The sequence below is a fragment of the Hemitrygon akajei genome, unplaced genomic scaffold (assembly GCF_048418815.1).
Source record: "Hemitrygon akajei unplaced genomic scaffold, sHemAka1.3 Scf000060, whole genome shotgun sequence".
Taxonomy (NCBI): domain Eukaryota; kingdom Metazoa; phylum Chordata; class Chondrichthyes; order Myliobatiformes; family Dasyatidae; genus Hemitrygon; species Hemitrygon akajei.
The window spans coordinates 3,477,142-3,549,230 of record NW_027331946.1 but is presented as its reverse complement, the minus strand read 5'-3'; the positions used below and the strand labels follow the sequence as shown (position 1 = coordinate 3,549,230).

At 46.5% G+C, this 72,089-nt stretch overlaps 1 protein-coding gene across 1 annotated transcript; it reads left to right on the top strand.

Moving 5' to 3' along the window:
• Positions 1-39,853: 39,853 nt before the first annotated feature.
• Positions 39,854-66,456, top strand: LOC140721712 (NACHT, LRR and PYD domains-containing protein 3-like). The gene is made up of 10 exons (XM_073036497.1): positions 39,854-39,929; positions 42,999-43,093; positions 44,763-44,929; positions 45,863-46,034; positions 46,133-46,183; positions 62,280-62,745; positions 62,857-64,005; positions 65,111-65,197; positions 65,353-65,520; positions 65,685-66,456. Exons 2-10 carry the CDS (start codon positions 43,033-43,035, stop codon positions 65,770-65,772), a joined length of 2,409 nt encoding a protein of 802 aa, XP_072892598.1. The 5' UTR covers positions 39,854-39,929; positions 42,999-43,032; the 3' UTR covers positions 65,773-66,456.
• Positions 66,457-72,089: the final 5,633 nt, after the last annotated feature.

Below are 72,089 nucleotides of genomic sequence, written 5' to 3'. Positions count from 1 at the left end.
TATACTGAACCCCGTGTAACTACTCCCTAAACAATCCCCACATATCTGTTGCGCAATACGCCGAGTGCATCATTTCCCAATGTACCTTCCTAAAATCCTGCCAGCCAGCACCATAATTCGCAGACCCCCAATTAAACACACTCCTTACTTTCTGGTCCTATCCCTGGGCAAGGTAAATGGAGAGGAGTTCTGTCCTATTGTTCTGAAATGCTGACCCGCGGAGAGATCTGTCACCTGACACGTTTCCTTTTCTAATATTAGATTCGGTACGGAGTGTTCGCTAGTGCGCCTGTCTTCTTATAGTGACGTGAATCCTTCCTGGACACTATCAAGAAATTATGCCATAATTAAAACTTTTACCCTGGGGAGATGCCAAAGAACATTATGGATGTTTCAGCTACCCATGTAAATAACCTGGAAAATGTTCAAGTCCCGCTTCCCGATCGGTTCCTCACTGTTCCAGTTGCAGTTACTTTGTTAGAGGGCGGCTGTACAGAATACTCCAAATGTTACTGTGTTCGTCTCACATTTTATTAACAAACGAACGCTCCACGTTGTCCTCCCTTTCTGCAGTTGCGATACTATGCCTGGTTAGCCATCACACTCCCTTTACATTATGTTACCCGACCCTGTCCATTTTGAAACATCTAAAACTCGGAAAGCCCTGAAGCCATCCCTGCCCTTGTGACAGTCGAGTGTCTGTGATAGTTTGGAACATACTTCAACAAGTGAAATATTCACGCCAGCAGCAATGAGCGCTTGTATTGCCACCAACCTGAACTTATGATGTGGGCGATCTTCCACCAATTCTGCAATCTCCGGGCGATCAGGCACATGATTGTTTGAGTTTATGACAAAGTTGCCAAACCTGTTCATTGCAAAACGGCTTTATTTGAAAACTCCGCTGAATTGCCATAAGACACGGGCATTATCTACACAGATGGCCATTTAATGTAAACACATACTTCATTCCATTCCTCAGCTCTTCTCTGAATTTCCTCTGTGTCAGTGTATAGATACAAGTATTGGTGCACATGCTGAGTGTTTGCAACATGAACCTAAATTGTTGTAGGATGTATACCGGGGAATTCAAATATCTGTCCTCGTAAAAGTAGTTTTGCGCTTGCCATTTCAGGGTATGGGCTACAGAGGGCGTCCACAATAATATGAAATTAGCTGAAATAGAAAACAGCAGAATCATCGATTTTCTGCGATTTTCCATCTCGGCATCTTTCTGATTATCGCTGCTGTGCCGAAGCTTTCTGCGGACTCTATTTGCCTCAACGATATGCCTTACGGTTAACCCGTTAAACACCAGGATTAATCCGATTGGTAGCAATGGTGTTAAAATACTGATCAGCAATTGATATCCTCTCCACACGGGTGAAGTAGCGTATTCATATGTGCCGGTGCACCGCCACGGCATGTTGTCAATGATGACGTAAGGTTCAACGGCAAAGTAAAAGGGGGCACATTTCCCGCAGCTCACTATAACCACCGTCACCATAAGCACCGTTGCTGTTCTCTCGGTGCAGTATCGCTCCCGCAGCTTTCGGCAACATATTGCGATGAAGCGATCGAAGGTAAAACTGACCGTGAACCAAACGGAACAGTCCGTCGTTACAACCCGAAATACAATTGTCAGAGCGCACACAGGAGTGATGAGCAGGGTTCTGGAATAAATGTAGATATTGTTGGTCTGATCCAATAAAGCAATAACGATAACCACCATCAGATCCGCTGTTGCCATTCCAACCAGGTAACGGGTGATGCATTTGGAGAGTCCGCATTTTCCCCGAGATAGGATCACAATCGCCGTTAAATTAACTGCAAGAAATTTGGAAAGAAAATAGAAATATGGTCAGCTCCCTGAATGCCCCCATTTTACGATGCTATGCAGGGTATGGTCTGTTTGAAAGTGGAAAGTGGAAATCCAGTGTGTGCGGTCTCCGACGCTACACTCCGACTGGAGGACAATGACGGATGTGAGTGTCAGTGGATTGGCGACCTTCCCACAGTTTAGAGCGAGGCATCCAAGTTCTACGTCTCACGTACCGGTGAGCAGTCGATCGCTCCTGTAAACAACACCATTTCCATTATTAGAGGTGAAAGAACAGACGGGATTATTTGTAGCGGTGTCAAAGTGGCATCGTGGAGATATAAAACACGAGTTCTTATTTACTGACTTACAAAAGAACAGACCTACGTGTCGTAAATAGACTGGACCGTCATTTAAATAAGCTGCCACGTTGTTATAATGTCGAAGTGTTTGCACTGATAGAGACTCGGACCAAGAAAAGCAGAGACCAGCATCACTTCAGAAAGCCTAGCGAGGTGAAATTATGAAACAATGTCAATATCAGCACGAACATAATTGATAAAAGAAAAATCACTTCGATCAAATTATGGAACAACGACAATATCGACACCAGCTTAATTGAGAAAAGAAGAAAAGACTGCGATCGAAATATGAAAAATGAAAATAAAACGATTAGATGCCTGAATCCTCCATGCTGAAAACACGTTTCAGCCGACGGTAGCATCTGTGCTCAGTAACAGTGCGGATACCGCAGCAGAGTAAAGACGGCACCATACATAAAGTGACCAGCTCCGGCATCTTACCGGGGGCACCAACCGCTACAAGTGTGGGATAGAAAATGGCCGCGATGTAGTAAATCGCCGCATATCCCATATTCCGTCAGATGCAGCGTTCAGTTGTACGGAGCGTTTCAGCTGCTCAGATGGACTGGTGATCGGTTTAGCAGACTTTTATTGAGGAGAGAGCAATTCCACTGAGGCAATTAGCGTGGCGATCACGTCAGGGACATTAGTGACAACCAACTGCACAAAAACTTACGTTAAGCTATTTGTACTCACTCAATCCCCGTGTCATGAATTTGACTACTCCAGGGATTTTGCAATGTAAATCCTTTAAAACAAAATATGATGTGCTTTTTTCCATGTTATTTTCCATGATACCTGGCTTCAGCTATTTAAATGAAGATATATTTGTTATTGTTGCTTTTAAATCAGACATTCAGATTGAAGTCGATTTATTTGGAATATTTGACGGAGCACAGTCACTTCTGAAATTAAGGGAAGGAGTTTGTTCTGGCGGGTGAAATGGAGAACACCTCTTTATTAAAGGGGAACATTCGTTCATTCTTTTCTTTAGTTCGTTCCAATCGTTCCGGGCGGTTTGAGTGATGGAAATCACAGTGACAGCTGACATGTGTTACAATAAAATACACTGCACATTTTCCTCCAAAGACTGTAAAAGATCCACAGCGATATTCCAGAGACCTGTGATCAAAAAGGGAACGTGTCCTCGGGAAATTAGCGAGGGCTGTGGACAGTTTGAAGAACAATGTTTTCCAGAGCACACATGGGCCGTTTGGCAGGAACTTGACCTCTGCCAGTGAAGGACTTGACCGCCCCATACCCGTGACCTGCGATGCAGTCTGTTTAACTTTAAAGATATTCTCAGACCTGCTACAATTCTACCACTATTTCATCCATCCATTCTCTGTTTGAACAAATATATTAAGCAGAATCTATGATCAATCAGCAGGTTCTCAGCCTGTTCTATTATTTGCCACGAAGTTGTATTTTTTTCCTCCTGATTTACTGTCAGGTATATTGCCTATCGAGCGTCTCTATGAGTATGTGCAGAACAGCTGAAGTGTTCAAGCTCACCTGTCAAACACACTTCCTTCTGCTCCTGCAGCGCACCGCTCCGTGCCGATTGTGGTTCTCGTACCGGTAAGCGGCCCTTGGCTTATTGGAGAGAGTCTCATCACTCTGTTTCCATTGTGGAACTCGTACTAATGTGCGGCCCTCGGTTGACTCGAGAAAGTATCACCTCAGCCTTCAAATTCATCCTTCCAAAGTGAATCACTCCGTACCTTTCCGGGTTGAACTCCATCTGTAACTTCTCAGCGCAGCTCTGCGTCCTGTCACTGTCCTGTTGTAAACTCTGACTGCCTTCTATACTATCCATAATCCCACCAACTTCCACATCATTGGAGATACAATAACTCACTGCTCCACTTCCTTTTTCACATCATTTTTAAAGCACAGATATCTGGGGGTCTCAGAACATATCTCTGCAGGAGAACACTGGAGCCAACATCCAAGTGGAAAACGCTCCATCCACAACTACCCTCTGCCTTCTTGGGCGTCAGTCCTGAAGCCACAAGCCAACTTTTCCAGGATACCAAGTTTTCTAAAGTTCTGAAAGGTGATACCATGTTTAACAGAAGGATGACCGTCACTTTCTCACAGAATTGAGCCAGGCTCGTGAGAGATGATCTGCCCCTCACAAAGCCACACTGATTCTTCCAAATCAGTTACTGCTTCTGGAAATTCTCGTAAATCCTGTATCTACGAATGTTCTCCAATAATTTGCCCGTCACTGAAGTACGACTCACCGCTTCCCGCAGTCACCCAGGGGTTACCCCGACCACATAAGAAGGCGTATTTAACCTACAGTATTTCTTTTCAAAAGTTCCAGTACTGCCTCTCTCTTAACTCCGATATGTTGTCGCACGTCGGCCCGTGTAACGCTCTCCTCGCAAGTATCCCCTCTCATTGGTGAATAATGAAGTAAAGTCTTCATTCATTCACCTGTCCTTCTTCCCCCGACCTCAGGGGCTTGTTTCATTTTCTATCCCCGACAGGTCCTATACTCATTCCAGTCATCATTTTCTTCACATACAAATAATTAAAATAGTCTACTCGTTTATTTATTCTACCAAAGTGCATTCCTATGCACCACCGGCATTGTATTCCATCTGACATTTTTTTGCCATTCCCTAATTCGTGAGCCCTTCATTAGCCTGCCTATGACCTCAATGGGATATGACCCTCATCTGTTTTTGTCCCACCCCTAAATCTGCCATAAAACCATCAACAACTTCATCGAAGTCATTGACATAGAATGCAAAAAAAAAGTGGCCCCAACCCCCGAGGTTACTGGAAACGAAACATGGGTTAGGACCATTTTATCATGTTCTTATAAGTACCTCGAATCTTCATCCTCAATAATTGTCTATAACGTTGTCCCAAACACTGGTCACCTTCACTCACATTGCCCCTAAGTAGAACATATTCTGCTTAAAAGAAAGAGATAAAATATATTGCAAAACAGTCGCCCTCTCGGCCCGGTTTCTGGAACAAGGCACAGCAGTAAACATTTGTTGTGGTGTGTTGGACAGGCCAGGATATTCAACACTATTTTTACACGATTTTTAATCTACTGAATATGCATGTATTTATTTGTATATGTATTTCCGTAATTATGTATTTATGCATATCAATATTTATGTATGTGTGTACTTATTTGATCCTTGTTTGTTTGCTTATTTATCTATTTTTCTTCTATATTATGTATTGTATTGAACAACTGCTGCTCAGGTAACAAATTTCACCACACATGCCTGCGATAACAAACCTGATTCTGATTCCGTAGTGACGAACTATGTGACGTATATAAAGCAAGGACATGATACACCTTGGCCATTGCCGTGTCCGTCGGTCACCACTGGGTGGCTCTCCCCTCTTCAGAATAATTCGCCGGTGTATTAGAGAATTCTCGCTCTAGGTCAGCTCGTCGCCAGTCTCCGTCAGTCTCTTCCGTTCTCCTCAGCTCAGGTAAGATGCTTATTGAAGGAAGGGACTGAACCACAGGGCAGTTACATTTATAGTGAAGAGGAACAGTGAAAGCAAGAGTGACGCGTGAGATCACGGCAGCTGTGTGTTGTAACCACTGCCATTCATCCCATCGAGGTGCACTGGCACCAAATACACCATCACACTCATGTTCCATTAATTCCATTTTAATCACCATATTCTAATCTGCTCCGTTGGTTAAACCAGAGCAAGATTTCAGCGGCCTACTAAACGACCTATCGTGAAAGGATATTACTCACAACACGCATAAGGAAGGGAGAAGCATATGACAGGAGAGCAGAAATAATTGCATTTTTCAGCAGCACTGAGTCGGTCTGATCAGGGGTCATATTGGAATAATCGCTTTCCAGAGAGAAGGGACATACAATCCCAAACGGATGCTCAGCATCTCCGTAGTAGTCGTGAAGAGCTCTCCACTCCAACAGAGGCTCAGTGAAGTGTCAGAATCTGATCACATGCGACGCGTGGGAACTGATTCATAGTTCTGTCCAGAAGTGGAATTGTGTGCGAGCAGGTTCAATGTGAAAAACAACAAAGGAATTGCCCGGCTCTGGACAATCTGGATTACATTCCGTGTGAAAAACAACAAAGGAATTGCCCGGCTCTGGACAATCTGGATTACATTCCGTGTGAAAAACAACAAAGGAATTGCTCGGCTCTGGACAATCTGGATTACATTCCGTGTGAAAAACAACAAAGGAATTGCCCGGCTCTGGACAATCTGGATTACATTCCATCTGAAAAACAACAAAGGAATTGCACAGCTGTGGACAATCTGGATTACATTCCGTGTGAAAAACAACAAAGGAATTGCCCAGCTGTGGACAATCTGGATTACATTCCGTGTGAAAAACAACAAAGGAATTGCCCGGCTCTGGACAATCTGGATTACATTCAGCGTGAAAAACAACAAAGGAATTGCCCGGATCTGGACAATCTGGATTACATTCAGCGTGAAAAACAACAAAGGAATTGCCCGGCTCTGGACAATCTGGATTACATTCTGTGTGAAAAAGAACAAAGGAATTGCCCGGCTCTCGACAATCTGGATTACATTCCGTGTGAAAAACAACAAAGGAATTGCCCGGCTCTGGACAATCTGGATTACATTCCGTGTGAAAAACAACAAAGGAATTGCCCGGCTCTGGACAATCTGGATTACATTCTGTGTGAAAAAGAACAAAGGAATTGCCCGGCTCTCGACAATCTGGATTACATTCCGTGTGAAAAACAACAAAGGAATTGCCCGGCTCTGGACAATCTGGATTACATTCAGCGTGAAAAACAACAAAGGAATTGCCCGGCTCTGGACAATCTGGATTACATTCTGTGTGAAAAACAACAAAGGAATTGCCCGGCTCTGGACAATCTGGATTGCATTCCGTTGACACTGGGTGGCTACGACAGCTGCACCCAGGTGGCGAAGTCGACAAGTTGAACCCCATGTCAGCGTCCTGGAAGATGGAAACACTGCACTCTCGTCCTTGGCTGGTCCGTACCGTGTCACACGGTGTCACTGGACAACTGGGCCGGTCTATATTTTAGTTCCTGTTATCAAGTATCAGAAGTCTTCAAGCAACATGCTATTGAAGTTATAAAGTTTATCTTTAATTTACGTGGTCTAATCAAAACAAGTATTTATTGCGTGAATGAAGCGTGGAAGTGATTCCGGTCAAAACAGAGCTAAATGCAGCACAGTGGGGAAATGTTAATGCTCTTTGTATCCCACGGGTTATTGAGGGACAGATCCCTATTAAAAACGGTCTCCATCATCGAGTTTACAACCGTTATGAACAAGGAAGCGAGCGCCGATCAGTCTGGTCGGAGTGTGGATGAAGTAAAGGCGTTTTATCCTGTTTAGAATCCTCAAGTGCGGCATTTAGTCAAAAGCCTTCTGAAAATCTAAGTAAACAACATCCACTGGGTATCTTTTATGGAATCTGCCTTTTGATTTCCTCAAAGAATACCAACAGATTTACCTAGCTGCATTTCTCCTTTCGAAACCATGGTAAAATCTGGCCCATTTTATCCTGAGTCTCCATGTAGCAGGAATCTCATCATTAACAATGGAGCCCTACATCTTTCCAACCACTAAGGCCAGGCTATCCAGCCTATTATTTCCTGTCGTTTGCCCACCTCTCTCCTCAGAGTGGAGTGGATTGACATTGACTACTTTCTACTTCTGCGGACTATTCCAAAATCCAATGATTTTTCAAACTTCACCACTAATGCGGTTCTCAGCCAGGTGTTTCAGAAAACGCAGGCCGTTGTCAGAACCACAGCCAACCCCGGCCCCCCGGTGCAATACTTTGCATCTGGCAGCAGATGGCGACAAAGGGATCAAACGTGAATGTGATAGTCAGAACATCCTGCTCTCCTCCATCTGGTCCAGCTGATGTAGTGATTCTAAATTCATATATTTCAGCCTCTCAGCACCTTCTCCTTCGTAATAGCAACTACACTCTCTTCTCTCAATGACATCCGCAAACTGCTGTTGTCTTTCACCGTGCAGAATGATGGAAAATATTGAGTTCGTCGTTATTTCAAAGGGAAAGAGAGATGATATTAATCATTCTATTAATGACCGTGTGGATGAAGTCCAGACATTAAATAGACAGTGCTTTATTAGTGTGTGGGTTGAGGGAGGACCGAAAACCATGATACTGGGTACAGTGTTAAGTGGTGTGTGGAAGTACATTCGGGAATTATATTAGGTGAGAGATACAAGAGAAAATGGATAAAGGGAAGTTTGGATTCTGTCGGTTCGGGTATCAATTCCTGTCTGCTGTGAGGAAGTGACATGATGCAGGAAGAGATATTAATGTGTGTACGGGAGCGAAGGGAGAGTGCGAATCGACGGCGAAATTAATCATTTTTTTTCGAATGGAGGGCTGGGTGTGACAATACTCATTGACAGTTAATGGGTGCACGGAGGGAGAGGATGTTTTGTGACGGGAGATATTAATCAGAGTGTTGGGGATATGTAGACTGGGTTTGTAACACTAGTGTAGCAATTATTGTGTAGAGCAAGAGGATGTTAGGGGACGGGAGATATTAACCGGAGTGTGGAGGAAGGTGAGAATAGGTTTGTAATAACAATGTAGTAATCATTGTGCAAAGGGAGGAGTGGTTGGTATTTGAGTAGGGATGTTAACGATTGAATGGATGATTACATGACGCGGAATGAACTGGTGTGTGATGAGAGGGGAGACTCACTGCTGATCATCAGTAGGTCAGGCAACATCTATGGCAATGAATAAACCGTCTACGTGTGGTATCATAGCCCTTCGGCAGGGCTGGAAAAGAAAGTAGAAGTTGCCAGGATATTAAGATTTGCAGAACAGGAGAAGAGGTGAGAGGCCAGAGTGGAGATATGAGGAAGAGGGAAGGAATTCGTATAAAATATCGGAAGTTAGAGGAGTCGGTGTTGATGCTATTAGATTAGATGTTACTTACACTGATTATGAGGTGTAACTTATCCAAACTAAAAGTGGTCTCATTATGGCACAAGATAAGGCCATGGACAAACACGTCGCAAACGGAGTCGGCAGATGGACTGAAATATTTGTCCTCTAAGAATTTTCGCTTTTTTCTGCATAGAGCTGAGGCGCCCGATCGATTGTTAACAATTATTAATTGTTAATGATTAACAGTTTGCTTGCGGTCAGTATCTTCGTAAGCCTGGAAGTTCTTTTATTTTAACTCTCTTCACTGCATGCCATTTCTTTGCTTTGATATTTTGTGATTTCGCATCAATCCTCATCCCAATTGGGATTTTACATCAATGACATCGAGTTTATTTCCACTCCAGCTGTTGGAAAACACGTCAGCCTTCTGTAGTATCGAATATTCAGTGTGCTGGAGCGAGTATAAATGAATGACCGTGGAGATTCATCAGCTCAGCTTTTTCAGCGAGATCGCGGACTGGTGGAAGACAGGTTGAATCTCACTCAGCATTTTTGAAACACTTAACGGTTTTACAAAGATACTTTACATGATTATTTCCGTTATTTGTGTTCCTGGTAAGAGTAAAGGCGAACGAACAGTTCTGAGTGTGCGGTCTGTGGGCTCGTTTAGTTTAGTTGTTGACAGCGTTGTAAAACGGGTGTCTCAGTGAGTGCAGAGCAGACATTGTGACAAAACCTGGTGTTGGTTCAGAAGTTCACTTTCATTTTAATCCGTGGCCCCGGCTAAAAATAAACCGGCAGTTGAAACAGACGTAGATTTGAAAATGGGAGGCATGGATACATTTTGTGGATTCATGGCAAGCATTTTTGCTTTATCAATGCATCTCGCTTCTCGAATTAAACTCCAGGAATGCAGCCTGTTCCGCATCCTTACGGGCTTCTTGGTGTTATTCCGTATTCAAATACAAGGTTATTCTGCTGTCTTTGTGAAAAATTAATGCAAGTTTGAAGGGAATGCGGGAAGCAATCGCCGGCGAGGTTCTGGGGAGGAATGGTAGACATCACTTGTGTATTAGAATCCGAACCACTGGGAATTTCGAAATTCAGATAAGGGTCGTTGTGCGTTTTAGTGTTTGCCTCCACGCCCTATTTTGTGAAGTGAAGAGGGAGTTCAGAGCCAACCCAGCCGTGCCCGCTGGAGGTCAGACCTTCACGCAACACTCTGGAACAATAAACATCGAAGCATTTAGAATAATGCCGCAGTTCCTTGCAGCAAACCCGAGGGAGGGGAGGCAGATATTTGGAAGCAATTACATTATACTTTCTTAAGAAATTGGATGGTTTATGCATTCTCTGCTAAGCGTCAGTTAGGCGCTTCAGATCCCTCCAGACTAAGACTAATAGGCACTGGAGAAGTTTTATCCCTACTGCGGTCACTTTGCTGAACAGTTAACTGCCGGTTAACTGTCGGCTAACTATTACTTGGATTGCACTACCTGTATGTATAATCTATATTTTAATTTATATTTATCATTATTATTGTTATGAGCAGAGAGACAACATCTGCCGGAAGTAAATTCCTTGTATGTGCATAGGTACTTGGCGATTAAATCTGATTCTGATTCTGGTTCTCGTGTGAAATACTTGAAACTTCGGTGGGTCAGTCCGTATATTTAAAAACGAAAATGAGAATTTTCTCATCGGATTCCTTGATGTAGTCTGCTGGATAGGCGCACAAGAATAGCAGCAGAGTTTTAAAGAAGCGCGCCAAGCGGGACTTCTGGTGGCCTTTGAGAAACGGGGGAGTCGCAGAAGAGACTAAGGCATGAAATTGGGGGAAATAAATTTGATTCGAACTCTAAACGTTATAAATTGACGAAGCAGAGAGAGTGTTGCTCCATGAACACCTGTCCAGCTGAACACATCAGAAGCTTTCTCAGATATGTTACCTACAAAAATGGACAACTGCTTCTGTCATTTTCCGCTGAGCAACATGGTGCTTCCTTGGTCTAATATACTTTCTAAACCGGGTCCCAGACAGCACATGTTTTGTAGTAGAGGCCAAACATTTTAATTCCGATTGCTTTTCCCGTTCCGACATGTCGGTCGGTGCCCTTTTCCTGTACCAAGATGAGGAGCCAGAACTTATATACAGTCTGTGTAGCATCCAAACTAATAACGTTAATATAGATTTCGACTTTCGTTTAAGAAAAAAATAAGAAACCTGCTTCTCCCCTCTTCTTCTATTCCCCACACTTTACCGCTTCTCACCTACTTATCATTTCCCCCGGGACACCTCCCTCCGATATCTATCCTATGGCCGTTATTCCTGTCCTATCAGAATTCTTCATCACCAGACCGTTATCTTTCCGACTAACCTGGCTTCATCTGTCGCCTTCTAGTTATTTTACCCTCCATTCACCTTTCATAACCCCAGCGTCTTTCCCCTTCCCTTCCAGTCCATAACTTCGATCTTTTATTCATATGTATAAATAGGTGTTGTAGACGAGCTAGCTGCCTGCAATATTTTGTGTGTGTTCTTTTACTGACAGCTGATTAGTTCATCAAAACCAGTCTCCTGCCTACTCACAGTAGCAGCTAGCTCCATTATCCATCTCTATCTTCAATGAACAAAATGAGTTGGCTTCCAAAGTCCTCTTTGAAAACACATTCCACAGGTCCAACACTTCATTTCTCAAGAATCTTCATCCTATCTGAGATCTAAAAGACGAGGTTTCAGTCCGAGGCTGTTCTGGCAAATCGGTCGTTCTCCTTTCAGTATCCGGCGGGTTTCAATAAAATCCGTCTTCATTATTCTTGCAGTCCAATCCCGGCCTGATTTTCCAATCTTCCCGCAGATCCAAGTCCCCATTATCACTGTAACATTTAATGAGTATTACAATTAGGTTTATCATTGCTGACATATGTACGTCGTCAAAATTGTTTCTTTGCGGCAATAGTGCAGTGTAAGGTTACCCAAGTTCCCAAAAACAAATAAATAGTTGAAAAAATAAACACGTAAGTGTTGCGCATGAGTCCATTGTCCATTCAGAAGTCTGAGTGAAACGGTTCTTGGAACGCCGATTGTCGATCTCTACCTCCCATCCGATGGCGGTAACGAGACGAGAGCATGTCCTGCATGGTGAGAATACTTATTGATGGATGCTGCCTACATCAGACGGTCTCTTGAAGATAACTTTGATGGCGGAGAATATTGTGCGAATGATGAAACATTGTAAACACTCTATAAGTACGTGCGATCCTGTCATTTACAGAATATCAGGATGTGCCCGTGATGAACCCGGCTCAACAGGCTCGGAGCAGTCTCGATGGGCCGATTGGCCTACTTCTGCTCCTATATCTTATGGTCTAACATTCTCTAAATACACGTGATCCTCTCATTCACAGACATCATGCCAGGTTGTAGCCGTGCTGAAACAGGGTAAACTCTCTGTAAATAATTGCGATGCTGTCATTTAAACATGTCATATCAGTTTGATCCGTGCTGAAACAGGTGAAACAGTCTATAAATACTTGCGATCCTATCATTTACAGAATATCAGTGTGTGACGAGATCCGTGAGAACACACTCCGCCATACATCTGTGAATATTTGCAAGAACCTTTAGTGACGGAACAAATCTGCTTCGGCTGCTAATGAAGTAGGGACGTGGAGTTGCTGGCGTACCTTCCTCGAGAGCGCATCATCATTTTGCTGGGCCCAGAAAAATCATTTGAGATGCTCACGCCCAGCAACTTAAAGTTGCTCACTCTTTCCACAACAGACGATTCTACGAGAAATGGTGTATTCCCTCCCGTTTCCCGAATCCAGAATGAATTCCTTCATCCTGCTGACCTTGTTAGCGAAGCTACCGGTGTGACAGCATTCGCCCTGCAGACCGTGATTCGGCTGGGGAACAATAAGTGGGATTCCGGGGGGTGGGGTGACGGATCGTTCAGCTCTAAGGGCCTGTTCTTCGCCACATCTCTAACTAATTGAAAGTAAAATCTCCTGCCTTCTTCCAGTAACTATTGACACCCTTACAAGTCAAGATTTTTAAGCAAAATCCGCTTTAACTAAACTCAATGATTTGGCATCAACATTTCATGTGGCAATGGATGCCACATATTCTGCACTGCTCTACTGAAGAACTGTAATGGTATTCCGAGGCTGGAGAAGAGGGGATCTGATAGGATAGAATACAAGACGGTGACATACGGGAAGGGGGAGGAGTAACATAGGGAGTTGATGGACAGGTAAGGGGATGAGGTAAGAGAGGGAAACCGGAATGGGGGTGGCATGGTGGGCGGGTAAAATAATGGAAGTTTGATAAATCGATGATCTTGCCATCCTTTTGGAGTCTATCCAGACGGAATATATCATTACTCCTCCAAACTGTGTGGCCTCACCACAGCAGCAGAAGTGGCAACGGACTAACAAATTCTTCTTTATATATTCTGTTTGCAAGATCTATAACCGGGGCAATTTCCAGAGTGAAACAGAGCAGCACAATGACAGGACAGCTTTGGTCCATCTTGATAAACCCATGGGTTTTAGGAATGCACAGGCTCAACAATAACAAACATGAAAGCGAGAGATCCGCCTTAGAGTGTTTCAAAACAGCATTCACAGACTTCTCGAATCGTCATTCCTTCGTCTTTGAGATTTCGCAATTTCGTGCCAAGCTATCCATACATCATCACAATTGGGATTTTACTCGAATTACGTCATGTTTATTTTTACCCCCAGCTGTTGTAAGACACGTCAGCCTTGTGCAGTATTGAATATTCCACGTGCTGGAGTGAGTATAAGTGAATGACCGTGGAGATTCATCAGCTCAGAGTTTCCTCAGCGAGATCTCGGGCAGCCAGAAGACAGGCTGAATCTCTCACAGCATGCTTCAAACATTGTACAGTGTGAGAAAGATATATTACATGATCATTGCCGTTATTGGCGTTCCAGGTAAGAACAGCGGCGATCTTAGGTTTGTATGTCTGTGCGTTCAGTTGCTGAAATGCCGGTGTATCAGTGAATGCGGTGCAGACGTTGTGACAAAACTCTGCGTTTGTTCAGTAGTTCCCTTTCGGTTTAATCCATCGCCTCGCCTGAAAATAAATCGGCGGCTGAAACAGAAGTACGGAGGAAGATCGATGAGATAGACTGATTTTGTGGATTCATTGTGTTCGGTCGGAAGTTCTCTTGCAGTTTACAGAGTCAACCGGCAGTTGAAAGAAATGAACAATCGAGAATCGGAAAGATGGGTTCATGTTGTGGATTCATGACAGACAGGTTTAATATCATTGCAAAGCCGCTGTCACAGTGAACTCCGATAATCAAGCGCTCGTCAACTTTTCCCTGCTGCTTTCTTATATTACGTATCAATAGCGAAACATGTTTTCATGGTATTCTGCTGTATTCCAAGAAACTACTGCAAATTGAAAGGGGACACGGTAAACGAATCGCCTTTGAGATTCAGCGGAGCGTGGTAGACATCACTTGTAACGTGTACTCCGAACGATTATAAAGTCAAACCGGACTCTGTGTGCGTTTTATAGTAGCAGGTCTTGTGTCCAGGGCCTACTATCCCTGGTGAAACGGGAGTTAAGAGCCAATCCAGCGGTGTCAGTTGGGGGTCAGATGGGGTAAGGTTCCTTCGATACACCGGTTTGAAACAATAAGCTGCTGTAATTTGGAGCAACCCCGAAAGAGGCAGATGTTTTGAAGTAGTGACTTTGATGTATTAAGCACTCTCGTGCAAAATACTTAAAAGAAAGTTCGGCAAGTCATTCAGAATCCTTAAGAAGTAAATTTTGAATATTCTGATCGGATTCGTTGACAAAACCCGGCCAAAGGTAGTTACTGAATTTAAAAGACGTGACCCAAGCGTGGACCTGTTGGCGGGTGACAAATCAGGAGTCTAGGAGGACGCAGTGAAAATCATTTCCCTTTGAACTTTGTAAATGGACAACTTCGCTGTAGCGTGAAATTTGCCAGAACATCGGTGGCAGGAACGCGGTAATCACCACAGCTAAGGAATTTGCCGAGGTCCAAACCCTGACGGAGGAAACTTACATTGCTTTCTCTAAAGCAAGGAGGCATGGGATCCAAGGGGACATTGCTTTGTGGATCCAGAACTGCCTTGACCACAGAAGACAAAGAGTGGTTGTAGACGGGTCGTATTTTGCGTTAAGGTTGGTGACTAGTGGTGTGCCTCGGGAATCGGTTCCAGGACCTCTACTCTTTGTGATTTTTATAAATGACCTGGATGAGGATGTCGAGGGAAGAGTTTGAAAATTTGCTAATGACACAATGGTTGGGGGCGTTGTGGATAGTGTGGAGGGCTGTCAGGGGTTACAGCAGGACATTAATAGGATGAAAAACTGGGCTGAAAAGTGGTAGATGGAGTTCAACCTAGATACGTGTTATGTGGTTTTTATTGGTAGATCAAATATGAAGGCAAAATATAGCATTAACGGCAAGACTCGGTAGTGTGGAGGATAAGGGAGATCTTGGGGTCCAAGTCCATTGGACACTCAAAGTTGCTGCGCAGGTTGACACTGCTGTTAAGAAGGCGTACGGTGTATTGGCCTTCATCAATCGTGGAATTGTGTTTAAGAGCCAAGAGGTAATGTTGCAGCTATATGGGAACCTGGTCAGGTCCCACTTGGAGTACTGTGCTCAATTCTAGTCGCCTCACTACAGGAAGAACGTGGAACCACAGGAATGGTATAGAGGAGATTTAAAAAGATGTTGCCTGGATTGGGGAGAATGCCTTATGAGAATAGGTTGAGTAACTCGGCCTTTTCACCTTGTAGCGATGGAGGATGAGGGATGACCTGATAGAGGTGTATAAGATGATGAGAAGCATTGATCTGTGGATAGTCAGAAGTTTATCTTCAAATGCTAAAATGGCTAGCACGGAAGGGCACAGTTTTAAGGTGCTTAGAAGCAGGTACAGAGGAGATGTCAGGGGTAAGTCTTTTATGCAGAGAGTATTGAGTGCGTGGAACAGGCCGCAGGCAGCGGTGGTGGAAGCGGAAATGATAGGGTCTTTTAAGAGACTCTTGGATGGGTACATGCAGCTCAGAAAAATAGCTATGGGTAAGTCCAGGTTTTTCTAAGGTAAGGACGTGTTCGGCACAACTTTGTGGGCCGAAGGGGCTGTATTGTGCTGTAGATTTCCTATGTTTCTATGTTTCCAAAGCGCCTTGGCGATCATTTCACAATGCCTCCTTTCCAAACTCTGTTCTTCACCCAGTACAGAATACCGCACTGTTTCACCCTGCATGCATTCGTGTGAAGTATTTGTGAATTCGCCTTTTCACCTTTTAAACCTCCCGAAATGAGTTGCCTGAAAAGTTTGATTGTTCTCATTTTCTAAATTACCTATACTCAGGGAGCGGCGAGACAGTAATTCACTTATTCTTTTTTCTGTTCCCGCAGTGAATTTAGTGGCGATTGTGATCCTCTCCCGGGGCAAGTGCGGCCTCTCCACCTGCACCACGCGCTATCTGGTAGCCATGGCAACGGCGGATCTACTGACCATTATCTTTCGTGTGATATTGTGGCGGATCAGTTATTATTACTTCCCCGGTACATTCCTGGACATTACCCCCGTGTGCAGTGTGATCTCTGCCCTGGGACCGGCAGCCACTGACTGTTCTGTCTGGTTCACCGTCAGCTTTACGTTTGACCGGTTTGTCGCCATCTGTTGTCAGAAATGGAGAGCAAAGTATTGCACCGGGAAAACTGCGGCTGTGGTTTTGTCAACAGCCGGATTTCTGTTCTGTTTACATAATGTGCCCCACTTGTTTATCTATCATCCTGCGAAACTGATTGACAACATTCCTTGGGACTGTATTCCAAAGCCAGACGCCTATACAGATCTAGGGTGGGTGGGATATAGATGGTTATCTACCGTTCTAACGCCCTTACTCCCGTTCGTGTTGATACTACTGCTCAACGCTCTGACAGTCAGACACATTTTAGTGACTAGTCGTGTCCGTAAGAGGCTGAGGGGACAGAACAAGGCGGAGAACCGCAGTGACCCGGAGGATGTCTGTGATCTTACTTCTCACCATCTCCGGAAGCTTCATCATCCTGTGGTCGGTGAATGTTGCCGAATTCCTTTATTATATCATCGCCGGATTGGATCAAAATGACTACATCGTTTCGGAATACATACTTCTACACTCCGGGGAGATGCTGATGATATTAAGTTGCTGCACAAACACGTTTATTTACGGGGTAACCCAGTCCAAGTTCAGAGAGCAGTTCGTCAACGCAGCGAAATATCCGCTCCTGTCAATTAATCACCTAATTAATAAATGAACAATCTATCTAAGTTTTTCTCATAGGCGGACGCAGGGTTTTACATTTTAAGATTACAGACTGCCGGTCATCGGAAAACCTGGCAGTAGCGAGAACACAACTAGTTCGGAGACACAATGCCGGAACTGAGACTTCGGCAACAGCAGCCGCGACATGCACCTCCAAACAATTGTTAAACTCATCCGGCCTTTTAGTTATTTTCATAATGTCCCGGCTCTCGTCACAGCTGTGCCACTTTCGATAGTAAATCCCGCACTCCAGCGTAAGTGTTCATCGGCTCAGAGCCGTTGCTTCTCGGTGAGTGAGAGTGAACAGAACATCTGTCGGAAACTCCGCCGTCACGATGAGATCGGGCTGAATACGTATTGAGCGTCCCGGAGTTCAGGTCGGGTCTGGTCGATGGTCGCAGTGACATACAGCGCCGCAAAGAGATTTAGCGGATTACATCCAGTATTGTCACGTCGGTCACAACGCTATGAGCAGACAACGAGCACCTGTATGTGGATCCAATCTTCAACTGTCAAGTTTACTTGTGTCCAGTGAGTTGGTATCAATGTTGTGATTTGTTCAACTGCACAGGGAATTGGTTGACAAAGTCTAATTATTATCTGCAGAACGTCTGTTTCTAAAACTGTCTTGCTTGACATTGTGAGGAACGCGTCTATCTTCCTCATCTTCCTAGGTGTTAATCAGGACATAACGAAGAATTTATTGAACGCAACACGATGGAAGCTGTCGATGTGCACTTTAGTGCAGTTTTGGGCGAAGGCTCAATTGTTAATTTATACTGTGAAATCGCATGGGTTAGCACCACTAAACAACAGGGTATCGGAACAGAACTGGTCCTTTCGTTCAATCGTGTTCTCCCTGCTCTGTCCCTCAACCCCAATCTCCTTCCATCTCCCAGAATCGTTTAACCTTTTCCTTCTCTACACCCAATGACTTCGTATCACCATCTCCCATGGCATCAAATGCAAATGCTCCTGAAATTAATGCACACATTGCATTTGCCTACGTCACTACCGAGCTGACCTCCAGCCTAGCCCTCAGGGAATCCAGAACAGGACTCACATGCCCATTAACGTCTCTTATTTCCGAATTTTCTCCCCATTCAGACACCTTTGAACACATTAATCGTTTGTTCCAAAGTTCACACACCACACCTCCATACGTTGTATTCCACCGCCACTTGGCCACGTTGTCGAACGGACCCATTCCCGGCGACATTACTTATCTCTGTAGGCATAGCCTGTCTATCTGAATCCCATCCATAAACTGACTCTTCAGTGTTGTAAAACGCATCTCCCAGTAGTCCCCTGGCTTGTCTCTGATTTCCTTGTATAAAGACAGAAATTTAGCTTTTTCTGGCATTTCGATACAGTACATTTTGATAAGAAGGGTACAAAGATCTCTGTCAAGTTTACAACAAATCCTGCTCCTGTTTCCCATAATATCCTGGGATGAAGATGGCCGGGATCAGAGAACTCCAACGCTTCATCCATTCCACTGTTGATGTGCTTCAGATAGTCCTCTCCAGTGAACTCACAAACTATGTCTGTCTCACTAGTAGAAATAGATGAAATGTATTCATTTAATACTTCAATCATTTCCTGTAATTATACACATAGATCACCGTTAAGGCTAAAGATGTCTATTCCACATCCATGCTCCACACCAAGGCTCGAAATTACTATTTACCCAAATAAACAATGTACGCATATAAAGTTGTGTGCAAAAGTCATCGGCATATGCATGTGGCTAGGGTGCCTGAGACCTTGCATAGTCCTGTATTTGTTAACGTGGAGAAGAGAGCGAGATTATAAATTTTCCTTTCTCGTCATTCCCTCTGCCTTTCCGGTCCTGTTGAAGGATCTCGGCCCGAAACGTCGACTGCGTATTTCTATCCACAGATGATATCTGACCTGCTGAGCTCCCCCTGCACATTGGCGTGTATCTCTAGAATTCTAGCGTCTGAAGTATCTCTTGCGTCTTTGTAAATCTGTCTGTATCAAAGCACGTTGGGAACGGGCAAGGTGGGGTGCCCCGGGAGGGAGGGGTATAGGACAGGTGGCAGGATATTAATGTCAGGAGGAGGAGGGAGTGGCTACGCGGTGCTGACATACCTAGCACTGATACACTAGGCAAGGACATTTGATTACAAACAATTTGCTTATTGATCAATGCAAAATGTCTGCCCGGTTTTTGCTGCTCCATCCCCTCTGCTTTCCCTCCAAAAGCCAGGTCCAATAAGATTGCACAATTCCCAGCGGATTAAGGAATTGAGCAGAAAGTAAGATATAGTAATTGTGAGACAATAATTATGTGACTTCCTGCATCAAAATACTTTGTACATATATAATATTATTTCCGTGTTTCTAAATTCCAACCACGTTGTAGCAACAACCGAGTAGTTACTTGGAAGAAGTGAGAGAGGTGACACATTTAATTACCGATATTATGGATTAGTGCAGGGGTGTCAAACTTATTTTAGGTCACGGGCCGGATTGAGTAAAATGCAGCTTCATGCGGGCCGGATCAGTCGGACGCGTGCGAACGCAGCTTTCGTTGCCTCCGTGTTTTCAACCTGCTCTCATGTGTCTCAGTCTCTGCTATAACTACAAAGTGTTTCACTTTACAAATTCCGAAACACTAAAAACCCTGAAAACCTGGTACCTGAATAAACTCAGCATTAGGCATATCATACGCCATAGGCGCTTCGATTACTGGGGCCAGCTTTAATAGTAATTAGATATTATCTCGCGGGCCAAAGATAATTCCACCGCGGGCCGGATTTGGCCTTGAGTCTGACATACATGGATTAGTGGGAGGCAGAACATGGCCTGGATATTACCTCAGACATATCAGACAATTAGCAACATTACTTTGGTCGTTTCCTACGAGTTCTATCCCACTCTTGTGGATCGAGTACAACTGGTACGTGTCGCAGACCAAGCAGGCAGAAACACAGCGTGTTAGTTGCTTCAGTCCTAAGCATTAGAGTGAAACACAAAAGAAAGTTATCTGTCATCACGTCTTACATTTAACACTGTACCTGTCCTTCGCTTTAGTTAAACCTCTTTTAATGACATGCTTAACAGAACAGAACTCGTACAATCATTTCATAATTGTGCACACTTTTGTGGAAAACTCCAGTGACAACACTGCTTCAAGGAAACAATGTCATTCACTTACTGGTTTCTAAAAAAATGTACACGCAGGCAAGCAGCAAGGGGAACATCCTTTGCATTCTCTACAGTACTATCGAATTATTATTATTATTATTATTATTATTATTATTATTAGTAGTAGTAGTAGTAGTAGTAGTAGTAGTAATAGTAGTAGTAGTAGTAGTAGTAGTAGTAGTAGTAGTAGTAGTAGTAGTAGTAGTAGTAGTAATAGTAGTAGTAGTAGCAGTGGTGGTAGTACTGAGTATATCTTTACTTTTTCTCAGCTCAAGCTGATAAAAGCTGAGTACGGGCATGGCCAAGGTCACTCACTTCTGAAATGCTATGAACTTTCGGACTGTTCCAGCGGTGTTCATTATTGTGGCTTTTAGGAGATTGACAGAAATATGGTAGTGTCGGCCGAACTGTTTAATGTGACAGTGTTGTGATATTGCGATGAAACTAGATTTAGACATTAATACTGGGGCAATGTGTTCCCTGTTCATGTAGCATAATTTTCTCGTTTATCAGCATATCTATAGTGTTTTTCACTTATTGATTTATGGATGTCGTGTAGGTTTGCAATGACTATAAGCTGTTACTTCTTTATGTTCGAATACTACATCCGGATGGACATCGCGTATTGGTCTTTCTGTAATAATGGACTGACCGTAATGTAATTGTAGGACTCCGATTTTAAAACTGGATCAGGATTCCATTGATAGCAACGTACGCTTCCTTTTATGAGTCTGCATTTTAAAACAAGAATAAGGTGAATGATGCTTGCCGCGTGATCCTGCTCGTGTAAGTAGTCAGATTAAGTTAATTTGCTGCAAGATCCTGTAATGTGCTCGATTGTCTCTGGTGTCGCTTGTCAGTTTCTCTATTTGTTATCTTGAATTTGTTGATTTTTTTCTGCATTTTATGTTGGCTTTGTGTTAACCACATTGCACTGTATTGCCACAAGAGGTCTCCAACTCTGAACCACGCTTCCGACATTTCCTTGGCGACATCGACTCTGCACAGATGGTGGGCGTTGTCTTCCCTGGAGGGTCCTGCTCTTCTGTTGGTTAACTCTTCCTTCTGCAGTGAAGATTTTATCATTTCTGTTAGCTGCGCTTTCATTTAACTTTAGCCGTGTGGTCTATATATCACAATTCTATAAGCTCGGGTCGATTGTTAAATCCTCTTCTTGTTGATGCAAATGGATCATTCGATGTTTTGGCGTCATTTGCGTCATGGCGATATTTGCGGACTGAACATAGCACATCTTCGGATTGTGCCAAACGTTCATGCCAACGACATATATCACCATATGATGTGTGTGTGTTTTTGTTTTTGGTGACACTTGAAGCTAATCTGTAAACTGGAATGAGTGCAGAAGAGATTTAAAAAGACGGTGCCGTTGCTCGGGCGACAGAGATACAGATAGAGTTTGAGCAAGTTTGAGAGTCTATTTCTGTTTTGCATTCCAGATTTGAGTTGCACCACCAACTAGATAATATATTGAAATCGGAAATAGAAAGGACGAAAAGAACCGGAGGTGTGGGGTCGGATTATTGGAGAGAGTACTTTCTTAGTTATACATTAAGAAAGTGGCCCGACTATGAGGAACGGATCTGAACGCTTCAGGATTGTGGGTGCAGGATCCAGGAGGATGTGTTGTGCAGTTAATAAAATGATATCAACGCAGTTATAATGGATAAAATATATGATAAAACGATGCATGCCAGATGCTCTGCAATCTCTTCCCTCACTTCCCTGAGTAGCCTGGGGTACGTCTCGTCTGGTCCCTGTGACTTATCCAACTTGATACTTTTCAAAAGCTCCATGACATCCTGTTTCTTAATATCTATAGGTTCAAGCCTTTCAGTCCGCTGTAAGTCATCCCTACAATCGAAAAGATCCTTTCCCGTAGTGAATGCTGAATCAAGGTATTCATTAAATACCTCTGCTATCTCCTCCGGTTCTATTCACACTTCTGCAGTGTCACACTTAATTGGTCATATTCTCTGACATCTTATCCTCTTTCCCTTCACATTGTTATAGAATGCCTTGGAAATCTCCTTAAACCTGTCTGCCAAGGCCTTCTCATGTCCCCTTCTGACTCTCCTAATTTCCTTTTTAACCTTCTTCCTGCTAGTTCTTCGAGATATTTTCCCAACATTTCTTATGTTGTTCCCAGATGTATGAATGGGCCAAGGACATAGGGTAACAGAGGAAATGAAACAGATTGACATAGGAAGGAAACGGTGATGAGTAGACTGATGGGACTGAAGGCTGACAAATCCCCAGTTCCAGATGGTCTGCATCCTAGGGTACTAAAGGAGGTGGCCCTGGAAATTGCGGATGTATTGGTAATCATTTTCCAATGTTCCTTGGATTCAGGATCAGTTCCTGAGGATTGGAGAATGGCTAATGTTATCCCACTTTTTAAGAAAGGAGGGAGGGAGAAAACAATGAACTATCGACCTGTCAGCCTAACATCAGTAGTTGGGAAGATGCTAGAGTCCATTATTAAAGATGAAATAGTGGCATTTCTAGATAGCAGTGATAGGATTAGGCCGAGTCAGCATGGATTTACCAAAGGCAAATCATGCATGACTAATCTATTGGAGTTTCTGAGGATGTAACCAGGAAGTTAGAGAAGGGAGAAACAGTGGATGTCGTGTATCTCGATTTTCAGAAGGCATTTGATAAGGTCCCACATAGGAGATTGGTGGGTAAAATCAAAGCTCATGGCATTGGGGGGAAGACATTGACATGGATAAAAAAACTGGTTGGCGGATAGAAAGCAAAGGGTAGCGGTGAATGGGTGTTTCTCGGATTGGCATGTGGTGACTAGTGGGGTGCCACAGGGCTCGGTATTGGGACCACAACCATTTAGGATTTACGTCAACGATTTAGTGAAGGCATTGAGAATAACATCAGCAAGTTTGCTGATGATACTAAGCTGGGTGGCAGTCTGACATGTGATGAGGATGTTAGGAGAATTCAGGGCGACTCGGATAGGCTGGGTGAGTGGGCAGATACTTGGCAGATGACGTTTAATGTGAATAAGTGTGAGGTTATCCACTTTGGGAGTAAGAACAGGAAAGCAGATTATTATCTCAACGGTGTAAAGTTAGGTAAGGGAGAAATACAAAGAGATATAGGAGTCCTTGTTCATCAGTCACTGAAGGTGAATGAGCAAGTGCAGCAGGCTGTGAAGAAGGCTAATGGAATTTTGGCCTTTATTACAAAGGGAATTGAGTACACGAGCAAGAAAATCCTCTTGCATTTGTACAGTGCCCTGGTGAGACCACACTTGGAGTATTGTGTACAGTTTTGGTCTCCAGGGTTAAGGAAGGACATCCCGGCTGTAGAGGTAGTGGAGCGTAGATTCACAAGGTTAATTCCTGGGATGTCAGGACTGTCTTACGCAGAGAGGTTAGAGAGACTGGGCTTGTACAGGCTGGAATTGAGGAGATTGAGAGGGGATCTGATTGAAACATATAAGATTATTAAGGGATTGGACAAGATTGAGGCAGGAAATATGTTCCAGATGCTGGGAGAGTCCAGTACCAGAGGGATGATCAGCCATGATCTCAGAATGGCGGTGCAGGCTCGCAGGGCCGAATGGTCTACTTCTGCACCTATTGTCTATTGTTTATTGTCTATTGTATGGTTTTATTTTCTTCTTGACTAGATTTAAACCGCCTTTTTCCACCATGGCTCCTGTACCCGACCATACATTCCCTGTCTCATTTGAACGTTCCTTTGCAGAACTCCACGCAAATATACCCTGAACGTCTGCCAGATTTCTTCCGTACATTTTCCTGAGAATATCTGCTCCCATTTTAAGATTCCATGTTCCTGCCTGATAGCCTCATATCTCCCTTTATTCCAATTAAACGCTCTCTTAACTTCTCTGTTCCTGTCCCTCTCCAATACTATGGTAAAGGAGATAGAATTATTATCACTATCTCCAAACCGCTCCCTCTCTGAGAGATCTAACACCTAACCAGGTTCATTTTCCAATACCAGATCAAGTACACCCTCTCCTTCTGTAGGCTTATCTACATATTATGTCAAGTAATTTTCCTGAACACAGCTAACAAACTCCACCCCAGCTAAAATCTTTGCTCTAGGGAGCTGTCAAACAATATTTGGGAAATTAAAAACTCCCACCACGACAACCCTGTTATTTTTACACATTTCCAGAATCTGTATCCCTATCTGCTCCCTGATGTCCCTTTTACTATTGGGTGGTCTATAAGGTAACACCATTGGAGTTATTGATCCCTTCCTTTTCCTAACTTCCACCCACAGAGACTCTACAGACAGCATCTTCATGATTTCCTCCTTTTCTGCAGCCGTGACACTATCTCTGATCAGTAGTGACAAACCCCCACCTCTTTTGCCTCCCTCCCATTCCGTTCTGAAACATCTAACGACTAGCACTCGATGTAGCTATTCCTGCCCCTAAGCCATCCAAGTCTCTGTAATGGCCACAACCTCATAGCTCCAAGCTCTAAGATCATAATACTAAGTTCGTAATACTGGCTGCATTAAAATAGACACATCGCAAACCATCTGAGCGCGTCCCTTCTCTATCACCTGCTTATCCTCTCTCTCGTAATGTCTACAAGCTTTCTCTGTTTGTAAGCCAACCGCCTCTTCCCCCGTCTCTTCTGTTCCGTTTCCACCCCTAGCAATTCCAGTTTAAACTCTCCTCAGTAGCCTTTGCAAACAAGTGGATTGCCATTCAGGTGGCAGTCCACCTGATGTCAGTGGTCGCATACGAAGCACTTCCCGGATGGTAACAGCTGGAATAGATTGCGGTTAGGGTGACGAGGATCGCCAATGATCCTTCGGGCCCTTTTTATACTACTGTCCTTGGAAATGTCCCGAGACATGGGAAGTTCACGGATGCGCTGGGCTGTCCACACCACTCTCTGCAGAGTCCTGCGATTGAGGCAAGTGCAGTTCCCATACCAGTCAGTGATGCTGCCAGTCAGGATGCTCTCAATTGTGCCCCGCAGCAGGTTTTTAGAATTTCGGTGCCCATACCAAGCCTCCACAACCGTCTGAGGTGAAAGAGGTGCTGTTGTGCCTTTTCAACTTCACAGCTGGCGTCTACAGACCACGTGAGGTCCTCGGCGATTTGGATGCCGGGGAATTTAAAACTATATACCCACTCAGCCCCAGATTTATTCATGTCAATAGGAGTTAGCCCGTCTCCATTCCTCCTGTAACCCACAACCAGCTCCTTTGTTTTTGCGACATTGAGGGAGAAGTTGTTTACTTGACGACACACTGTCAGGAAGATGACTTCTTCCCTGTAGGCCACTTCGTTATTTTTTGAGATTAGTCCATTCAATATATTATCGTCAGCGAATTTAATTAATAGATTGGAGCTGTAGGTGGCGATACAGTCATGGGTATACAGGGAGTAAGGGAGGGAACTCAGTACATGGCCCTGATTGGATCCTGTATTGAAAGTCAGAGGGGTGGAGGTGTGGGAGCCCACTCTTACAACCTGCTGGCGATGTGAGAGCCAGGGTCAAGGACGAGATCTCTGAGCATCCTGTCGAGCATTGGGGGAATGACGGTGTTGAATACTGAACTGTAGTCCACGAATAGCATTCTCACATCATCACCCTTCTTCTCCAGATGTGAAAGGACGTTGTGTAGAGCAGTGGCTACTGCGCCGTCTGTCGATCAGTGGTGTCGGTAGGCAAATCATCAGGGGTCCAACATCCTCCTTTCGTAAAAGGATAACATACACTAATGACACAGGCCCGGGTCAGTCACCAAGTAATCTCAATGCCCCGCTGTGTCCCCACAACCTCGTGTCATTCTCCATACCCATCCCATTGCCCCACTCTCAGCACACTTCGTTGTGTCAGGATCCAAATTAATCACACAATCCGCTCCCGTCCCACAGCCCTGTGTCAGTCGCCAATGTAATTAACTGTGTAAGTGGAATATTGATTATATTATGCTGAAACATCAAAGCATAAATCTGGAACGGACATGTCCTTTCCTGGAAAATGCACAACGGAAATGTGAAGGTATTTTAGGCTGCACTTACATGGGGTTCTGGACAGATTTGCCCCATTCAGACAGGGGAAGGACTGTAGGGTGAAGGAACCATGGTTGACAAGAGATGTGATACATCTGGTATAGAGGAACAAAGAAGCTTCAGGAAGCTAACCTCAGTATTAGAAAGCAAGGATCAGACATGACTGTAGATTTACAAAGTAGCCGGCGACAAACTGAAGAATGGAATTAGGATATGTAGAGACGACTACAGAAGGTTTGCAGTAGATTTATGGAAACCTCCAAGCCATTATAGATGTATGTGAAGAAAAAGATGACTAGAGTGATTGTAGGACCGGTCGGGGACAGAAGGTGAAACAAGCCTCTGAAGTCGGGGGAAGAAGGGCAGGTCCTGAATGAAGTCTTTAGTTCAGTATTCTCCAGTGAGAGGGACATTTGTGAGGAGAGCGTTAAACAGGCCGATATGCGACAGCATATCGAGGTTAAGAGAGAGAATGTACTGGAACTTTCGGAAAAATAAACATTAGGATATGTAAGTCCTCTCGTGCGTTCGGGAGAAACCCTGGGTGACTGCGGCAAGCGGTGACCCCTACTTCAGTGACGGGCAGATTATTGGTGAACACTCTTAGATACATGATTTACGAGAGTTTCGAGAAACAGTAACTGATTTGGGAGAATCAGTATGGCCTTGTGAGGGGCAGATCATCTCTCACCTCCCTGGTTCAATTCTATGAGGATGTAACGGTCATCCTTCGGTTAAACATGGTAGGACCTTTCAGAACGTTAGGAAACTTAGTATCCTGGAAAAGTTGGCTTCTGGATTCAGGACTGACTCCCAAGAAGACAAGAGGGTAGTTGTGGGTCGAGCGTTATCCCCCTGGATGCTGGTGCCAGTGGTGTCCTGTGAGATCTGTTCTGAGACCCCCGGATTTTTGTGCTTTAAAAATGATGTGAATAAGGAAGTGGAACGGTGAATTATTGTATTTCCAATGATGTGGAAGTTGGTGGAATTATGGATAGTATTGAAGATAGTCAGAGTTTACAACAGGACAGTGACAGGACGCAGAACAGCGCTGAGAAGTTACAGATGGAGTTCAACCCGGAACGTTACTAGTGATTCTCTTTGGAAGGATGAATTTGAAGTCAGAGAGGTGATACATTCTCGAGTCAACCGAGGGCCGCACGTTAGTACGAGTTCCACAATGGAAACAGAGTGATGAGACAATCTCCAGTAAGCTGAGGCCCGCTGATCGGTACAAGTATCACAATCGGCACGGAGCGGTGCGCTGCAGGGACAGGAAGAAATGTGATTGACAGGTGAGCTTGAACACTTCCGCTATTCTGCACATACTCACATGACGCTCGAAAGGCAATATACCCGAAAGTAAATCAGGAGGAAGAAAACACAACTTCGTAGCAAATAACAGAACAGCCCGGGAACCTGCAGAGGATTCTCAGATTTCACTTATCACTTTTGTTCAAACAGAGAACGGATGGAGAAATAGTGGTAGAATTGTGGCAGGTCTGAGAATACCTTTAAATTTAAATCGACTACATGGCATGTCACGGGTACGGGGTGGTCAAGTCATTAGCTGGAAGAGATCAGGTTCCTGCCAAACGGCCCATGTGTGCGCTGGAAAACATTGTTCTTCAAACTATCCACAGCCCTCGCTAATTTCCGGAAGACACTCTGCCTCTTTGATAACTCTGGAATATCGCTGTGGATCTTTAAAGTGTTTGTAGGAATAAGTGCAGTGTATTTTATTGTAACACGTGTTAGCTGTCACTGTGATTTCCATCACTCAAACCGCCCGGAATGACTGGAATGAACGAACGAAAAGATGAACGAAAGTTCCCTTTTAATATTCTCCTTTAATAAAGAAGCGTTCTCCATTTCACCCGCCAGAATAAACTCCTTCCTTCAATTTCAGAAGGGAATGTGCACGGTCAAATGTTACAAAATAAACTGACTTCAAGATGAATGCTTGTTTTAAAGCAACAATGATATAACAATATGCTGTTTTAATAGCTGAAGCCAGGTATCATGGAAAATAACAGTGAAAAATACATCATATTTTATTTTAAAGTAATAGACTCCCTTGAGGAGTCAAATTCATGACACGGGGACAGAGTGAGTACAAAATAGTTTAAGTTAAGTGTTTGCGCATTTGGTTCTCACTAATGTCCCTGACGTGACAACCACGCTAATAGCCTCAGTGGAATTGCTCTCACCTCAATAAAAGTCTGCTAAACCGATCACCAGTCCATCTGAGCAGCTGAAACGTTCCGTACAACTGAACGCTGCTTCTGACGGAATATGGGATATCCGGCGATTTACTACATATCGGCCATTTTCTATCCCACATTTGTAGCGGATGGTGTCCTCGGTAAGATGCCGGAGCTGGTTACTTTATGTATGGTGCCGTCGTTACTCTGCTGCGGTATCCGCACTGTTACTGAGCACAGATGCTACCATCGGCTGAAACGTGTTTGCGGAATGGAGGATTCAGGCATCTAATGGTTTTATTTTCATTTTTCATATTTCGATCGCAGTGTTTTCTTCTTTTCTCAATTAAGCTGGTGTCGATATTGTCGTTGTTTCATAATTTGATCGAAGTGATTTTTCTTTTATCAAATATGTTCGTGCTGATATTGACATTGTTTCATAATTTCACCTCGCTAGGCTTTCTGAAGTGATGTTGGTCTCTGCTTTTCCAGGTCCGAGTCTCTATCAGTGCAGACACATCGACATTATAACACCATGGCAACTTATTTAAATGACAGTCCAGTCTATTTACGACACGTAGGTCTGTTCTTATGTAAGTCAGTAAATGAGAACTCGTGCTTTATATCTCGACGATGCCACTTTGACACCGCTACAAATAATCCCGTCTGTTCTTTCACCACTAATAATGGAAACGGTGTTGTTTACAGGAGCGATCGACTGCTCACCGGTCCGTGAGTCGTGGAACTCGGATTCTTTGCTTTAAACTGACGGAAGATCGGCAATCCACTGACACTCACATCCGTCATTGTCCTCCAGCCGGAGTGCAGCGACCGAGACCGCACACACTGGATTCGTCCTTTCCACTTCCAAACAGACCATACCTGGTTGGAATAGCAACAGCGAATCTGATGCTGGTTATCGTTGATGCTTTCGTGGAACGTACAAACAATATCTACACTTATTCTAATAATATATATCCATTTTCCAATTTATTGTAGTTAATTTAACGGCGATTGTGATCCTTTCTCGTGGAAAATGTGGACTCTCCAAATGCATCACCCGTTACCTGGTTGGAATGGCAACAGCGGATCTGATGATGGTTATCGTTATTGTGTTAGTGGAACAGGCCAACAATATCTACATTTATTCCAGATCCCTGCTCATCACTCCTGTATGCACTCTGACATTTATATTGGGGATGGTAACGACGGACTGTTCTGTTTGGTTTACAGTCAGTTTTACCTTCGATCGCTTCATCGCAATATGTTGCCGAAAGCTGCGGGAGCGATACAGCACCGAGAGAACAGCAACGGTGGTTATCGTGACCGTGGTTATAGTGAGCTCGGGAGATGTGTCCCGATTTACTTTGCCGTTGAACCTTACGTCATCATTGACAACACGCCGTGGCGGTGCACCGTCACATATGAATACGTTACTTCACCCGAGTGGAAAGGATACGAATTACTGGACAGTATTTTAACACCATTGCTACCAATCGGCTTAATCCTGGTGTTTAACGGGTTAACTGTAAGACATATCGTTGCGGCAAATAGAGTCCGCAGAAGGCTTCGGCACAGCGGCGACAATCAGAAAGATGCCGAGGTGAAAAACGCAGTAAGTCGATGATTTTGTTGTTTTCTATATCAGGTAATTTTATATTATTGTGGATGCCCTATGTAGTCCATTCCCTGAAATGGCAAGTGCAACACTATTTTTATCAGGGCAGATAATTGAGTTCCCCGGTATACATCCTACAACAATTTGGTTACATGTTTGAAATTGTCAGCGTGTGCACCAATACTTGTATCTATACACTGACACAGAGGAAATTCAGAGAAGAGCTGAGGAATGGAATCAGGTATGTGTTTACATTAAATGATCATCTGTGTAGATAACGCCCACGTCTAAAGACAATTCAGCTGGGTTTTCAAATAAAGCCGTTTTACAATGAACAGGTTTGGCAAGTATGTCATAAATTCAAACAATCATATGTCTGGTCATCAGGCAATTGGCGGAAGATTGCTGACTTCATACAGTTCAGGTAGGTAGCAATACAAACGCCCAATGCTGCTGGCGTGATTGTTACATTGTTTGAAGTATGTTCCGAACTATCACAGACACTCGTCTGTCACAAGGGCAGGGATGGCTTCAGGACTTTCCGGGTTTAGATGCTTCAAAATGGACAGGGTCGGGTAACAGAGTGTAAAGGGAGTGCGATGGGAAACCAGGGATGGTATCGCAGCTGCAGAACGGGAGGACGACCTGGAGTGTTCGTCGGTTAATAGACTGGGAGACGAACACAGAAACAGGAAGGGCGCGAACACCCCATTTAGAGTATTCTATACAGTGGTTCACCAGATCAACAAAAAAAAACGCAACGGGAACAGTGAGGCACCGATCGGGAAGTGGATCTTTGACGTTTGCCATGTTATTGACACGGGCAAGTGAAACTTACACAATATTCTTTGGAACCTCGTCAGGGTAAAATGTTTAGGTATGGTATAATTTCTCAGTAGCATCCAGGAAAGTTTCATGTCACTATAAGAAGAAAGGCGGGCTAGCGAACCGTCTACACCGTATCTAATATTAGAAAAGGAGACGGATCAGGTGACAGATCTCTCCGCGGGTCAGCATTTCGGAACGATAGGGCAGAACTCCCCAACATTTACTTTGCACAGGGGTCGGACCAGAGAGCGTGGAATTTGGGGTCTGCCATGTATGGTGCTACCTGGCAAGAACTTGGGAACGTAGATTGGGAAGTGATGTTCTCAGGGAAATGCGCAACAGATATGTGGAGATTGTTTAGGGAGCACTGACACGGGGTTCAGTAAGGGCTTGTCTCATTGATGCAGGGAAAGGATGATTGCGTGAAGTAACTCTGGCTGACAAGGAAGTTGGAACAGCTCGCCAAGAGGAAGAAAGAAAGATACTCAAGGTTTAGGAAGAAAAGTTCGGTAGGGTTATGGCGAGTCACAATGCAGACAGGGAAGAATTTAACAATGGACTTAGAAGAGGTAGAAGGGAACTTGAGAACTCTTGGCCAGTTGCACTGTGAAGAACAGGAGTAGACTGGAGAGAGTGGGGACAGATCAGAGGAAAACTTGTGTCTGTAGTCAAGGAAGCAGTGAAGCTCCTGAATTAATACATCCATGAATGTAACGTAGCGTAAAAAGGCAGGTATGGTCCAACATGCCGAGGCTCAGAAAAAAAGATGCGCTGGAAACTTGGAAAACATTATGATAGATGATTCCTCGATACCGGAAGGGATATAGTCCAGGTAATTTTTGGAAGGCGAGCAAAGATATTGCTGCGCTTTTGGACAGGATATTAGTGTCTTCGCTGGCCATGGAAGTGGAATTTGAAGATTTGGGGATGGCAAATGTAATTCCTTTGTTGATGAAAGATAATAGGTATATTCTTTCGAATTAGAGACCAGTGAATATTATGTCAGTAGTGGGTAAACTATTGGAGAAAGGCTATTGTGGAGGGAATTTATGGGCATTTGGAGAAACGTAGTCCAGCTACGGAGAGTCAACATGGCGTTTTGAGGGGCAGATTGTCCTTTATGAACCAGATTGAATTATTTGTAACAGTGAAAAACAAACAGATGAATCAGAACAGTCGATGTGGAAGTATTAATTTTGATAAGCAGTTCATCCGTTCCCAATAGTAGAAACATTCAGGAAGTCAGGAAGCATGGGATCTAGAGAAACCTGGCTGCGTTGATTTAGAATTGGATGATGTAGTAGATAGAGTAAGTTTTGGCTGGAAGACAGCCGGCACCCGTGTTCCGCAAGCAGGGGCGAAATTTTGATACAATTTATAACTATATTTGGACTCCGTAGTTATAGAGGGAAATAATCGATTTAATCTGACCACCCAGCAGCAGCTGGATAATTTATGGAATTAGGGCTGACGACGTAAGCAAATCGCCACGTTGTCTGAACTGACCTGTAATTTACATATTACAGGGCAAATGCCACAATGACTTCAAAACATGTTTTCCAATGGAACCCTACAACTTATAACCAGCATTTCAAAGTATTGAGCAGCAGCGTTTGCTCATTAAAAGAACCAGCGTTCTAAAATGCCAATTCCAAATTCCCAATTCTAGCACACACCATTTTATCCGAATGACAATTTTCATCTGAATCGTGGTTTTATCGTATAGCCATATAACAATTGCAGCACGGAAACAGGTAATCTCGGCCCTTCTTGTCCGTGCCGAACGCTTACTCTCACGTAGAATCTCCGACCTGCACTCAGCGCATAACCCACCATTCCTTTCCTGACCATATACCTGACCAATTTGACTTTAAATGAAATATCGAAACTGCTTCTACCACTTCTATTGGAAGCTCGTTCCACACAGCTACCACTCTCTGTGTAAAGAAGATCCCCCTTGTGTTACCCTTAAACATTTGCCCTCTAACTCTCAACTCATGTCCTCTTGTTTGAATCTCCCGACTTTCACTGGAAAAAGGCTATCCTCGTCAACTCTATCTATCCCCCCCATAATGTTAAATACCTCTATCAAGTCCCCCCTCAACCTTCTAAGCTCCAAAGATTAAAGACCTAACTTGTTCAACCTTTCTCTGTAACTTAGGTGCTGAAGCCCAGGTAACATTCTAGTAAATCTTCTCTGTATTCTCTCTATTTTGTTGACATCTTTCCTATAATTCGGTGACCAAAACTGTACACAATACTACAAATGTGTCTTACCAATGCCTCGTAGAATTTTAACATTACATCCCAACTCCTATACTCAGTGCTCTGATTTATAAAGGCCAGCATACCAAAAGCTTTCTTCACCACCCTATCCACATGAGATTCCACCTTCAGGGAACTATGCATCATTATACCTAGATCACTCAGTTCTTCCTCATTCCTCAATGCCCTACCATTTACCATGTATGTCCTATTTTGATTATTCCTACCAAAATGTAGCCCTTCGCACTTATCAGCATAAAACTCCATCTGCCATCTTTAAGCCCACTCTTCTAATTGGCTTAAATCTCTCTGAGAGCTTTGAAAACCTACTACATCATCCACAGCACCACCTATCATAGTCTCATCTGCATAATTACTAATCCAATTTATCATCCCATCATCCAGATCATTAATGTATATGACAAACAACATTGGACCCAATACAAATCCCTGAGGCACACCACTGGTCACCGGCCTCCAACCTAACAAACAGTTATCCGCCACTACTCTCTGGTATCTCCCTCCAGCCACTGTTGAATCCATTTTACTACTTCAATATTAATACCTAACGATTGAATCTTCTTAACTAACCTTCCATGTGGAACCCTGCCAAAGGCCTTACTGCAGTCCATATAGACAACATCCACTGCTTTACCATTGTCAACTTTCCTAGTAATCTCTTCAAAAAATTCCAAGATTTGTCAAACATGACCTTCCACTAACAAATCCATGTTGACTGTTCCTAATCAGACTCTGTCTATCCCGATAATTATATCTACCATCTCTAAGAATACTTTCCATTAATTTACCCACCACTGACGTCAAACCTACAGGCCGAGATTCCACCGAGATGTAACACTGACCGTTATAGGAAGTCATTCCTGCCTGTGGCCATCAAACTTTACAACTCCTCCCTCGGAGTGTCAGACACGCTGAGCCAATAGACTGGTCCTGGACATTTCCACTTGGAATAATTTACTTAGTATAATTTAATTATTTATGGTTTTATATTGCTATATTTCTACACTATTCGTGGCTGGTGCGACTGCAACGAAACCCAATTTCCCTCGAGATCAATAAAGTATGTCTGTCTGTCTGATAATTGCTGGGTTTACTCTTAGAACCCATTTTAAACAATGGAACCACATGAGCAATACTCCAATCCTGCGGCACCATCCCCGTTTCTAATGACATTTGAAATATTTCTGTTAGAGCCCCTGCTCTTTCTACACTAACTTGCTCAGGGTCCTAGGGAAGATTTGTCAGGACCCGGAGACATATCCACTTTTATATTCCTTAACAGTGTCAGTATTTCATCTTCTTTAATCATCATAGTTTCCATAGCTTCCCCACTTGTTTCCTTTACCTTGTACAATTCAATATCCTTCTTCTTAGTGAATACCGAAGAAAAGTAATTGTTCAAAATCTCCCCTGTCTCTTTTGGTTCCACACATAGATGTCCACTCTGATTCTCTAAAAGACGAATTTTATCCCTTTTCTATTAATATAACTGTAGAAACCCTTCGGATTTACTTTCACCTTATTTGCCAAAGCAACCACGTATCTTCTTTTAGCTTTTCTAATTACTTTAAGAAGCTTTTTACATTCTTTATACTCCTCGAACACCTCATTTACTCCATGCTGCCTATATTTATTGCAGATATCTCTCTTTATACGGACCGTTTCCAATATCCCTTGAAAACCATGGCTCTGCCAAACGTTTAACATTTCCTTTCAGCCTAACAGGAACATAAAGATTCCGTGCGCTCAAAATTTCACCTTTAAATGACCTGCATTTCTCCATCACATCCTTCCCATGTAACAAATTGTCTCAATCCACTCCATCTAAGTTCTTTCCCATCTCCACAAAGTTAGCCTTTCTCCAATCAAAAGTCTCAACCCCGGGTCCAGTCCTATCCTTCTCCATAATTATATTGAAACTAATAGTATTGCGATCACAGGACGCGAAGTGCTCCACAACACATATCTCCATCACCTGACCTATCTCATTCCCTAACAGGAGATCCAACACTGCCCCTTCTCTGGTTGGTACCTTTATGTATTGCTGGAAAAACCCTATACTGCCCACATTATACAAACTCCAAAGCATCCAGCCATTTTACAGGATGTGCTTCGCAGTCTATGTGTGGAAAATTAAAATCTCCCACAATCACAACCCTGTGCTTACTACAAATATCTGCTATCTCCTTACAAATTTGCTCCCCCATTCTTGCTCCCTATTAGGTGGTCTATAATACACCCCTATACGTGTTACTGCACATTACGCATATATTTTTTGTCAGTCCATTCTAAATATTCATAGATGCGCATTACAAAAAAGAACATATCAGAGATGCAGCGCTTTTTACAGGCCGTGTGAAAATTTCAGGCTGAGACCAATGGCTGATGCACACAGCGGCAAAAATAGTAAATAGTGGGAATTTTGGGGACCGGACCACGTTAGATTCTATGCATATAAATCGTGTTACGTACCCGTGGGTATCTTGTACTTGTCACGTGACAGTGCTGTTGAAGCTATACTGGACTTAAGGTAGTGGTCTTGTGATGGTGGAGTGACGTCATTTTCCCGCCAGTAGAGGTCATGTGACAGTTTCTTTTTACAAGGTATAAAAGGAGGGCCCCTCCCTGTGAGGAGGGGCAATTCGTAGCTGGATTTGCCATTTTGACTCCATGCCACTGCCTGGTCCAATATTATGACACAGTTTGGTTGAAAGGTAGAGTTTTATTTAATGCCTAAAGTTTAAAAAGTCATTGCCGGCAGTTTCTTTATAATATTGCCAGTTAAAAATTAGTGGAGAGTGAAGATCGGAGTTCGGGAGCTAAAAGATCGAGGAAAGTCGATTTCGACGGTGAAACAGGTTTGACCTTGTTTGATCCTCATTTGGAAGGAAGTCGTTGGCTGTCCCCTGGTAAGCCCGGCGAATAATAGCAGAAAGGGTTGGGTACAGTTTTGTAAAGGAAAGGGCAGTGCCTTTATGCAGTTTTCATTTTCATCTTCGTAAATTCTCCGGGAAAAGTATAGTTCGACTGGGAACCGCAACAACACGACTTGAAAGAGAATTTAAATCGTCTAAAAAGTCTCTCCTTTAATGGACTGTAAGCATTTTGATCTTTTGCAGTACTACTTTGAAGAAGTGTTTTTGCAACATCGCTTTAAGATCTCTGAATCCGTAACAATCGCGAGTTAATATGATACATCTCTGTGCTTCATTATACTTTATTTTAGTATCTTATTTTATATTATTAGCTAGCTTGTCTTCATATTCCACCTTTTCTCTGCTTATTCATTTTTAATTGCCTTCCTTTGATTATTAAAAGCAACCCGATTCACTAGCTTCAACTATTTTTGCTATCTAGGATGACATTTTAAATCAATATGTAGATAGTCCAACAAAAAGAGGAGCTGCACTGAAACTGATGTTGGGTAATTATGCCAGCTAGATACCCGACCATTTGGTGGGTGAATGGTTAGGGCAGAACTCCTTAAGTTTAAGAGAGCTATAGAGAAGGAAAGTGTAGACTTTGCGAGAGAGTAAAGATTTGGATCAGGGTAAATTATGAATTCACTAAGCAAGAACTATGGAAATTTAATGGGAAACAACTGTTTCTGGGAAGTCCACATCTGATGTGTGAAGGGTGTTTATAGTCCATCTGCACGGAGTATAGGACGGGTACATTCCTATACAAAGAAATGACGAGATTGGCAGCGTAAGAGAACCTTAAATATCGTGAGAAGTGATGAATTTAATCAAGCAGGAAAAGGAAAAGTATGTAAAGCTCAGGCAGGTCGAATCAAACAGAGCCCTCGAGAATGTGTGTGAGGTCCTTAATGAGTAACTTACATCGGTATTTACCAAGGAGAAAGACACGGAGGATAGGGAGACCAGTGCGGAGAGTACTAGTATGCTCGGGCATTTTGAAATAAAGAAGGAGACAGTGTTGGGTCTCTTAAAGTGCATCAAGGCGTATAAGTCTCCAGGGCCTGATGGGATATACCCCAAATTACAGAGAGAGGCCAATGAAGAAATTGCTGGGGCCTTGATCAATATCCTTGTGACCTGACTAGCCACAAGCAAACTCCAGGAGAACTGGCGAGTACCTCATGTTGATCCGTCATTCAAGACGTGATCCAGGGAATAATCCTGATGAACATTGAAACTGCCGAGATACAATCGGCTGTGAACCAAGTGCTGATAAATGGGACCAGTGTAGACAGTGAGTGGATGGTCAGAACAGGTATGGCCGGCTAAAGGCCTGTTTCCATGCTGTGTGATCCTCCACTCCGGACATGCTAAATTCAAGATGGTGACACCACAAGGCATTGGATTCAAAACTCTACACCCCCCTCTAATTTGAAATAAACCAGATGGAACCCCTTTGTCACCACTGCGAATATCTGTTTCTGTCAAGGTAACATACAAGTTGATCGCTTCTGCTCAACAACTGGCAATTGATGAAGTTTATGTGTCTTCCATTAATGTTGTTTCCTTACAGCAAAACTAACCCTCTGTCAGAATCAGTGATTAACTCCGGCCCCAAACACTATGCTTTCACCTGCACATTTTGCTGCACATTGTAACTTGAACCATCTCACTGAGGGTCTGATGGAGACACAACACATGCGATGACAGCTCCCCTGCTTCTGACATTTCCAATTCCCTCAGAATGGTTTTGTGATTCAATCTGAAGATTATGGTACATTCAACTCGTTTTCAGACCTGACAAACCATGTCTTCCCACAGGTGATTCCACCTGTTGGTGTGTCCTCTTTCCTCCACCTCCAGGGAAGCTGCATTTCCATAATACCATAAGACCTCCTTCCAAGCAGGCACCGATTTATCCATGCTAGAATCTTTCCTGTAACACCATGGGCTCGTAGCTTGCTGAGCAGCCTCGAGTGTGGCACCTTGTCACAGGCCTTTCGGAAATCCAAGTCCCCAACATCAACGTATTCACCTCTCTCTAACACGCCTGTTATTTCTTCAAATAGAAATAGACGAATCTCCTGCTACTAATTCAATATGCCAGCAACAATCTCTGACAAATAAAAGACCCCGTGAATTTAATGTTTCGAGTGTTTCCATCCGTCACTGATGAAAAACGGTTGATGTATGTGTAAAGTAAATGCGATGTCAGGCAAATTCACCAGCGGGAAATGGTCTAAATTTCATGTGATGGCGCTGTGATCCTGCAATTTGTTTCCAGTGAGTGAACAATAAACTGAAGGAGAAGGGCATCCTTATCTTGCTGTCGACTTTGACCGGTAGTTATCTCTGGGAGATGGTAATCTCGGCATAGCCGCTCCCCAATTGCCCATTACCCAAAGGTAACAACTGCGGGCAACTGTTAAAGATGGCTTTTAAATGGGTCAACTTAAAATCAGTGCATGTCCTGGCGACGGGGGCACAGTTAAATCTGGAGAAAAGGAATGTCCGCTGATCAAAACAGAACATTATTCCAAACGCATAATATTCCATCAGAGTGGAGAGCGTCCTTCCTTCTGCTGTCTCTGTGCATTAAATCCACAGCGACCTTTGCCCTGAGCTGTCGCTGGGGTTTATAATTCAACAGTAAACTGTTCCTAAGGTGAATAATAAATCCAAGCGATAGCACCAACTGAACGGAACCAGGATGCGGATTATGATTCCTCCCTGGAGGTGGTAAAATGTCGCACACTGAGGTATTAATTCTAGTTCGGACCACAAGTTAGAAAGACTCATTGAAGCAAGGTGAGTCTTTGTGTGGTTTAACACAAGCGTTGCGGAACAAGGTGTGGTGTTACATGCTGAATAGGGTGAAGTTCAGTTTTATGAGCGTGTTATCAACTGAACATCGCACAGGCTGTGTTCACTTACTGTTAGTGCCCATAAAATTCAGATGCTTGGATTCCCTGAAACCAGACCTAGGAGTTCTGAATCAAGTAGGAACATGGACTGTATTCGGCAGTGTTATGGTGTTTTAATAAGCCCGCTTGTAACGGCAGTATTTCTAATATTTCTAGCATATCAATATTATCATTGAAATGAATATTACGTAACTGTGTGCTCGATTATTCTGTATGCATTTTTTTTAGCGAAGACGAGGTAGATCTGGCAGTGATATTTATATTAACAAATAATGTGGTAATTTTCACTGACCGTAGACAAAAATAACAAATTCTACACTCAGTGGACGCTTTACTATGTGCCTCCTGTACCTAAAAATGTGGCCACAGTTCATGTCCGGGACCTCTGTTGCTGTTCCCCGTCCGTTTCAATGCTGACCGCTACTCTGTATTCGCTGGAACTCGATAAAGACGGGGAGTTGATTGCATTCGCTGTTATTTGGATGAAGGTGAGGAGATTTTATCCGCTGGTGGTTACATAAATTTATTAAGCTATTGCTGGAGACATTGAACATCACGTGGATTCCGAACAGGAATGGGCAGAACATGTTTGCTGCTGTAAGGGGAAACGGTTTTTTTTTCTGAGGTGTAACTAGTGTCTCTTTGGAATTCTCTTCCTCAAAGGGAAAGAGAAGAAGAGTTTTTTTTCAATGTGGTTAATTCCGCCGAACACAGATTCTGCACACACAACGGAGTAAAGTGTTGCAGCCGGTCGCAGGGATGTGTCACTGAGATCACGTTCCAGCTGTGATCATAGAGAATGACGGAACAGGACTGAGGGGACGAATGTCCTGTTACTATTTCAATAGACCAGTAGCACATTCTGACAAATAAGAGACCCGGTGTATTTAACATTTGATGTTTTTCCTTCAAGCTCAGACGAGGAACGGTAGATGTATTTGTAAAATAAGTGCAATACCTGCCAAATTGACCAGCGGGATATGGTCACAATTTCATCTGATTCTACGTTGACATGGTAACTTGTTTCCAGTAAGTGAGCAATAAACTAAAGGGGAAGGGTGTTCTTATCTTGCTGTTGACTTTGACCGGTTGGTATCTCTGGGAGATGGTTATCTCGGCACAGTTGCTCCACAATCGGCCCATTACTGTAATGGACCAACTGCGGACTTCTGTTAAAAATGGTTCTTTCTAAACAGGCTGACGGTAAGTCAGCTCCAGGCAGCTGGGACACACTTAGGGAATGTCAGTGTTCAAAACAAAAAAATATAAATGACTCCAAATGCATAATATTTTACAAGAGTGGAGAGCGCCCTTCATTCTGCTGTCTCTGTGCAATAAACCCACAGCGATCTTTGCCCGGAGCTCTCGCTGGGGTTTATAATCTGACAATAAACTGGTCCCAAGTGAACAATAAATCAAAGCGACGACACCAACATTAGCGGACCAGAATGCAGGTTGTTCCTCCTCTCTGAAACAGATCAAATGTTAGAGAGAAACGTAATCTTTGCACCGCTTGCACTGAAGTATTAATTCTGGCTCGGACCACTTGTCAGAAAGACGCGTTCAAGCAAAGTGAGTCTTTATGTGGTTTAACACAAGCGTTGTGGAACAAGGTGTGGCTTAAACATGCTGAATAGACTGAAGTTCAGGATTATGGGCGTGTTGTCAACTAAACATTGATCAGGGTGCGTTCACTTACTGTTAGGGCCAATAAAATTCAGATACTCGGGTTCACAGGAGTCTGGCACCAGGTAAGAACTGAACCTATACGGGGAAATATTATGGTTATCTAGTATTTCTAGTGTTTCTACCAGTTCAATATCGTTGATTAACGGTTTTGTGTGTTTTTTTAAAATTTTGTGTATTTTATTTTAGCGACGACGGTGTATATCTGTCAGTGATAAAATAAAAATCCCAGCAGTAAATCCCCCCCGGCAGTTGAAAGAAACGTGGCAGTCTACTCTCAGAGGGCATTTTACTTTGAACATCTTGTACCTAACCATGAAGCCACTAAGTGTGTTTTCGGGGTCTCCTGCTGCTCTGCCCCGTCCAAAATCCTGTCGCATTTAATCAGTCTCGCCAATCTCCTTGATCTCTCTCATTAACGACGCGATTTCACCCTCAGAACTGCCGCGATTTTGTTTTGTTTCCGCACTATTCTCAGTAAACCGAGATCGATTTGTGCGTGCAAAACCAAGAAGGGCATCCAATTTGCTATCTTTCGCTATTAAAATTAAAATCTAGATAAAGGAGATGTGTAATATAAACAGATATTTAAAATGATTTGCAGATTGAGGAACATCTGTAGAAGCCAATTCTAACCAAAACAAGTTTCCATTGCCGGCGGCCCCCACAGACTTGATACACTAGTATGACACGCCCTCGGCTCCAATAAAGGTTGTTTCAAAAGTCAAAAGTATGTACTCGATCCTTTATTAGCAATCAGAAAACTCACAACCTTGAAGAAAAGAAGCGGACAAGTACACAAGTGTAACTTCAGCGTAAACGAGCCGATGATAACAAAATATACGGTCCCCAGCTAAATACTGCACTGAACAAACCACAAATACGTAACTGATTGTCTTTGTGTTTACCAAGTCCCCACTGATGCGACTAGTTCCCATAACAGGCATCATGAATACGCAGCACAGACTACAATGCAGATAGTGAACAGATACATGGCTCCTACACGCAGGCTCAGCTCTCATACAGGGCTTTCCACTAGGAGTATTAACAGACTGTCTGTTTTGTTGAATAATTCCAGTATTTTGTTAATTATTTTAAATACGTTTTTGTCAGCTTGCTCTTTTGGATGTATGGCGGGTCTACATTGTGTTTAACAAGCGTCATTTAACTCTGATAATAGCCATCAGAATACTCAAAGAAATGTTGACCGGAGTTTAGGCGTTAATCATGGCCTTGAAATCCTGCTGGAGAAACTATAGTGCTTCAGGACAAAACGTTGCGAAGTTATGGGTGAGTTTGCATTGATCAGGATGTCAAAGGGTTTCTATATAGACTCAAGCCGTATATTGCCAGAAGCGTCAATGCCAGATGATGTTAAACTGAAAGGAGACGGTGGGAATCAGGTGAGACTAAGAAATCTGTATAATCCGGTGACGAGAGGAATAGATGCCCCATTGGTCAGCAAAAATGTTTCAACCCACACTGCCATAATAGCTGCCCATTACTCACGACAGCGCCACCAAAGCTTAGGAGGACCAAAGCAGTGGGCGCTGTCTGCTCAACCTGGCTTGCCATTCCGTTGACAGATCACCCCACGTCTAGGACACAAGATTGGTTTCTAAAAGGGAATTGCCTGCAATATAGCGAGTAGATACCTGGAAAATCCTGGATTAGTGTACAATCCATGGAGAGAGCGGAAATGGGCATTATGTGACTGTGGGTAGATGGCTTCAGGTAGATCAGGCCATGTCAAGTGTTCGGTGGATAGGCCCAAGATGTTTGGAAGAGTGCGACTCAATTAAAAGAAAAGAAAACTGTTCTCATTTACAACTCAAATAATGTCTGATCATCCTGTTAAATTTGTTTGTTAGAAAGAAGCAAAACCTGACAAGAACTGTCGTCAAAATGGATAAAGGAGCGAGCAGTGGAGGAGTTCCAGTGACGTCAACATCGGGAATGGACACGGGTATGTTGGGGAATTATTTTCATTTATAAATATCGTCTTGACTATGTGTCTGGGTTTATATCAATATCGGCAATTCACAAAATATTTGTGAAGGGACTGGGTAGGGAGATGACAGAGAAGGGGCATTAACGGAAGTTAGAGAAGTCACCGCCTCCCCTTCGTAAATATTGACCTCTCTAACTTCCGTTAATGCCTCTTCTCCCCTTGGGACCCCATCCCCGATTTATCAATCTATCTATTTATTTATCTGTCTGACTATTAATTTATTTGTTTTTTTTGTTTGCTTATTCATTTATTTCTTAGTTTTTACTCTGTTACGTAACCCGTAACTGGGTGTCTGACCAGCAGAGAAAGAAGAATCCATTGGAGTCTGGTGGTACTATATTCAAAAGTGTTTATTAGTAAAATAAGCAAATCAATACCAATAATGCAAATATATAGGTAACACACGTTAGCAGTAATAAACCTAAAAGTGTAGGAATAATAATAAGCAATAATAAACAAGCTCTATCGATGTCTAGGGGTAAATGTATTGTCATAGAAAAGTATAAAGTTCAGTTCAGTTCATGCGTGCTGAGGTAGATATTGATTGTTGTATTGTAATCGTTGGAGAGAGAGAGAGAGAGAGAGAGAGAGAGAGAGAGAGAGAGAGAGAGAGAGAGAGAGAGAGAGAGAGAGAGAGAGAGAGAGAGAGAGAGAGAGAGAGAGAGAGATTTAACAGCTACAGCAGTCAAATCTTCCTTTGCGTTCTTGATCCGTTGTGTCGTTGTGGCCATTCAGTTATGACCCCTCTGTCCTTCAGCTAGACCGTTGTTCTGTGGTGGACTCGTCACTCTGGCATGAGTGGACACACACACAAGTCCCCACCGGCCCTGCTATAACACTGTTAGTTTTGCTGACCGACCTCCTGGTTCAGTCTCTGAAGCCTCACACCTTCCCGTGGGTTCCAACATTCAATTAGTGTCCACTAGTGTGTCTCCTGGTGTGTCTGAGGGGTGTCTCTCCAGACCTGACTTTTATCCCTGCTCACGGGGTGCCAGCTATCCATCATTTTTTTCAATCTTTTTATTATTATTATCAATATATATTGGGATTACAAACTTACAAATTTATACTAAACATGAAAGGATACACAGGAAATAGTTACAATATAATTAAGTCTTCCCAAATCATAAATGATACAAATAACATATAAACAAAGCAAAACTAGGTGATATCATAATGTATATTTTAAAAAAAAACAAAAAAAGAGAAAAAGAAAAAAAATTGTGCTAGAAAAACTAATCTAACAACCTAATAACTAATAAAGAGAACAAAAGAAGAAAAAAAGAGAGAAAAAATAATAAAAAAATGGTCTGTTTATATCATCTATAAAAAAATACAAAATCATCAGTGTCGCCAACTCCAATCCTCTCAACATATGTATAATCAAAACTGGAAAAACGAATAGGTTTGTAACAGGGTCTCATTACATCATATGAAAATATTGAATAAATGGTTCACCAGCAGTTTTTTTTTTGTGTGTTGTTGAATTTCCAGCATCTCGTGTTTGCATATATATTTCGGTCTGTTTTTGTTACCTGGCACACTACCTTTAGGTTCCAGAGAGAAAGTTACTGTCCAATAGGAGTTTGGTAATGACGTTAATTTTCCCCATTTTCCTTCACAGCTCCTAGCTCACTGTTCACCGTGCTCCTGGGAAGCTGGGACGATTCCCAGGTTTTGCAGTTGACGAAATATTACCGAGACAGGCTGGAGCAGGCGATGGAAGGAGGGGTGCACGGAGTGAGCCTGGCGTTAACGGCCGAGAATCAGTTCAGTGGAGAGGAACATCGGGTGAGTGGGAGAGAGTGGGAACATCGGGTGAGTGAGTTTGAATTTTCGGACTTCACAGTACTGATGGTTTTCAGAACCCTGACTCATCGGATATTAAATTAGATAAAAGAACAACTGAGAAATAAATACTATACATATAATCACAAACATGTGACTTTGAACCAGTGATTAAATAAAAGATGAAAAGACTCTGCGGACTGGTGGGAGGCAGCTCAATGGTTAGAGCGAGTTGAGCAGTAACAGTTGTGTGGGCATACAGTGTTAAATGGAAACATGATGGGAGGTTTCGGTTTGAAAAGACTGTACAAGACCGTAGGATGTCAGTGAGAACCGGGACATCATCAAGGTGCCACAGGAGCTCGAGTATGTTCTGTTCTTGGTGGAAATGATTGTGTTTCAATCTGTAACTGCAAGAACTGGACCGGGGAATACTGCCGTGCTGTAATGTGTAGTCACTGAATAAATCTCCTCTGGAAAAGGCCAGGGAAAGGCATCAGGTGTCAGCCAGTAATCCGTTGTCATGTTGGACACTGGCGGACTGAGGAGATGAATCACATCATCTTTTCTGCAACTTCTCCGAGACTGTTCACTCTGTTATAAAAAAAAACCTTCTGTTTTCTTTCTTCATCTGTGATCGTTGTTTTCTGATTTCTGTTTTACACCGTTAAATCCGGTGAGGAATTATTTATGGATTTGGAGCCACGTCAATGAAGTGGTCACAGACCAGCCAGGATCTCATTGACTGGTGGACCAGGTTCACGGTGAATGTCCCTCCGTGTGCTCTGCACTCAGAATGTACAGTCCATGTCCAGACAGGATCAGCATCCGTCCGGGTGACTGCTCAGTGTGATCCCGTTACAGAGCACATCATTTACTTTTCATTCTCTGTGTGAATCTGTCAGTCCCCAATATGTTCACTGTTACTCTTCACAGAAAATCTCTGATCTCGCTGATAAGGGAGAGCTGGCGGACAGTTCCAAACTCCTCCTGAGCCTGGTGATGGAGAAAGGCTCCCGCGCCCGGAGGGTGATGTGGGGAACCTTTGTGAAAATGAGGATTGGTGTCCCAACGTTGGACAAAATACTGAAAGAGATACAGATATATGGTGAGATTATATCAGAGATTAATTTAAATTTGGATCGCAACAAAGCATAGTTTACAATTTGACAAAAATGATTTCCTCATTTTTTTAAATTCAAACAGGTTGTGATCCTTCCCATCGACCAATTCCCGCTCAACTCAGTGAACTGAAAGGTAAGTGAACGTGCATTGAACATTGAAGAGTATAACACTGGAATAGGCCATTAGGTAAATAATATTGTGCCGAAAGAGCTAAGAAATAAATCAAACACATCCAAACTCTAATCTCTCCTTCCTACACCATCTCCATTTGCCTCCATCTTCCTTACATCCATGTGCCTATCGAAAAGTCTCTCAGAAGCTTCTAATAATTTGCCTCTACCACCTTACCAGACAGTGCGTTCCAGGCAGTCATGACTCTCTGATTAAAAGTCCTATCCCTCACAGCTCCCTTCATTCTACACTCTCTTAACTTCAATGTATTCCCTCTGGTAATAGGCATTTCAACCGCAACAAAGTGATTCTCTCTGTCCACTCTATCTAAGCCTCTCATAATCTTGTCATCCTGTGTCAGAGCTCCCCTCAGCCTCTGATGATCCCGAGAAAACAACCTAATTTTATCCAGCCTCTCATGATATCAAATGCCTTCTAAACCAGGCAGCATCCTGGTGAACCTCTTCTACTCCCTCTCTAAAGCCTCAACATCCCTCCGGTAGTGGGGCAATCGGAACGGTACGCAATGGCCCAGATGAGGCTGAAGCAGAGTTCATCAAGTTGAAACTTAAACTCTGTTTCCACCAACGTTTGTAATTTGCGTAGGGCTGTTCAGTTGTTGAGCCACGAGGATCTGACCAGGTAAATACTGGCACTGTGACAGAGAACACAGTGAGACACAGTGAAACATGTTTGCTAGAGGGATAGTTTTCACAGGACATTTTGAGGAAAGAAGCAGAGAGCTGGCGAGTTTGAGGAAAGTGGTCACACCGCTCTGGGGCCTGAAACTACAGATCCCCACCGGAGTCTGAGTGGAGAAGGGGGAGATCTGGAGAAAGGAAAAAAAATATTTATTCACACCAAAAAGTCAAAACCTTCTCTTGCCAGCCACTGCCCCCTCCTGAACAGACTCATCCTTAATCATTTTCTAAATTCCCCCAGTTCCTGCAGATTATCTTTTCTTAGAGTTGGGCGTCCACTGAAGTTCCAGTCACAGAATAGTAATAATAGCATCACTTTAATTAGAAAAGCAGGTAACATCCCAACTGGTCTGTTCAACCACAGAGCAGCAGATGAACCCCGCTGTGTTCACATCTGCACTCCCTAGTGCAAACACTGCTACAGTGTTAGAGAGGGTGAGACTGGGGGATATATTCCTCAGCTCAGTCCACAGAAGCTGAAATTCCTGTCTGTCGGTGTTGTGTGATGGACACTGTGGAAGGGTGAGAGATGGGAATCAGGACAGGAAAACCGAAGGTTGCGGGATCGCGGCAAGGAAGGTGGAAAGGACTGAAAATATCTAAAAAAAAAATATTGCAATTAGTTAAAGTGTGACCGTCTGGATGGGAAGGTTACTACATCCATAAGCCCAACATGTCTGTGAAAATGGAGCCCGGGGCAGTGCATGGGCTCAGAGACTGAAATGCTCCATCATCACAGACTGAGTTGGATCACTCAACTGCACATTTAACAGAGGAGAGAGCGTAGGAAAGACAAATATCACAAAATTTATTAATATTGCATCAGCCCATGTCTTATCTGATTATTCGAAGCTCTTAACAGAAATATAGGGAATCTCGGCCAGAACCCTCGTTCAGTCTCTCTCACTTACAGGAACAAATCCTAAAAAATGATAATTTAAACATGGGACCAGAGATAGACGAATCAGGAAGTTTACAAACTACTCACGTCTCTGAGACCTCTGTTAATGCTGTTCCAGTCCACATCCGGTCAATGAAATCCCTCAGTGTCCCTGAACACGTGTTTAGTAAATCGCTACAAGCTTGTTCCTCATTGTCCTTCATCCTGTTTACAAAGGGAACACACCTGACAGTGAAATTCCCAGACCCATTTCTGAATATGAAACAGATACACCCCCTGATTATTGAAGAACATCATTTCTACCTCTACCACTTTCTCTAAATTAAATATGTCCACAATCAATGTTTTCCTACGCTCCCTATCACAGCTGAATACATTGAATAGAGACCCCTCACATACCTGACAGGATCCTGACACATTGTGAGACCCCACACACCCCTGACAGTCTTGTCAAACTGTGAGACCTTACACACACCTGACAGGGTCCTGACACACTTGAGATCACACACGTCCCTGAGAGGGTCCTGACATACTGCCAGACCCCACACACCGTTGACATGGTTCTGACACACGGTGAGATCCAACACACATCTGACAGGATCCTAACACACAGTGAGAACCCACACACCCCTGACAGGATCCTGACACACGGTGAGAACCCACACACACCTGGAAGGGACCTGAAACACTGTGAGACCCCACACACCCCTGACAGGATCCTGACACACTGTGACACCCCACACACCCCTGACAGTGTCCTGACACACTGTGTGACACCACACACCCCTGACAGTGTCCTGACACACTGTGAGACCCCACACACCCCTGACAGGATCCTGACACACTGTGACACCCCACACACCCCTGACAGGATCCTGACACACTGTGACACCCCACACACCCCTGACAGGATCCTGACACACGGTGAGACCCCACACACACCTGGAAGGGACCTGAAACACCGTGAGGCACCTCACATCCCTGACAGCGTCCTGACAAACTGTGAGACCCCACAATCCCTTAACACGCTCCCGACATGCTGTGAGATCTCACACACCCCTGGCAGGTTCCCAACACACTGTGAGATGCCACAGCCCCCTGAAAGAGTACTAACACAAACTGAGACCACAAACACCTCTGAAAGGGTACGGACACGCTGTGATATCGCACACACCACTGACAGGAACCTGACCCACAGTCCGACCCCAGAAACCCCTGACTCATTGTGAGACCCCACACACGCCTAATAATGTCCTGACACTGTGTGACACCCAAAACACACCTGACAGGGTCCTGACACACTGAGAGACCCCAGTCACCCCTGACTGGGTCCTGACACACTGAGACATCACACATCGCTGCCAGGGTTTGCCGCACTGTGAGAACTCACACACTGAGACCCCATAAAACCCTAACAGGGGCATGACAAACTGTGAGTGCCCACAACTTTCACAAGTTCCTGACACACTCCGAGATCCCACACAACTCTGGCATGTTCCCGACAGATTGTGTGATGCCACACACCGTTGGCAGGGTCCTAACACACTGAAAGGACACCAAACCCTCTTAAGAGAATCCTGACAAACATTCAGACCCCACACATCCCTGACAGGGTCCTGACACACTGTGAGACCCGAGGCACCCATGAGAGGCTCCTGACACGCTTTGAAACCCAACACACCCCTGACAGATTTCTGACGTCTGTGAGACCCGGCACACCGCTGACAGGGTTTGACACACTGTGAGACCTCACACACCTGACAGGGTCCTGACACACACTGAGACCCCATAGAACTCTGACAGGGGCTTGATACACTGTGAGATCCCAAACGTACCTGATAGGGTCCTGACACTGTGAGACCACATACACCCCCTGAGGGGGTCCTGACACACTTTGAGACGCCACACACGCTTCACAAGTTCCTGAAACACTCTGACACCCCACACACCTCTGGCAGGTTCCCCACAGATTGTGAGACCCCACACACTCCTGACAGGGTCCTGACACACTGTGAGACCCCACACACACCTGACAGGGTCCTGACACACTGTGAGACCCCACACTCCCCTGACATGGTCCTGACACTCTGTGAGACATCTCACACTCCTGACAGGGTCCTAACACACTGAAAGACACCAAACTCTCCTAATAGGATCTTGTCAAACTCTGAGACCCCACACAACCCTGACAGGGTCCTGACACACTTCGAGACCCACACAACCCTGGCAGCGTCCTGACACCCTGTTAGACCCCACGCAACCCTGGCTGGTTCCTGACACACTTTCAAACTCCACGCACCGCTGCAGAGACCTGACACACTGTGAGATCCCACCCAACTCTGACAGGGTACTGATAAAGCGTGAGACCCCACGCGCTCCTCTTGACAGGGTCCTGACACACTGTGAGACCCCACACCACCCTGACAGGGTCCTGGAACACTGTGAGATCCGAATACACATCTGACAGGGTGCTGACACACTGTGAGACCCCACACACCCCTGAGAGGGACCTGACACACTGTGAGACCCCAAACACCCTGACTTTATCCTGACACACTGTGAGACCTGAAACACTCATGATAGGCTCCTGACACGCTTTGAAACCCAGCACAGCCCTGACAGGGTCCTGACGTCTGTGAGACCCGGCACACCGCTGACAGGATCATAACACACTGAGACACCACACATCGCTGACAGGGTTTGACACACTGTGAGACTTCACACACCTGACAGGGTCCTGACACTGTGAGACCACACACACCACCTGAGGGGGTCCTGACACACTGTGAGGCGCCACACACCTGATTGGGTCCTGTTACACTGAGAGACCCCGCACACACCGCAGAGGGTCCTGACACACTTTGAGACGCCACATACGCTTCACAAGTTCCTTAAACACTCTGAAACCACACACACCTCTGGCAGGATCCCGACAGATTGTGAGATGCCACACACCGTTGACAGGGTCCTAACACACTGAAAGAACACCTCACCCTCTTAAGAGGATGCTGACAAACATTGAGACCCCACACACTCCTGACAGGCTCCTGACACACTGTGAGACTGCACACTCCCCTGACATGGTCCTGACAGACTGTGAGACCTCTCACACCCCTGACAGGACCCTAACACACTGAGAGACACCAAACTCTCCCACGAGGATCTTGAAAATCATTGAGACCCCACACACACCTGACCGGTTCCTGACATACACTGAGACCCCATAAAACCCCGGCAGGGTCGTGATACACTGTGAGAGGCCACACACCCTGACAGGGTCCTGACGCACTGTGAGACCCACACAACCCTGGCAGGTTCCTGACACACTTTCAGTCTCCACGCACCCCTGCAGGGTCCTGACACACTGTGAGATTCCACCGAACTCCGACACGGTCCTGACACACTGTGAGATGTAGCAGCCCCCTGTTAGGTTGTTGATATATTCTGAGACACCACACATCTCTGGCAGGGTCCTGGCACACTGTGAGACCCCACATACCCCTGGTAGGCTCCTGACAGACTGTGAGATCTCTCACACCCCTGACAGGGTCCTAACACACTGAGAGACACCACACTCTCCTACGAGGATCTTGAAAATCATTGAGACCCCACACACACCTGACAGGATCCTGACACACTGCGAGTCCCCACACACACCTGTCATGGTCCTGACACACTGTGAGACCCCACACAACCCTGACAGGGTCCTGACACACTGTGAGACCCCACACAACACTGACAGGGTCCTGAAACTCTGTGAGACTCCACACAACCCTGGTAGGCCCCTGACACGTTGTGAGATCCCACACAACTATGGCAGGTTCCTGACACTCTGTGAAACGCTAAACACTACTGGCAGTGTCTCGAAACACACTTTCAAACCCCACGCACCCCTGCAGGGTCCTGAAAGACTGTGAGATCCCACCCAACTCAGACAGGGTCCTGACACACTGTGAGGCGCCACACACCCTGACAGGGTCCTGACACACTGTGAGACCACACACACTCCTGACAGGGTCCTGACACACTGTGAGACCCCACACACTCCTGACAGGGTCCTGACATACTGTGAGACCCCACACACCCAGACAGGGTCCTGACACACAGTGAGACTCCATAAAACCCTGGCAGCGTCATGATACACTGTGAGACGCCACACACCCTGACTAGGGCTTGACACACTGTGAGAGCCCAAACGTACCGGATAGGGTCCTGACACTGTGAGACCACATACACCACCTGAGGGGGTCCTGACACACTCTGAGGGCCCACACACCTGATTGGGTCCTGTTACAATGAGAGACCCCGCACACACCTCACAGGGTCCTGACACACTTTGAGACGCCACACACGCTTCACAAGTTCCTGAAACACTCTGACACCCCACATACCTCTGGCAGGTTCCCGACAGATTGCGAGATGCCACACACCGTTGACAGGGTCCTATCACACTGTGAGACCCCACACTCCCCTGACATGGTCCTGACACTCTGTGAGACCTCCCACAACCCTGACAGGGTCCTACAACACTGGGAGACACCACACTCTCCTACGAGGATCTTGACAAACTTTGAGACCCCACACAACCCTGGCAGGGTCCTGACACACCATGAGCCTCCACGCACTCTGACAGGGTCCTGACGCACTTTGAGACCCACACAAGCTTGGCAGCGTCCTGACACCCTGTTAGACGCCACACAACCCTGGCTGGTTCCTGACACACTTTCAGACTCCACGCACCGCTGCAGAGTACTGACACACTGTGAGATCCCACCGAACACTGACAGTATCCTGAGACACTGTGAGATGTAGCAGCCCCCTGATAGGGTGTTGACATATTCTGAGACACCACACATCCCTGTCAGGGTCCTGACACACTGTGAGGCCCCACACACCGCTGACAGGGTCCAGACACCCTGTGAGACGCCACAAAACCTGGCAGGACCCTGACACACTGTGAGACCCCACACACCCCTGACAGGGTCCTGACACACTGTGAGACCCCACACACTCCTGACAGGTTCTGACACACTGTGAGACCCCACACACCCCTCGCATGTTCCCGACCGACTATGAAATGCCACACACCCCTGACAGGGCCCTTACACACTGAGAGACACCACACCCCCCAGACAGGATCCTGACACACTGTGAGACACCAGGCTACCCATTTAATGTACTGACACACTGTGAGACCCCACACAACCCTGAGAGGGTCCTGAAACACTGTGAGACCCCACACAACCCTGGTAGGTTCCTGACACCTTGTGAGATCCCACACAACAATGGCAGGTTCCTGACACACTGTGAGTCCCCACAGATCCCTGGCATGTACCCGACAGGCTGTGAGACGCCACAACCCCTGACAGGGTCCTAATACACTGAGAGACACCACACGCTCCTAAGGGGACCTTGACAAACAGTGAGACCCCACACACCCCTGACATGTTCCTGACACACTGTGAGACTCCAGGCCACCCATTTCAAGTGCTGACACACTGTGAGACCCCACACAACCCTGATAGGGTCCTGACACCCTTTGAGACCCCACACATCCCTGGCAGGTTCCTGACACACTGTGAAACGCTAAACAATACTGGCAGTGTCCCGACACACTTTCAAACCCCACGCACCCCTGCAGGGTCCTGACACACTGCGAGACCCCACACCAACCTGACAGGGTCCGGACACACTGTGAGACAGCACACACCCCTGAGAGGGACGTGACACACTGTGAGACCCCAAACACCCAGACATTATCCTGACACACTGTGAGACCTGAAACACCCATGATAGGCTCCTGACGTCAGTGAGACCGGGAACACCGCTGACAGGATCATAACACACTGAGACACCACATATCGCTGACAGGGGTTGACACACCGTGAGACCCTACACACCTGACAGAGTCCTGACACACACTGAGACCCCATAAAACCCTGGCAGGGTCATGATACACTGTGAGACGCCACACACCCTGACAGGGGCCTGACACACTGTGAGATCCGAAACATACCTGATAGGGTCCTGACAATGTGAGACCACACACACCACCTGAGGGGGTCCTGACACACTGTGAGGCGCCACACACCTGATTGGGTCCTGTTACACTGAGAGGCCCCGCACACACCGCACAGGGTCCTGACACACTTTGAGACGCCACATACGCTTCACAAGTTCCTTAAACACTCTGACACCACACACAGCTCTGGCAGGATCCCGACTGATTGTGAGATGCCCAACACCTTTGACAGGGTCCTAACACACTGAAAGAACACCACACCCTCTTAAGAGGATGCTGACAAACATTGAGACTCCACACACTCCTGGAAGGCTCCTGACAAACTGTGAGACTCCACACTCCCCTGACATGGTCCTGACAGACTGTGAGACCTCTCACACCCCTGACAGGGTCCTAACACACTGAGAGACACCAAACTCTCCTACGAGGATCTTGGAAATCATTGAGACCCCACACACACCTGACAGGTTCCTAACACACACTGATACCCCATAAAACCTTGGCAGGGTCGTGATACACTATGAGAGGCCACACACCTTGACTGGATCCTGACGCACTGTGAGACCCATACAACCCTGGCAGGTTCCTGACACACCTGCAGTCTCCACGCACCCCTGCAGGGTCCTGACACACTGTGAGATTCCACCCAACTCTGACAGGGTCCTGACACCCTGTGAGACCCCAGGCCACCCATTCAATGTGCTGACACACTGTGAGACCCCACACAACCCTGAGAGGGTCCTGACACCCTGTGAGACCCCACTCAACTATGGCAGGTTCCTGACACACTGCGAGTCCCCACAGACCTATGGCATGTTCCCGACAGGCTGTGAGACGCCACAGCCCCTGACAGAGTGCTAATACACTGAGAGACACCACACGCTCCTAAGAGGATCTTGACAAACATTAAAACCCCACACACCCCTGACAGGTTCCTAACACACACTGTGAGACTCCAGGCCACCCATTTAATGTGCTGACACTCTGTGAGACTCCACCCTACCCTGGCAGGTTCCTGACATACTGTGTAACGCTAAACACTACTGACAGTGTCCCGACACACTTTCAGGCCCCACGGACCCCTGCAGGGTCCTGAAAGACTGTGAGATCCCACCCAACTCTGACAGGGTCCTGGTAAAGCGTGAGACCCCCACACGCTCCTTCTGACAGGGTCCTGATACACTGTGAGACCCCACACCACACTGACAGGGTCCTGAAACACTGTGACACCCCACAGACCCCAGAGAGGGACCTGACACACTGTGAGACCCCACACACCCAGTCATTATCCTGACACACTGTGAGACCCCACACACCCTGTCATTATCCTGACACACTGTGAGACCTGTGACACCCATGATAGGCTGCTGACACGCTTTGAAACCCAACACACCCCTGAAAGTGTCCTGACGTCTGTGAGACCCGGCACACCGCTGACAGGATCATAGCACACTGAGTCACCACACATCGCTGACAGGGTTTGACACACTGTGAGACCTCACACACCTGACAGGGTCCTGACACACATTGAGACCCCATAAAACCCTGGCAGGGTCATGATACACTGTGAGACGCCACACACCCTGACAGTGTCCTGACACACTGTGAGACCCCACACACACCTGGCAGGGTCCTGACACACTGTGAGGCCCCACACACGCCTGGCAGGGTCCTGACACACTGTGAGACCCCAGGCCACCCATTTAATGTGCTGATACACTGTGAGACCCCACACAACCCTGAGAGGGTCCTGACACCCTGTTAGACCCCACGCAACTATGGCAGGTTCCTGACACACTGCGAGTCCCCACAGACCCCTGGCATGTTCCCGCCAGGCTGTGAGACGCCACAACCCCTGACAGGATCCTAATACACTGAGAGACACCACACGCTCCTAAGAGGATCTTGACAAACATTGAGACTCCACACACCCCTGACAGGTTCCTGACACACTGTGAGACCCCACACAACCCTGGCAGGTTCCTGACACACTGTGAAACTCTAAACACTACTGGCAGTGTCCCGACACACTTTCAAACCCCACGCACCCCTGCAGCGTCCTGAAAGACTGTGAGATCCCACTCGACTCTGACAGTGTCCTGATAAAGCGTGAGACCTCACACGCTCCTCCTGACAGGGTCCGGACACACTGTGAGACCCCACACCACCCTGACAGGTTCCTGAAACACTGTGAAGTCCGATACACATCTGACAGGGTCCTGACGCACTGTGAGTCCCACACAACCCTGGCAGGTTCCTGGCCCGCTTTCCGTCTCCACGCACCCCTGCAGGTTCCTGACACACTGTGAGATTCCACTCAACTCTGACAGGGTCCTGACACACTGTGAGATGTAGCAGCCCTCTGTTAGGGTGTTGACATATTCTGAGACACCACACATCTCTGGCAGGGTCCTGGCACACTGTGAGACCCCACATACCCCTGGTAGGGTCCTGACAGACTGTGAGATCTCTCACACCCCTGACAGGGTCCTAACACACTGAGAGACACCACACTCTCCTACGAGCATCTTGAAAATCATTGAGACCCCACACACACCTGGCAGGTTCCTGACACACTTTCAGTCTCCACGCACCCCTGCAGGTTCCTGACACACTGTGAGTTCCCACCCAACTCTGACAGGGTCCTGCCACACTGTGAGATGTAGCAGCCCCCTGTTAGGGTGTTGACATATTTTGAGACACCACACATCCCTGTCAGGGTCCTGACACACTGTGAGGCCCCACACACCCCTGGCAGGGTCCTGACACACTGTGAGGCCCCACACACCCCTGGCAGGGTCCTGACACACTGTGAGGCCCCACACACCCCTGGCAGGGTACTGACACACTGTGAGACCTGAGACACCCATGAGAGGCTCCTGACCCGCTTTGAAACCCAACACACCCGACAGGGCCCTGACGTCTGTGAGACCCGGCACACCGCTGACAGGATCCTGACACCCTGAGACACACACATCTCTGCCAGGGTTTGACGCACTGTGAGAACTCACATACCTGACAGGGTCCTGACACACTCTGAGACCCCACACACCTCTGACAGGTTCCCGAAAGATTGTGAGATGCCACAAGCAGCTGACAGGGTCCTGGCTCACCGAAAGGACACCAAACACTCTTAAGAGGATCCTGACAAACATTGAGACCCCACACACCACTGACAGGGACCTGACACACTGTGAGACCTCTGGAAGGGTCCTGTCAGATTATAGACAATAGGCAATAGGTGCAAATGTAGACTATTCACCCATTTGAGCCTGCAACGCCATTTTGAGGTCATGGCTGTTCATCTACAATCAATAGCTAGTTCCTGCCTTGTCCCCATATCCCTTGATTCCTCTATCCATAAGTTACCTATCTAGCTCCTTCTTGAAAGCATCCAGAGAATTGGCCTCCACTGCCTTCCGAGGCAGTGCATTCCAGACACCCACAACTCTCTGGGAGAAGAGGTTTTTCCTTAACTCTGTCCTAAATGACCTACCCCTTATTCTCAAATCATGCCCTCTGGTACTGGACTCTCCCAGCATCTGGAATATATGTTTGCCTCTATCTTGTCCAAACCCTTAATAATCTTATATGTTGCAATCAGATCCCCTCTCAATCTCCTTAATTCCAGCGTGTACAAGCCCAGTCTCTCTAACCTCTCTGCGTAAGACAGTCCTGACATCCCAGGAATTAACCTTGTGAATCTACGCTGCACTTCCTCTACAGCCAGGATGTCCCTTCCTTAACCCTGGAGACCAAAACTGTACACAATACTCTAGGTGTGGTCTCACCAGGGCCCTGTACAAATGCAAGAGGATTTCCTTGCTCTTGTACTCAATTCCCTTTGTAATAAAGGCCAACATTCCATTAGCCTTCTTCACTGCCTGCTGCACTTGCTCATTCACCTTCAGTGACTGATGAACAAGGACTCCTAGATCTCTTCGTATTTCTCCCTTACCTAACTCTACACCGTTCAGATAATGATTTGCTGATGTTATTTTCTATGCCTTCATCCAAATCGTTAACGTAAATGGTAGACAGCTGTGGTCTCAATATCGAGCCCTGTGGCACCCCACTTGTCACCACCTGCCATTCCGAGAAACACCCATTCACCGCTACCCTTTGCTTTCTACCTGCCAACCAGTTTTCTATCCATGTCAATGTCTTCCCACCAATGCCATGAGCTTTGATTTTACCCACCAATCTCCTAACTGGGACCTTATCAAATGCCTTCTGAAAATCGAGGTACACTACATCCACTGGATCTCCCCCGTCTAACTTCCTGGTTACATCCTCGAAAAAGTCCAACAGATTAGTCCAGCATGATTTACCCTTGGGAAATCCATGCTGGCTCGGCCCAATCCTATCACTGCTATCTAGATATGCCAGTATTTCATCCTTAATAATGGACTCTAGCATCTTTCCCACCACCGATGTCAGGCTGACAGGTCGATAGTTCTCTTTTTTCTCCCTCCCTCCTTTCTTAAAAAGTGGGATAACATTAGCCGTTCTCCAATCCTTAGGAACTGATCCTGAATCTAAGGAACATTGGAAAATGATTACCAATGCATACGCAATTTCCGGGGCCACCTCCATTAGTACCCTATGATGCAGACCATCTAGACTTGGGGATTTGTCAGCCTTCAGTCCCATCAGTCTACTCATCACCGTTTCCTTCCTAATGTCAATACGTTTCATATCCTCTGTTACCCTACGTCCTTGGCCCATCCATACATCTGGGAGATTGCTTGTGTCTTCCTTAGTGAAGACAGATCTAAAATACTTATTAAATTATTCTGCCATTTCTCTGCTTCCCATAACAATTTCACCCAATTCATTCTTCAAGGGCCCAACATTGTTCTTAACTACCTTCTTGCTCTTCACATACCTAAAAAAGCTTTTGCTATCTTCCTTTATATTCCTGGCTAGCTTGCGTTCGTACCTCATTTTTTCTCCCCGTATTGTCTTTTTAGTTAAGTTCTGCTGTTCCTTAAAAAAATCCCAATCATCTGTCCTCCCACTCACCTTAGCTCTGTCATACTTCCTTTTTTTCAATGCTATGCAATCTCTGACTTCCTTTGTCAACCACTGTGGCCCCTTTCCCCGCTTTGAATCCTTCCTTCTCCGGGGGATGAACTGATTTTGCACCTTGTGCATTATTCCCAAGAATACCTGCCATTGCTGTTCCACTGTCTTTTCTGCTAGGATATCCGTCCAGTCAACTTTGGCCAACTCCTCCCTCATGGCTCCATAGTTTCCCCTGTTCAACTGCAACACTGACATCTCCGAGCTGCCCTTATCCTTCTCAAATTGCGGATAAAATCTTATCATATTATGATCACCACCTCCTAATGGCTCCTTTACTTCAAGATCGCTTATCAAATCCTGTTCATTACATAACACTAATTCCAGAACAGCCTTGTCCCTGGTCGGCTCTCCTACAAGCTGTTCCAAGAATGCATCCCGTAGGCACTCTACAAACTCCCTATCCTGGGGTTCAGCACCAACCTGATACTCCCAGTTCACCAGCATGTTGAAATCCCCCATAACTACTGCGACATTACCTTTGCCACATGCCAATGTTAACTCCCTATTCAACTTGCACCCAATATCCATGCTACTGCTTGGTGGCCTGTAGACAACACCCATTAGGGTCATTTTGCCCTTACTGTTCCTCAGTTCTATCCACACAGAATCTACTTCTCCTGATCCTATGTCCCCCCCTTGCAAAGGACTGAATCTCATTCCTCACCAACAGGGCCACCCTACCCACTCTGCCCACATTTCTGTCCCTACGATAGCACGTATACCCTTGTACATTCATTTCCCAGGTCTGATCTCCCTGCAGCCATGTCTCTGTTATCCCAACAACATCATAGTTACCCATTCGCACCTGAGCTTCAAGCTCATCCGCCTTATTTCTGACACTTCGTGAATTCAGATATAGAATTTTTAGCCCATTTCTCCTCTTTCTGTTTGAATCGCTGCTATTGTGCTTAACCCAGCTCCCCGAACTCCCATCGGGCTATACGCCCCTAGAATTTTGTTGTCCTTCCTAAATTTACTTATTCTTTCTGCACATTTAACTCCATGTTCCATCAGACCATCCCTCTGTACATGTCTCCTCCTTATCACTTGTTCCGCCTCACCTTTCTCTACTACACACTTAATATTCCGGAACGGTGTAGTCCCCACCTGTCCTTTATTCTTCCTTTCGCTATCCTCTCTCACATTCTGGATCCCCGCCCCCTGCAAATTTTAGTTTAAACCCGCCCAAGAAGCACTAGCAAACTTCCTTGCAAGAATGTTAGTACCGCACCAGTTCAGGTATACACCGTCCCTTCGGAACAGAACCCAACTTCCTCTGACATGTTCCTGACTCACTGTGAGACCCCAGGCCACCCTGTTAATGTGCTGACACACTGTGAGAACGCACACAACCCTGACAGGGTCCTAACAAACTGACAGACACCACACGCTCCTAAGAGGATCTTGACAAACCATGAGACCCCACACACGCCTGACAGGTTCCTGACTCACTGTGAGACCCCAGGCCACCCTGTTAATGTGCTGACACACTGTGAGACCCCACACAACCCTGGCAGGGTCCTGACACTCTGTGAGACCCCACATAATCTTGGCTGGTTCCTGACACACTGTGAGACGCTACACTCCACTGGCAATTTCCCGACACACTTTCAGACCCCACGCACACCTGCAGGGTCCTGATAGACTGTGAGATCCCACCCAATTCTGACAGGGTCCTGACACACTGTGAGTCCCCACACAACCCTGACAGGGTCCTGACAGACAGTGAGACCCCAGACACACCAGACAATGTCCTGACACACTGTGAGACCCCACACACCCCTGACAGTGTCCTGACACACTGTGAGACCCCACACACCCCTGACAGGGTCCTGACACACTGAGAGACTTAAACATCACTGAAAGTGTTTGACACACTGTGAGACCCCACACCACCCTGACAGTGTCCTGAAACACTGTGAGATCCGATACACATCTGACAGGGTCCTGACACACTGTGAGACCCCACACATCCCTGAGAGGGAACTGACACACTGTGAGACCCCACACACACAGACATTATCCTGACACACTGTGAGGCCCCACACACCCATGAGAGTCTCCTGACACGCTTTGAAACCCAACACACCCCTGACAGGGTCCTGACACACACTGAGATCCCATAAAACCCTGGCAGGGTCGTGATACACTGTGAGAAAGCAAACACCCTGTCAGGGGCCAGACACACTGTGAGAGCACACACCTTTCACAAGTTCCTGTCACACTCTGAGATCCCACACACCTTTGGCAGGTCCCCGACAGATTGTGAGATGCCACACACCCCTGACAGGGCCCTGACATCTGTGAGACCCTACACACCGCTGACAGGATCCTGACACACTGAGACACTACACATCACTGACAGGGTTTGGCACACTGTTAGACCTCACACACCTGACAGAGTCCTGACACACAGTGAGACCCCATAAAACCCTGGCAGGGTCGTGATACACTGTGAGACGCCACAAAACCTGACAAGGGCCTGAAACACTGTGAGATCCCAAACATACCTGATAGGGTACTGACACTGTGAGACCAGACACACCACCTGAGGGGGTCCTGACACACTGTGAGGCCCCACACACCTGATTGGGTCCTGTTACATTGAGAGACCCCGCACACACCTCACAGGGTCCTGACACATTTTGAGATGCCACACACCCGTGGCAGGTTCACGACACATTGTAAGAAGCCACACTATCCTGACTGGATCCTGACACAATGTGAGACCCCACGCACCTCTGTAAGCATCCTGACAATCTGTGAGACTCCGCACAGCCATGACAGTTTCCTGACACACTGTGAGACCCCTGACACCCCTGACAGGGTTCAAAGACATGTTGAGATGCCTCACACCCAAACCACCCACCCACAGTGCACATGCTGATGCGCAAAGTTACTTCTTTGTATTTTGAATCAGTGACGGTGCGAGGGGAGGGGGAGCTGTGATTCCCCGACCTTTTCCTTTGACAGAATGTCCACACCCTCTTCCCTATCTCCATACGCCACATCAACACTGGGATGAAAAGTTTCTTCCACAGGAATAAATGACAGCTGTGACAGTACTCGGAAATTGTCCGGTACGGGACAGTCGGGGGTCAGTAAACTACCAGGGAAATACTGACCTTCACAGCACAGTTAATGTGGAAATGTGATGATCTGGTGTTTATCTGGACCAGGCCTCTTTGTCCAGTCCGCGGTCTGTTAATTGAATTTACTTTACTGTACGAACATCCACTGATGAATACATTAATGCAATAGCTTTGCACTAACTCTTGTGTGCTTAAATACTGAGTTCTGAGTTGAGGCATCTAACAGTTTGTCCACTGTCTGTTCCCATGGAAGATGTTCAACAGAAACACAAGGAGACTCTGCGGGCACAAACTGAAACACTGAGAGTGAACACGATCCTGATGAGGGAGAAGGTGAAGGTTTTCCAGCTGGTTGATCGATACGCTGAGCTCACGGTCATTTCTACTGTTCGAGATCGGAGACTGGTGGAACATGAGCTGCTGGCAAGAGGCAGAGACCACGAGAAGTGGAGACAGAAGCATCTCCGTGGACACCTGGAAAAACTCCGGACGGATCAGCTGTTCCAGAGCAGCTTTTCCCGGAGTAAAACCAAATCTGGGAGTTCGGCAGCAGTGGCCGGAGTCGCGGGGATCGGAAAAACAACAATGGTACAGAAGATTGTTTATGACTGGGCCACGGGGAAAATATACCAACAGTTCCAGTTTGTCTTCAGTTTCAAATTCCGCGATTTAAACTCCATTAACTGCAGAATAAACCTGAGGGAACTGATTCTGGATCAGTATTCCTACATTGGGAAATTCCTGAGAGAGGTCTGGAAGAACCCAAAGGGATTGCTGTTTATATTCGATGGTTTGGATAAATTCAATGACAAAATTGATTTTTCTGACAGTCGGAGAGGCACAGAACCGCAGTCCACATGCACAGATCCTGAATTCAAGTGCAAGGTGTCTGACATTGTGTACAGTTTAATCCAGGGCAAGCTGCTCCCAGGGTGTTCAGTGCTGGTGACCACCCGTCCCACTGCGTTACATTTATTGGAAAAGGCTGAGATCAGTATCTGGGCTGAAATCCTGGGATTTGTTGGTGACGAACGGAAGGAATATTTCATCAGGTATTTTGAAGATCAAACGGTGGCAGCAGCTGTTTTCAACCACGTGAAGGACAGCGAGATCCTGTATACCATGAGCTACAACCCCTCCTACTGCTGGATCCTCGCTCTGGCACTGGGCCCCTTCTTCACACAAAGAGATAGGGACCCGCAGCGAGTTCCCAAGACCATCACCCAACTATACTCCTACTATATTTACAACATCCTGAAAAACCACGGCCGTGAGATTGAGAACCCCCGTGATGTGTTACTCCGGGTTGGTCAGATGGCCTTCAGAGGAGTGTCCCAGAGGAAGATTGTGTTTACAGATGGAGATTTGATCAACTACAATCTGCAGCCTTCCCAGTTCCTGATGGAGCTTTTGGAGAGAGAGGATTCTGCCCGGAGCGTGGTGTACACATTCCCACACCTCACCATCCAAGAGTTTGTAGCTGCAGTCGCACAATTCCTGAATCCACATCCCGGGGAAATCCTGAAATTCCTCACTGAAGTCCACAACACGACAGATGGGCGATTTGAGGTATTTCTCCGTTTTCTTGCTGGTCTCTCCTCCCCAATGACAACTCGGGGCCTGGAGGAGTTTCTGGGTCCATTTCCTCATCAAACGACCAGCCAGGTGATTGACTGGGTGAAGGAGGCGGTTAAACGCCAGAGTGGAAACACAGGGAGTGAAGCTGGTAAAAGGAGCCTCCTGAACACATTGCACTACCTGTTTGAGTCTCAGAATCGTGGACTGGCTCAGGCCGCACTGGGATCTGAGGAAACACTTTCATTAAGTTACATCACACTGACCCCGATTGACTGCGCGATCCTGTCTCATGTCATCGGACTCTGTGATACAATAAAACACCTCAACCTGGTGAACTGCCACATTCAGTGTGAAGGAATCCAGCGGCTGGGACCCGGGCTGCACAAGTGCCAGGAGTTGAGGTAACTTGATTTATCTCTCACTCGGAACTGTGAAACTGTTCTATTGTGTCATTTCAATGTAAAGGGATTTGGGTTAAACTGTAATAAATCAGATTGTGACGAATTGTGACAAATGCCCAGGGGATCGGTCAGTAATTCCCCAAGGACGGGAGGGTTCTGTGGTTCCTTGTGAAGCAATTTTGGAGACTTCATCAGATCAGTGAACAACGGCCATTGGTTTAATGGTAGTAAATCACAGGAATGGCCGTGTTTCTCGCTGCCTGTGACACGTCCATTGACAATGTTCCTTCTCACTGTTACTGACACCCAGACCGACACTGACTACAGCAGGTGGGTCAGAGATTCACACCCCCTTCCCGGTGAGGGACAAGAGACCGTCAGCAGACTGTCCCAGTGAGAAGGAAAGAAATACCATTGTGAGATTCTCCTCTCCTGCCCTTCCCCGTGTGTGACTATCACCATCAGTCCACCTGTGTGACTGTGCTCATTACCAGATACCCAGAACCCATGGGCGCATCTCCTCTCCCGATTGTGGGCCTCAGTTCAGACACACCCCTCCTGTACAATCTATTTCCGGATCATCTCATCTTGTGGGATTATCTTTTCCCATCGGTGTACTGCTGTGGGACTTCTCATCCCCATTCCCCTTCCTCCTGTGGGATCACTCATCATGATCTCCTTCCTTCTGAGGGATTTCTCTTCCCCAACCCCTTCCTATTGCAGATTCTGTCTTTCTATCCCTTTTCTTCAGGTGGGGTCTCTTCCACCGTCTCCCAAGGACACTTTCACAAATCTTCCTCACTGTGGGACTTTCTCCCATCCTTCATCCCTGCCCCTCCCGATCCTCTCACATCAGGAACACTTTTCTAACCATCGGGGAATGGGACAGAATATGTGGAGTTTGCAGGGTCACGCCGACAGACGAAATTACTGACATTCGGTGAATCCCCTGGAGCTGGGCAGTGAGGGACATTGACAGTGATGGGAACCTCGATGAGTGATTTACTGAAGGGTTTAATGTTTCCTGAAATATCCGAGTGAGAGAAATTCCCTCAGACCCACGGTTTGAACCACTTTGTTCATCAATCTGTTTGTTTGTGTTTAGACTTGGGATGAATGACCTGGGAGATTCAGGAGTGAAACTGGTGTCTGCGGCTCTGACGAACCCGGAGTGTAAAATACAGAAACTGGGGTAAGTACCAGACTGTAGGAGATTGTGTTTACAGTCACTGCGTGTCTGACACTGAACATTAATGTGATCAGTAATTGTGTTACTGATAAACACTGGGGATTTGTACCGTCTCCTGTCTCTCTGTGTCCTTCAACCTCACTCTCTCTCATCTCCAGGCTGGGGGATGTCGGTCTCACAGATTCTGCTGCCGGGGATCTCGTCTCCGCTCTCAGTACAAATCCATCACTGACGGAGCTGGACCTGAGAGCAAACTCGCTGACAGACCGATCTGTCCCCGCTCTCCGCCGCCTTATACTGACCCACCCGAGTCTGAAGTGGATCCGGTGAGAGTTTGTGTTAATGTTCAATGTGATAAAATATCAGCGGATCCGAGGGTTTTCTGGTGATATTTGTCTGTGAGTGTTGTTGAAACATGAACCCCGGTCCCCTGTTACTGACACTGTTGTGTAATCTGTTTATTTCATCTTTATTCTCCCATCTGTTTCAGGCTGTGGAGGAATCGGTTCAGTGAGACCGGGGAGAAGGAACTGGGATCTCTGCAGGAACCCAGACCCGGACTGAGAGTGACCCTGTGAACATCTGAATGTGTGAACATCCCCGCCCACGGGATGGGGACATTTGGCCGATTCCCCGCCCTCCCCTTTAACTCCCGCCCTTACCTTTAATGGCCGCGCGCCGGGGTTGATTCCCAACTGTTTTAACGAAACCGGCCTCGCGCACTGCGTCGCTCGGAGCGGTCCCGCAGTGACGTGTTTCCGCCTGTTGTCCGGCGGGGCAGCTTCCGCCGGATGTGCGTGTACGAGACTCCCACATGACACCTCGGGGAATTACCCAGACAGGAAAAGCCCGGGGTCCAGGGCTCAGTAGGGATACCGGTATCCCGGGGTGGGATTATCCCGGGAGAGAATCCTTTTGCTCCCTTTGCTGAGGACAGCCTGGCCGATATAATGATGTTAAATTGACAAATCCCTCGGCAGTGACCCTGGATCTGCGATCCCGGACACGACCCTGAAGTGTGATTTTATAATCATCGGTTCCCCGATGCAGAGTGACGGTGAGAAACGGGACTCATTATTCAACCGGTCACTCGTTGGGGGATGGAAAACCGACGTCAGACAGAGAGTGAATCTCCCTGCACACCGTCCCGCCACACACACACCCGGGGTCAGACAGAGAGTGAATCTCCCTCCGCACCGTCCCGTCACACACTCCCGGGGTCAGACACAGAGTGAATCTCCCTCCACACCGTCCCATCACACACACCCGGGGACAGACCCAGAGTGAATCTCCCTCCGCACCGTCCCGTCACACACTCCCGGGGTCAGACACAGAGTGAATTTCCCTCCACACCGTCCTATCACACACTCCCGGGGTGAGACACAGAGTGAATCTCCCTCCACACTGTCACATCACACACTCCCGGAGTCATACACAGAGTGAATTTCCCTCCACTCGGTCCCATCACACACTCCCGGGGTCAGACACAGAGTGAATCTCCCTCCACACCGTCCCATCACACACTCCCGGGGTCAGACACAGAGTGAATCTCCCTCCGCACCGTCCCATCACACACACACTGGATCAGACACAGAGTGAATCTCCCTCCACACCATCCCATCACACACACCCTGGATCAGACACAGAGCGAATCTCCCTCCACACCGTCCTATCACACACTCTCGGGTTCAGACACAGTGAATCTCCCTCCACACCATCCCATCACACACTCCCGGGGTCAGACACAGAGTGAATCTCTCTCCACACTGTCCCATCACACACTCCCGGGGTCAGACACAGAGTGAATCTCCCTCCACACTGTCACATCACACTCTCTTCCGGGGTCAGACACAGAGTGAATCTCCCTCCACACCGTCCCATCACACACTCCCGGGGTCAGACACAGAGTGAATCTCCCTCCACACCGTCCCATCACACACTCCCGGGGTCAGACACAGAGTGAATCTCCCTCCACACCGTCCCATCACACACTCCCGGGGTCAGACACAGAGTGAATCTCCCTCCACACCGTCCCATCACACATTTGCAATGCCAAACACACAGTGAAGCTCCGTCTGCACCATTCCATCACTCAATTATTCCCACCCTGCAAAATCTCATTTCAGGGAAGCAGACACCATCAATTTGTGGGAGACTCCCGGAACTCCCGGGAGAGGTGGGATGTCTGCAATAGAGCAGCTCCTTAGCGGCCAGCCAGCTAGTTTAAATAGCGTTAGCTATGCTAATGAACGAATGACACCCGTTAAACTCACCTCAACAGTGATTTAACCCCCCCCCCCCCCATGGGCAATAGAAAACACAATGTTGCAGACAGTGCAGCGAGCGACACTGTCATTATTCCTGACCCCTATTAGGCAGGGGAACACTTTAGTGTAGTCTGGGGTGAAGTACGTTTTATATTTTTTTACTCTGCCATGGCAGAGTATTCAATTCTCTCTCTCTCTCGTTCTCAAAAAAAAAAAACCGATTTCCGGGATATTGTATATAATTCGCGGGCGTCAGGGAGCCGCTATCAATATCCGGGAGAGGTGGGATGTCCGACGCTTCACTGGAAATGGCCGCTGGGGAGGGAGTGTCGGCTTTGGTAGAAGTGAGCACAAGAGATGGAGGGACGCGCTGATTTAAAATGGGCGAATCCTTGGTTAATGTGGCCGCCAGGGATGGAGTGAGACACTGACTTACAATAGCCACTGTCACACACAGAATCGATGGAGAAGGAACATGTGGTGCCCATGGATACAATCCCGGGATCGAGTGTGTTATTGATTGTAATAACAGTATTTTAATTTGTGTTTTATATCGTCTTCCATATTGTATATATGTTCTAATTCTAATAATGTTGTCATTGAATAAACTAATGTATATATCTCAGATATTCGCACATACACATATACATGTGGGTTTTGGGGAGGAGGGGTGAGGGGTTTGGGAGGAAGAGGAGTGACGGGACGAGGAGTGGACTGAGGAGACGGTGAGCGTGGCGAAGTCACTGACTCAATAGGGGACGGAAAGGGGAGGGGCGAAAGTCCCTGTCACAAACTGGAGGCCGACATGGAGAAGACAACGACGGGGTGAGGAGGAGTGAAACGACTGGAAGGGAGCGGGAGTGATGGGACGGGGAGAGAGGGGAAGTGATGGGACGGGAGGGAGTGGTCTGATTGGACAGGATGTGGGGTGTGGGGGAGTGACGTTTTCAATAGTGGGGGATGAATGGGTGGTGACATTTCCTTCACAAATAAGACGAGCAGCAAAAAATTGGGGCGTGGAAAGGAGAAAGGGGGAGCGGGGGTCGGGGACGCGGTCAGGGCTGATGGGTCGGGGAGTTCATTGTCTCAACGAGGGAGAGGGGAACGACTCACTCAACGGACGGGGGAGAAGGGATTGGGTGGGGGAGCGAAATTTCCCATCAGAAAATGTTCACCAAAATGTGGTGGATGGCGGGAGAAAGGGCAAGGGGCCAGAGAGGAGAAAGGGTGTCAGGAGTGACGGAGTGAGTACGTGAGTGACTCACTGGGTAACAGAGAGAGAGAAAGAGGGCGATGAGGAGAGGTGAAGATTGGCATCGCAACATGGCAGCCCCAACCAGCATACGATGCAGAGCGTCGAGATGGCGGGGAGAGGGGAGGGAGGGAAGGGGTTTGCGAGTGATGGGATGGGAAGGAGGGTGACAAGATGGTAAGTGTGAGGGAGTGGGAAGGAGGGTCTGACTGTCACACAATGGCAGTCGGCAGAAGGTTAAATGGAGAGATGTGAGAGCGGGCACCGAGGGGAAGGAGAGGAGGGATGAGGAGTTGAGATTGAATAAACAGGGAGGGAAGTGAGTGGAAGGTGAGGAAAAGGGTTTGCCCCATTCTATGATGCGGGGAGAGCGGTTGTCAATGGTAACCATCACAAAATGATGATGGTTTCGCCAGCCAGGGTGAAATGGGCGGAGATAGAGGGGAGAGCGAGGGGACAGAGAGCGGAGTGTTTCAGGAGTGACGGGAGCCGAGGGTGGGAGAGGGCGGCTCGCAACAAGGGAGATGGAACTGCGGGGTTCCCACGGGGGAGGAATGTGACTACGGGAAGAGGCTAGCACCGTTACCCTCCCCTCCCCTCCTCAGTCTCAAAAGTCCTGCTTTGACTTTTCTTTCGGGCTGAGCCTCAGATCGTTCGGCCCGATTCCTTCAGGCTGTCCCGTGGAGTAGGGGGACGTGTCGTCACTGGGGCCCGTCAAAGGCAGGAGTGGGCGCCGGCTTGCCGGAGAAGACGGAGGCGAGGTCTGGCGGTGCGGGCTGGTTGGCGTGGATCACCACCATTTTCTGCAGGGTGGGGGAGAGGGAGGGGTCAGATCGATGAGGGAAGAAAGATAAAGTGAGGAGAGGAGATGAGACCCTCTCAGTCCCCTCTGTCCCCTCTTCTCTCTCCATCTCTTCCCCCACCTCTCTCTCCTCACCCTATCCTCCTCTCCCCACCCTATCCTCTCTCCACCCCTCTCCACCCTATCCTCCTCCCCTCTTCCCACCCTATCCTCCTCTCTCCACCCCGTCCACCCTATCCTCCTCTCTCCACCCCTCTTCCCACCCTATCCTCCTCTCCCCACCCCATCATCCTCTCTCCACCCCTCTCCACCCTATCCTCCTCTCCCCACCCCAGCATCCTCTCTCCACCCCTCTCCACCCTATCCTCCTCTCTCCACCCCTCTCCACCCTATCCTCCTTTCTCCACCCCTCTTCCCACCCTATCCTCCTCTCTCCACCCCGTCCACCCTATCCTCCTCTCTCCACCCCGTCCACCCTATCCTCCTCTCTCCACCCCTCTTCCCACCCTATCCTCCTCTCCCCACCCCATCATCCTCTCTCCACCCCTCTCCACCCTATCCTCCTCTCCCCACCCCAGCATCCTCTCTCCACCCCTCTCCACCCTATCCTCCTCTCTCCACCCCTCTCCACCCTATCCTCCTTTCTCCACCCCTCTTCCCACCCTATCCTCCTCTCTCCACCCCTCTCCACCCTATTCTCCTCTCTCCACCCTTCCCACCCTATCCTCTCTCCACCCCTCCACCCTATCCTCCTCTCCCCACCCCATCTTCCTCTCTCCACCCTATCCTCCTCTCTCCTCCCCTCTCCCCACCCTATCCTCCTGTCTCCACCCCCTCCACCCATCCTCCTCTTTCCACCCCTCTCCCCACCCTTTTATTCCTTTTCTGCCCCCATCTCTCTCTACCCCTCCACTCTCTTGTTCCCTCCCCACGCTGTTCACCTCCCCCATCTCTTGTCCCCATGCCCCATCCCTCGCCGCCCACAGCACCCCCCGTGCACAGGAAGATCCCACTCACCACCGGAGGCTGTGCGGCGCAGCACTCGAGGTCCCTGCAGTTGGCGATGGCCGTGAGGACGGACATCACCAGTGAGACCAGGCAGTTGACCAGCAAGATCACCGTGATCCCGCTGACAAACCTCTGCGAGATTCGGTGTTTGGCGGAGGGAGCATGGGAGGGGGGATAGAGCCAGACGGAAGGAGAGGAGTGGAGGGTGGGGGGGGGGAGACAAAGAGAAATGGGGTGAGAGACAGAGAGGAGAGAGAGAGAGGGAGGGAGGGGCATGGGTGGAGATGGCCGGGGAAGAGAGAGGGGTGAGGGAGAGTGGGTATTGGGGTAGGCGGAGGTGGAGAGACCCAGACGGGGAGGAAGAGAAGGGGGGCAATGGGTGAGGAAGAGAGGGGCTGAGTGGGAGAGAGATGGGGGTAGGGAAGGGGGAGAATGAAGAGAGGTGGCAGAGGACAGTTGATCGAGGGAGAGACATGAGAGTCAGATGGGGGAGAGAGAGGTGAGAGGCAGGAGATGAGAGAGGTCGGACAGGGAAGGCAGAGAAGGGTGGAAAACAGAGAGGGGCAGAGACAGACAGAGTGATACATGGACAGGGTGAGAGGCGGAGAGGGGTGAAAGAGGGAGAGGGGTGAGAGACGGAGAACTTTAGACTTCGATTAACGGAACACGCCAAGTTTTGGTTTATAACCATATAACAATTAATGCATGGAAACAGGCCATCTCGGCTCTTCTAGTCCGTGCCGAACGCTTACTCTCACCGAATCCCACCGACCTACACTCAATCCATAACCCTCTATTCCTTTCCTGTCCATTTTTTTAATGACAAAATCGAACCTGCCTCTACCACTTTTACTGGAAGCTGCTACCACTCTCTGAGTAAAGAAATTCCATCTCGTGTTGCCCCTAAACTTTTGCCCCCTAACTCTCAACTCATGTCCTCTTGTCTGAATCTCCCCTACTCTCAATGGAAAAAGCCAATCCACGTCAACTCTACCCCCCTATAATTTTAAATATCTCTATCAAGTCCCCCCTCAACCTTCTACGCTCCAAAGAATAAAGACCTAACTTGTTCAGCCTTTCCCTGTAACTTAGGTGATGAAACCCAGGTGACATTCTAGTAAATCTCCTCTGTACTCTCTCTATTTTGTTGACATCTTTCCAATAATTCGGTGACCGGAACTGTCACAATACTCCAAATTCGGCCTCACCAATGCCTTGTACAATTTTAACATTACATCCCAACTCCTATACTCAATGCTCTGATTTATAAAGGCCAGCCTACCAAAAGCATTCTTCACCACCCTATCCACATGAGATTCCACCTTCAGGGAACTATGTACCATTATTCCTAGATTCCTAGATTTTCCTAGATTTATGGTTCCCTAAAAGTCGGGTCACAGGCAGACGGGGCGGTGAAGGCGGCGTTTAACATGACCGCCATCGTCGGACAGGGCACCGTGTACCGGAGGCGGGAGCTCACAGGGATTTACGAGGGTGTCGCCAGGACTCGAGGGGCTGAGTTACGGAGAGAGGTCGGGCAGGTAGGGACTTCATTCCCTGGAGCGT

Bases quoted from the DNA above. Each gene is read 5' to 3' on its own strand.
- LOC140721712 (XM_073036497.1), top strand. From the start codon at position 43,033: ATGGATAAAGGAGCGAGCAGTGGAGGAGTTCCAGTGACGTCAACATCG. The intron at 46,035-46,132 runs GTGAGATTATAT...AAATTCAAACAG, and splicing joins GAAAGAGATACAGATATATG to GTTGTGATCCTTCCCATCGA. The intron at 46,184-62,279 runs GTAAGTGAACGT...TTCCCATGGAAG, and splicing joins TCAACTCAGTGAACTGAAAG to ATGTTCAACAGAAACACAAG.